Source organism: Diceros bicornis, chromosome 4, assembly GCF_020826845.1.
Source record: "Diceros bicornis minor isolate mBicDic1 chromosome 4, mDicBic1.mat.cur, whole genome shotgun sequence".
Lineage (NCBI taxonomy): Eukaryota > Metazoa > Chordata > Mammalia > Perissodactyla > Rhinocerotidae > Diceros > Diceros bicornis.
In genome coordinates, this window is record NC_080743.1 from 88,857,616 (window position 1) to 88,929,417 (window position 71,802).

At 44.6% G+C, this 71,802-nt stretch overlaps 1 protein-coding gene across 1 annotated transcript; it reads left to right on the plus strand.

Annotated features, from left to right (window-relative positions):
* The first annotated feature begins 7,529 nt into the window (after positions 1-7,529).
* On the plus strand, positions 7,530-42,409 carry SEC16B (SEC16 homolog B, endoplasmic reticulum export factor). The gene is made up of 25 exons (XM_058539998.1): positions 7,530-7,861; positions 9,134-9,246; positions 10,050-10,170; positions 10,921-11,029; positions 12,228-12,372; positions 13,006-13,157; positions 13,560-13,621; positions 14,991-15,126; positions 15,608-15,842; positions 20,297-20,390; positions 22,360-22,441; positions 26,174-26,291; positions 27,508-27,619; positions 29,293-29,398; positions 31,082-31,222; positions 32,392-32,502; positions 33,260-33,326; positions 34,564-34,863; positions 35,728-35,795; positions 38,428-38,580; positions 38,749-38,847; positions 39,246-39,354; positions 39,483-39,562; positions 40,545-40,643; positions 41,288-42,409. The coding sequence occupies exons 1-25, from the start codon at positions 7,566-7,568 to the stop codon at positions 41,354-41,356; spliced, it is 3,177 nt and encodes a 1,058-aa protein (XP_058395981.1). The 5' UTR covers positions 7,530-7,565; the 3' UTR covers positions 41,357-42,409.
* Positions 42,410-71,802: the final 29,393 nt, after the last annotated feature.

The following is a 71,802-nucleotide window of genomic DNA, read 5'->3' on the forward strand; positions in this document are numbered from 1 at the left end:
CAGCGCCTGTGCCAGGCTAGTTGTCTCTGGCCCTCAGACCACGTTTTCCTGGCACGGTCCCTCCTGATAAATGGAACTGCTGACTGGCGCATGCTGCTCTGCATCTTACCTGCCCCACGGCTCACCAGAAGGGATCAAATCCTTGGCACCCATCACTGGCTGAGGCCACGAGCTCCATATCTGTAAGACTGGCTCCGAGTGACAGCTTTGCCAGAGTCAAGAGACTGCTTTGCACTAAACCCTCACCCCCTTGACTCATTCTGGGAGGCAGATATGAGATGCTTGCAGACTAAAAAGAGCCTCAATGTAGCAGATGTTGTTGGAAATGCAGATGTGGACATTATCCAGTCATTCCCACTTTGACTAAGGTTTTTTTTTTTTCAATTGTGACTTAATGTTTTTCTTTCACTGTCCTATTGGAGTGTGTCTCAAGTACAGGTAGAGACCTCAGTTTAATCAGGTATGCAGATAATTTGCATCTATTTCTATCTCATTTAAGTCCCACAATTCTCTGGTCAGTCCCCTTAACTCACTGCCTCAACTTTCTCTAGAAACTCCCCGTCAAAGTTTAATTCTATACTTAGGATAATGAGTAGGAAACTACTGGAAACAATCATACAGTTAGGCTGTTGCTGCTATAAATTCAAGGTCTCCATTCATTCATCAATAAAATCTTTACTGAGCTCTTGTCATACGTCAGGCCCTGTGCTGGGCACTGAGAGTAGAGCATGGAGAAAAGCACAGGTGGTCACTATCCCCACGGAGCTTCAAGTCCATCTAGGTGACCAATAACAGCTGCATTTCCAGCCCACTCGTTACTCTGAGCACATGCTCCTAGTTAAAGCCCACTTCCATTTTCCACACTGGCCAATCCAAACTTTCATAATGTTTCTCAAGGCTCTTACGAAATGCTCACCCTGATCTCTAGTCAGTAGAGCTCGGCTGTCTACTCCACAGAGAATTCTTGGTGTCCACTCCCTTTATGTACATACTTACCTCCCTCTATGCCTGTCTTCACCTCCCTTCATTATCCCTTTCTCAGAGGAAGAGGTGCCCTTCCTCTCAGCTAGGCTTAATTTTTGCTCCTATACCCTGGCTCCCATGTGACAGCCTCTTTTGAGATTTATTCCTTCAGTAATTGTGTTTCTTTTCTGTATCTCCATATGAATCAGCATATAACTCTCTTTCATCTTGTCCACCCTAAACTAGTTCTTCAAACCTGACTGCCTCATAGTCATCACAGCTAGTGCCCCCTTTTCTTCATACCCAGGCTTCTAGAAAGAGTAATTTTACTTGCAATCTCCCTTTCCTTACATTCCATTCTCTGTGTAAGTGATTTCTGTATCTAATTCCTCATTCCCTTGACCTTAGTTCCATTGAAATTGTTCATGTTATGATCGTCAAACCTCCTAATTGTTGAATCTAGTCATGCAGAGAACACTTTCACTTGTTGACTGTCTCAGGATTTCTCCTAAGTTTGACATTGTTGACCAGTCTCCCATTTTTGGAGCCATCACCTCCCTTGGCTCCCAGGACACCATCTTCTCCTGGCTGTCTGCTTACTTTTCTGGCATCTTTTATTGTCTTTCATAGGCTCTTATTTCTGTGTTCTGCTCTTAAATGTTGGTGCTCCTCAGAGTTCTTTCCTAGGACTTGTCTTCGAATTCTTAGCTTTTCTTAGGCGATACAACCCAAGCCTGTGGCTTCAATCACATCTCTCTCCTCAGACCTCTCTCTTGAGCTCTAGACTTGTGTAGCGAACTGCTTATTGACCATCCTTACCTCAGTCCAAAGGCCCTCACAATTAGGATGTCCAAAATTGAAGTCATCATCTTCTCCACCAAACTGACTCCTCCTTCAAGATTATTATCCAAAAAAAGGCAGTGTGTTCGCCTCTCTACAGCCTGAAATGGGTTGTCCTTCACTTCTCCTTCTTCTTCATTTTCTACATTCAGTAGAGTATCAATTCATGTTGATTCTATTTTGTAAACATACATATATATATTTAATCTCTCCTCTCTCCTTCAATCTCTCTGTAGCTGCTCTAGTTGAGGCATTCATCTGTCTTGCTTGTTTTGTGGAATGACCTTGACTAGCACACCTCCCAGTTTCTAGACTTGTGCCTTCTCTTGTGCTTCCTTTCATTAGAAAAATCAATGATATATCCATTAGAATAATGATTGCATTGCATTATGATTGCATATTTGAATCTACTGCTCCAATACACTGAAAGATTGTTTAGGGCAGGGATTTTATGTTATCTTTTTATCCTTAATGCATGTGACAATGGTGGGCATATAGTGGCTGTTCAATAAACATTTGTTTAGCGTATGAATGATTTCCAGAATCTTCTTTCTAGAAGAGCAGAGTGAACACAGTTAGCCAATGTTGAACTCTTTGGGGAATCACTGCCCAATTTTAGCAACTTGGGTGCATAATTATTTACTGACATTAGAACAGCACATTTGGATATAGTATTGATTAAAAATAATGTTAGTTGAGGGGCCGGCCCAGTGGTGTAGTGGTTAAGTTTGCATGCTCTGTTTCAGTGGCCTGGGGTTCACAGGTTCAGATCCTGGGTATGGACCTACACACTGCTCATCAAGCCATGCTGTGGCAGCATCCCATGTACAAAGTAGAGGAAGATTGGCACAGACGTTGCCTCATGGCCAATCTCCCTCACCAAAAAAAAATTAAAATAAAAAAAATAATGTTAGTTGATTTTGTCTTTTAAAATAATATATGTTTATTGTAGAAAAGTTAGAAAATATGGACAAGCAAGAAGAGAGAAATAAAGTCATCCACAATGCTATTACCCAGACTGAAATAATTACTGTTAACCTGTTGACAGAGAGCCTCTCAGTTTGTTTTCTAAATTTTTACTTTCAGTAAAGGAATGAGATCAAGTCTGAGGGATGTCTCAGCTGCTGAGCTGTCCCTTGCAAGAGAAATTAGTCATTAAATCATAGTGCTCATGATTCACGGCAAATCTGACCTGGATCTAGGTGGGTGTTTGCATCCGTCAGCATTGATCTGGTGGGTAGGGAGTAGGAGCATCATTAGCAGTGATGATACTTTTGTTAGATGTCAAACTAGGGTAGATACTCCTGTTTGAGGCAAGATCCTCTCGGTGGTCTGGCATTTGGAAAGGAGAGCAGGGGCTGGGAGAGGAAATTCACGTAAATTAGCAAGGGGCCGGGGCTCCAATTCCAGTGACTAGTTGGAATGCAGAACAGGAATCAGGCATGAAGACAGGACACTTAGGGAAGGGATCATGCAAAGACTGTAGCTATTCTGGCATGACGGAGGGCGCTGCAACCAGGGCTTGGGGTGGCAAGACTGATTTTAGCCTACCTCCTGGTGGAGATGAGCTGCTAATATATTGTCAAGCTGGGTAAATTTGGTTAGAAACCAGGAGGAATTGAGCTGCCAGGTTGAAAGACTTAGTAACTGTAGATATGTGGGGCTGGGGCAGGCAGGAACAGATAAATTAATTGCAAACCTTTTGGAGTGGTGAGATCCCAAACGATCTATTTTGTTCCATGACCCATATAACTGTTGAATGTCATATGTCTATATAAAATAATTAAAGCTAATTAAAATTAATTTTGGTTAGTGAGTGTTTGAAGAGTTTCATAATAACTCTTGAGATAATTAGAGATGCTTTGGGATGTCACAAAAGGAGCATTTGGAATAACTGGGCTAGATGTTTAAACCAGAGATGTGCAATGAAGGCTAGTAACAGAATGACAATTCTGTGGTTGAAAGAACACTGAATTAGGTTCTAGGAGTTTGGGGTTGTAATCAGGATGCTGGCAAACTGGTTCTCTGAAAACAACAACAACCTTGCTTTGTAATATTTGCAAGTTTCTGTGTGAATACTCCCACCATGGTCGACCTTAAATTACCAATGGTTTAACTACTGGCTCACACAATTCCTGAATATTTAATAATCAGCTCTTGTAAACCTGGTGCAAGATAACTTCAGCACACGAATATAATCCTGACTGAGCTTCTAGTTAGCTTTGTGATCTTGGGTGAATCACTTTGCTTCCCTGGATCTTAGTTTTATCATCAATAAAGTGAAGTTGCTGAAATAACCTTTAAGATACTTTCTAAAGTTAACATTGCAGTAATGTAGCTGGTGTTACAAGGCAGGACTAACCTCAGGTTATAAGTCAGAAGGGTTATAGCAGACTTTCACGAATGTTAATATGACATATCGGAACACATAATTTGATATCTGAGTCTGTGTCATCATCAACCAAGTTCTGATTCCTGTTGACAAGGTGTGTCTCCTTCTCCAGTATCTCTTCCTGGGAGGATTAAAAGTGGCAGTGTAGCCATTAGTGAGACAAACTTCATGGCCCACCAGTGGGATAAAAACCCATTAGCCACAGTCAGAGAATTCTGCACTCCTGGGAGTCAGTTGAGGGGTTGAGACAAAGTCTTATAGTTTAGCTGCATTACTCTATCTGACCATGAGACCAACCGGGATGCTCTTCCCTGGACTAGTAACAGCATGAGAGGTGAATTTGCTCCAAGCTTTTTGAGGGCAAGGACTGTGTCTTACATATTTATGTGTGTCAAATCCTGGCACATAAGAGAGACTCAGTGTTTGTTGAAAAAAAGAATATATGGGCCTTTTTAGAGCAAATTCAGAATTTCATTTATTTTTTTCCCCAGCTTTATTGAGATATAATTGACGTATAACATTGTGTCATTTTAAGGTGTATTAACATGATGTTTTGCTGAATTTTAAATATTAATTCAAAAGTAGACATGAGCTCCTCCGTGTTTACCTTAACAATGATGAAGACATGAATTTTTCAAACATGAAAATTATTTTCTTGTTGTGAGAGAAAATTTTTCAGTGCTTTCAGTTAAACATTGGGCATTTGAATTTGCCTTCCATCTAGATAACACACTTGATACACAACCAGAACCCAATGGAGAGAAACATGAATGAGAAAAACCCAAACCAGACAAACCAGGTATTTACTAACCACCAGTGAGTACCCCTGCCTCAACTGGTGGAATTAGCTCATCTCTTTTGAAAGGAAAAGATAATATTTATAGATCATACATATTTATATATCAGGTGCCGCTTTACCAATATTTAATCCTCATAATGACCCTGATAAGCTAAGAATTGTTATTCCCCTTTTAGAGAAGAAGAAACAGACTCAGAGAGGCTAAGTAATAGAGCCAGCCAGTGGTAGGGCCGTGAGTTGACACCCCAAAGGTGGTGCTCTTCTCACCAGGCCAGGCTGCCTCAGGGCTCTCTGGATTTCCTCTCCCTCGTGTCTCTGTTCCTTCTTTGCTGTGGAGGTTTGGATCCTTTCTTATGAGAGTGAACCTGGCTCAGCCCACAGCCAGGCAAACAGAAACACCAGCCTCTGACATGTTCTGAGCAAATGTGTCAAGTCACGTCTGTTCCAGACTGAGGTAGCTGGGCTGTACTTTGCCCTAGTGAATCAGCTCCATGGAGGCTGGGCAGTTGCAAAGGTAACTGACAGGCTGTAGATTTGAGGGCCAGGTAAGTCTTGGTAGAAGTGGCACCCGGACTTTGACAGTGTCCAAGAGGAGAGGAGACACTCTTGGGCCAGGTTCTGGAGCTGTGCTGAAGGAAGGTGGAAAGCCGTCAGAGCAGGTGTGTGAGAGTGCCAGCTCCCTTGTTTCCTTTCTTTTAGTTGTGCTTGCTGTGCTGTCAGATTAGGAAAGGCAGTATTACCCTTACTGGGACCAGGGAAAGTCATTTACGTGAATGCACAAGTGTGACTTGTCACTGTAGATGCAATTCCTTCATTTGGAGAACCTTTGGTGTTTTTCTCTTGGTGTCTTTAATTATAACCTGAGGTCTAACCTACTGGAGTTGCTATATCTTGGCAACAAAATGATGTGATTTCGGTGGAGAGACTGGATATTGTGCCTTTGCAGTTGGGGAAGGCTGTCTGGTGAAAATATCCAGGAACAAGGTGAAAGAGGCTTTCTTCTTGTTAAACTTCCTTGTGTCCAAATTATATTGAGTTCCATGGGCCTTCGGGGAAGATCTACGTACCCTTTCACTGTGTCTGGGGCATATGGCCTTTGCTGGGATTTCCTGGAAAGACTTTCATTGCAACTGGCTTTTTCAAGGAAGTGGCTGACATGGAAGGAAGCTGTAAGCTCCCTGAGCCGTGATTGATCTTCAGGTGGAAGTCCCTTCTGCGCCTTGCTCTTCTGGTATGTTCTGCTTACAGCTCTTGGCTCATAGCTGTGGACCTTGGCTCCGTGGCATTCCAGCAGTGTGACGTTTTGATTTCAACACACACCCTTTGACCTTTTGTTCTGACAAGAATTTTTACTTTAGTCTGGGAGTTTCAGGAGCCAGAGCAAGTTAACTGGATTCCCTCAGAATCTGGCAACCTAAAACAGTTCCCAGGGGAGAAAAAATGGGCGGTCTGACGGAGCTAACGTATGTTCCTGACACAAGCGAATCCCTGAACAGGAGTAAGGTCTGGTGTGCTTTCCCTTTGGAGGCAGCTGGAGGCAGGTGCTTCTCTGTGATACGGGCAGAGGAGCTTGGAAGGCAATCCATCCTCTGGAGTTATTTCCCATTTTGGAGAATAAGTGGGGAAAATTAGTTTGATATGGGGAGACTTCCAGGTTTTAAAATCTCCAGCCAGGAAGATTACTGAGACACGGTTCTCTAGTTTCTCACGTAAGCAATCCCAAACCTGCGTCTCATTGGCTCCCCTGGAGGAGGGGCAGGCGTGGCCATATTATAGAGCCTAGTTCTTCTAAGAGGTTTATTTAAGGATTCAGAAAAGATGCCTCTGAGGTCAGTTTAAGTTTGTTTTTATTTAAAATGTCTTCAGCCACTCACACTACCCTAATCTTTATCTCTGATAACACTACTGTTTATTGAATGATTACTGTATACCAGGCAGTATGTTTGGCACTTTTTATATGTTATCTCTAGCTCTGACAGTAACCCTGCAAGGTAATCATTATGGTCCCCATTTTATGGGTAAGGAGATTGAGGCTTGAAAAAATTAATTTGCTAGTAAGTGGCGGAGTTAGGATCTGAACTCTGGTTTTTGAAGGATTTGAACCTCCCCAAGGCCCTCTCTATTTCTCTGATAGCGTAGAGCCTCCATAGTAAGTGTTGAATGAATATTTGCTGGTGGAATAAATTTATTTAATTGGAATGCTTTGATAGTGTTTTGGAGCTTCATCTATTGCTGTTCTCTGTCTCCCATGCATCCCACACCCATTATTGCTCCAAATATACTTTAAAATTTTTTAAGCAACATCAACATAATTGTCTAGCTTGTTATTTCTTTCATGTATCTGCTTGAGATTTTTTCCAGATATCTCTGTATCAGTGCCAGTGTGGTTTGTTTTAGATAGAAGATTTTGAGGATCATAGGTGCTTTTTCCACAAAACCTAATCAACCATCATGTTTGGATATAGGCCTAAAATGATGATAATTTTCTTTTTGTCTTTTTGTTTTGTCTATAGGAAGATAAAATAACTACACAACTGATTCAAAACACAAGAGAAACTCAGACAGTCAGGGATGCAACCTTGGGTTCCCCAGCGACCGCCTCAGCCAGGGGGGAGACCCACAGGATCGTCAAAGGATCCAGACCGAGGGCTTTGGAGAGACGGATATCATCGGCCTGTTCCTCACTCTTGGCGCAATGGAGAGAGGTTCTACCAATGGCAAGACATCCGAGGGAGCCCCCAGCCACACCAGAACCCCAGGGCAGACCACCAGCGGCCTCATTACGTGTCCAGGCCTGGGGAATGGCATCAGCCTGTGTCTGGGGTTGACTGTTATGAAGGTTATTATCCCGTTCAGCTGTATTCAAGGTATGGTTTTAGAGCTTGGAATTGACCCAGCTCTCCTAAATGCTTATGAACTGATTGTTCTTTTCCTTCTTCCTTTTCCTTTTATTTCTCGAGCTCTCTTTGTTTTTTTTCCTTCTCCACACTGCTACCTTGACTTAGCTAAACCCTTTCCCCTCCCAAATTGGATTTTGGTGACTGAAGATAGTACTTCCCTCTTCTTTTTCCCCTAGTGGAGCTTCTTAAAGAAGCCATCATAATGTGATTGGGTGTTGGGGGCTGGCGAGAGGGTAGAAAGAATGGGGAAATTCAAAATGGCAAGTGAAACCCTCTCACTCCGGGAGTGCAAAAGGCAATGTTTGTGGACTATGGAAAAGCCTTTCCTAGGGATCCCTATACAGAGTTCTTGCTGTCTTTGGACGACTCTGACCCAGGGGTAGCATGACACCACTGGCACCAAGAAGAGTCCTGGTGCCTAGAACAGTACCTAGAGTGATAGGCAAACAGAAAAGCATGCGTGGAATGGATAATGAATGAGTGGAAATTAAAAAAAAAGTCAACCTCAGAGAAAACAGATATCAGCTTGCAGGCTCCAAGTTCAGAATGAAGAGGTCTCAGTGAGAATATTCTGGGAGAATCTGGAATTCCTGCTCCTGCTTCTAATTGATAGCACTGGACTTAATATTTTATGGACTGTTGCAAGCCATCTATGTTCTACTTAAGCTTTTCCAGGTGGGGTGATACTTACCTGCCTACAGATTTGGGGTTGAAATTATGACAATTACTGTAAAGAATTTTGCTCCTATGAAATACCAAAGAATTATTAGTTGACAAAAATACTAACAACATGTTGTTCCTTTCACTAATCTCTCTGTATTGTTAAGTTCTCGAAGGAAGGTATGTTAAGGACAGAGGCAATGAAAGCAATCAGATTTAAGGTAGTCCAACTTAACTTTTTCAACTCATTTCCATCTGCAGTAGGCATGGGAGTTACAATGGCATATTGGGTATTTACACAGTCATCTCAGGAAAGGGTTTTCTAAGATAACATCTTGTTAGATGTGTGTATTTGAGGAGTAAGGGAGATCATGGGGAAGGAGAATGACATACTTTATGGTTTTGCTATAAAAATCCCAGCCTTGTTTTGAAACAAAGGTTCTACTTCTGCTCTGATTCTGGATTTTCTGTTTATAGGATCTAGAATTAACTGTGGCTTTAAAGCAGATTCTTGACGGGGGTCATAATTCTGTCCTCTGAAGTTGTTGGCTTTGACTGGCCTTCTTTGTGATATTTTAGGCCAGGCCTCGAGGATCCATATCAGAGCTATCATTCTCCAACCCTAAGGGAAGAATATGCTTATGGAGGTTATTATCACCATGGATACCCACAGCAGCTACAGGAAGAAAGAGGTATGGAATAATCTCCAAGAAGCCTTGGGGATGGTGCAGCTGGTCTGATAGACAGGGCAGAGGCCAGAGGAGCCACACTCAGAGCCTCCCCTTGGGCATCCTGCTCGGTTGTTGTAGAGCCCCGGCCCCCACCTGCTTCTGTCTTGGCCAGATGAGGCCACAGCAAAGACATTGCTGCTAGATGTCTTGAGGAGAAGAGAGAGGAAGGAGTCACTTTTCTTTGTACATGTAGATGATAGTACTGAAACTATCATTATGTTACTAGTATTATGGATAGTTTGTACTTCATCCACATTTTTTCTTCTACGCCTTATTATAGCCAAGATTATAGTCTCTGACCGAGTAACAGTGAAGTCAGTTCTTAACCATGAAGTCATCAAGTGTGGCTAGGCTGTAATGAGTCTGACCATCATTTACCCTGAGGGTGGCAGATATCCACCAATAGGAATTTATACCCTATGCTAATGGTAAGGCTTTAGGTATGTGCTAATGGCAGCTTCTGACCTGCTGGCAAAGAGAAATCTGTTTCAACAGTGAAAACACAATTATACACACACACATACACCCCACATACCCACATGATCCCCATCATTGTACAATTGTACAAAGCCATGCTAATTGGTTCAGAGAGGACTGTGGGGCATCTTATGGACTTTCATTGGTAGCTCTCACTTGTCAATTTTATTCAATTTGGCAAACGTGTTTTTACACCAATAACTTAGCCTCACAGCTTGCTAGTGTCTTTCTGCACTTTTAGGAAGAGGAAGTGACCTGTCTTTATTTTGTTTTCTCTGAGGGTGCAGTGCCAAGGCAAAGGAGTCCTTATATCTGGCATGAAGATTATCGAGATCAAAAATACCTCAGTGAACACGATCGTGAAAACCAGAATAGTCCGTTTGGAACAAATGGTGAGAGCCAGTTCCAGTAAGTGTGAAAGGAGAGGCCAGTTCAACATGACTCAGCCAAACTCAGACTATGTTAGGCAAATCTTATGGCATCTGGTGCTTGTCCCTCATCTCTGGATGCCTGGCTGCTTTTGTCCTGGCCACGGAGATGTGGGATAGCCCAGGATGGCCCTGGCCAGCTATTAACATGGACCCTGGGAGGAGAGATTCTTAACTCTGAGAGGCAGTTCCCACACCTGAGCTAGTCTGAGTCCTGGGAGGTTACCTGAGCTCCATCCTAAAGGACAGCCTGAATTTTATGTTGGCCTCAGAACAGATATGGACTTGCAAACGTTCTCATGATTGGGTCCTGCCTGGGGCTGGGGTGTTCTCCTCTGCCCACTCCTGTGCCCCGAGAATGGGATAGCTCCTGGGATAAGGCGAGCAGGGAAATGCCTTTTGTGCAAGTACCTGTCCTAGGGCCCCCGGACCCGGTGCCTTTACCCTGCCTGGAACTCACCTACCCAACTCCTCTGATTTAAGCCATTCCAGGATGTCAGGCTGCAGAGACCAACCCTTGTCCACAGGGTTTGGGGCCACTTCTAGTAACTGCACTATGGAACCCGGAGCTCCTATTTTTTTGGTGTTAATAGATTGAGGAGGTGAATAGGAGGACAATGCTTTTCCTGTGGCACATGGGCTGACCTGACACCTGCCCGCACAGCAACACAGCCTCTAGCAGAGAGCAGCTCAGGACCCCCTCTCATCTGCTCCTGTCACTTTGCTGCAGATTTCAGAGTCGGAACCCTTATGAAGACAGCCCTGCTTCTAACTCTGGACAGGAGAGGCCTGGGGACCTATTTCCAGAGAGTCCACAAACTGGGGCACAGAAGAATAAGGTAACCTGAAGTGACCTGGGGGCTGGTGGCCTGTGAGGGGGCATCACATCTGACATCATTGGCAGTGGCAGGGCAGGGCCCTTGGGGGTGGGAGGGTCTCCTGTGCCAGCAGTCTGAAGGGGTCCCATTCCTCCTCTCTTGGCAGAGCCTCCACACCCACCTCCTCCTTTCCTTGCCTTCTTGTTTCCAACCTGTGGGTCTGGGGCCCTGATCTGGCTCTTTTGCATTTATGTCAAACTGGCTGGATCAGGAAATGTCACCCAAGTCACTCTGTGGTACTGGGAAAGAGAAGAGGCTGCCACCGGCACCTCAGTGGACTAGCAATTTGGTTTACCCAGGAAGTTGCTAGAATCTTTTAATTCGGGTCTGAACAGCGAGCTTGAAACCTTTCTTGACTTTTCCATCTCTTCTAAAATCTTACCATGTATACCAGCTGGGCCTTAATTTGTAGCTCCTAACTTTTTAAAATAAACTTTTATTTTGGAATAATTTTAGATTTACAGAAAAGTTGCAAAGATACTATAGAAACGAGCTCTTAATTGTTGACAGTCTTGTATTAATTTTGTTTCCCTGATTGGATTTGAGAACAGTCTCTTCTGTATACCTAATGCTGAACAGGGCAGGGCACATATCATGATGACTAAGAGTGACAACAACACAATAACAGCAGCCACACACAGCTACAGCACTTTACAGTGCACAAGGAGCTTTTGCACCCATTGTTTTATTTGTATCTTCCCAGGATGTAAGTTCCATGAATTTCTTGTATGTCTGTATCCCCAGGGGACGCATAGCGCCTGCAGCATAGTGGGTGCTTGTTAAATAGTTGGTGAATGAATGCATGAGTACATACTTGAACTATAGAGGGCAGATGTGATTATCCATATTGCAGATAAGAGTACTGAGCTCAGAGACCCTAGGATACTTGTCCAAAGTCAGAGTGGCAGGGTGTTGACAAAGCTAGGATTTGAATTCAGGCCCTCTGACCCCAGGGACTGCACTCTTTCCACTAGGACATAATGCATCCTTTAGCAAATACATGTCAATTGAATTATCCCTTCTCCTTTCAACACATCCACATTCACTGCATTTATTTGAAAGTTTGAATTTTGTTGCTTTGAAGGAACCCTTGGGAGGACCATTTCTCTGAAACTGCTTCTGATTCTTCGCCTCTGTTTTCACTGTTTTTAACTTTCAGCCATCACTGACCAACAAGTCCAACCTTCTCCGGCAGCACGAGTCTGGTCTCAGCTCCAGCAGCTACGAGCTCAGTCAATACATGACAGATGCCTCTGAGCCGTATGACCGCTTGGCTTCAGCCGCTTGGAGTCCCATTCAGGCTGGTGGGTCCTGAAGTGATTAAAGGAGTTGGTTGAGTCTGATGAGAAGAGGGATGGGTGGCAAGTCTCTTGGAAAGTTACCCTTACCCTGTATTTCCTAGAGTGGATCATTGTCTGCCTCGTTTGCTTATGTAGGTCTCATGGGCTCTTGAATTGGATATTGCATCATAGCTGATTCTTGAAAGGGAACACTGCCCCTAGTCATCTTCAGGCTGGGAGAGGAGGCCCTCAGAGGTACTTTTAACTAACAAGTAAAGAAAGTGACGACCTGAGCCAATTTGGTAAAGCAAAGGCAGACCACAAAGCATAACTGCTTTGTCTGGATGTAGGAGACTTGTCATGAGTATTGGGGCTACAGGAGCCAGAGAGTCCCCAGCCTCTCACTATCACTGAGAGTCTGGGCCTGGTGTATTATCTCTTGGACCAAACCATCAAATCCTTGCATTATATTCTGACGTATTCTCAGAGGCCTAAATATGACTTGGAGCATGGGCTTCTTATGATTATGTAGCCCTCCCACAATCTTATCTTAGTCCCAGATGGAGTTTGGACAGAAATGTGTCTGTGGCATATTTCTAAAGTAAAGCAAAGCAGTGACAGTAATGCTCACAGTGTCCACCTGTGTCTGTTGGTCAGAGGATGTCTCGGCAGCTGGTCCCAAGGCACCCATGAAGTTCTATGTCCCTCATGTGCCTGTGAGTTTTGGGCCAGGAGGTCAGCTGGTGTGTGTGGGTCCCAGCTTTCCCAGTGATGGACAAACGGCCCTTGTTGAACTGCACAGCATGGAGGTAACAACATTCTGTGTCCCTGGCATGCCAGCACGCTGCTCCCTGCTTCCTTTTACCTGAGCCTGGGCATCTCCAGGAATGGGGTGCTCCAGGAATGGGCATCTCCAGGAATGGGGGAACTGGGCCATGCATCCTGTGGATTGTGTGTGTGTGTGTGTGTGTGTGTGTGTGTGAAGGAATGGGTGGGACTCTTCTCTGAAAGAAGGGATGCTAGACTTATGTTTTTCCTGAGATGCTATTGGCTCATTTTCAGCAACTGGAGAACTCATTTTTGTCCTCTGCTTTCTCCATGGGGCACTGAGTCACATCCTATGACCACGGCCTGGGTTCTGATACTGGACTTGACTGAAAGGGGCATTGGGTGGCCATAGTCTTGAAGACCAAATTTTATTTTTGTTCCAGGTTATTCTAAATGATTCTGAGGAACAAGAGGAGATGAGGACTTTCTCAGGACCCCTGATCAGGTAAATTACCATACCAGCTGCTGAGTAAGGGCTTTTGAAACCTACAAAATCTTCCTGCCCAGAACAGTGTTTTGGGGATTTGCTTTTGGCTTTCTGGAAAGAAAATGTCTATCCCCATTGGAGTAGAATTCTCTGTGCTACAAGATAGAGCCAAATGTGGCCTGAGCCATTTTGACAAGGAATTCGATAGTTCAAGGGCAGAAAGAAAAATTAACTTAAAGGCTTAAAAATCTGAAATCAGTTCCGTTTTGCAGAGACTACATGACAGGAGATTTTAGTGTTCCGTGTACTTAATAGATATTAGTGGAAAAGTGGAGCATAGCCTGGGAAATCATAGTCAAGTGAATCATAGGGGAAAAAAATGCTTGCCTTTTTCTGGAGAGAGAACATGGTCAGCGTTTGAGTAACTGGACAGTGTGCAAGTCTGACCTCTGCAGGACTGAGTTAGAACTGCCTTTAAATTCCTAGTTGCTGATAAATATTTAGGGCGGCCTTTTTTGTGCAGAGTCCTGGCTGGTGTCAGAGGACCTGGGGCCTAGGCCTAGGCATCCTACTAACTAGAAGTACCGTGGCGGACAGGTCAGTTAGCCTTCTCCGAGCCTTAGTTTTCCATTTAAGAAATGATGTAACACCAGCTCTGCCTATTCCAAGCAGTGGCTGTGCACGTGGAAGCCCTTTAAGTATCATCACTATTATATAAATGTATTCTTATCCTGAATCTCCTCCTCCAAGAAAATCCCCACGTAGTATTTTGACAGTTCCTTCTAGTAAAAATGAGTGTTGCCTCTATTTCCTCCACACAGGTATGCAGATGTGGGGTAGAGACCGAGTTGGGTATTTTGACACTAGAGTACTGGTCCCAACTTGGTGTTGATTTTATTGAATGATCTGGAGTAAATAATAATGCCCATTGATTGAGTGCTTAACATAAGCTACACAATTTGCTAAGTCCTTTTTGTACGGAGATAGATTTTTTAAAATTATCCCTATCTTAGGGGAAAAAACCAAGGCTCAGAGGAGATAAGAAAGTTATGGAAGCTGAGAAGCACAGGCTAGAGTTAAGCCCAGGGTTGTCTCACTCCAAAGTCTGGGCTCTGACCTGCTGCCCTAGGTAGTTGTTTCAGGCCTCCGGGCATCAGCCTCCTCATCTGTAAAATGGAGAGGGTGTACGAGAGACTGTCCGGAGTCCCCTCCTGTTCTACGAGGAAACAACTCTCCTGTAGCTGCAGACTCGTTCCCCAGTCCTGGGCTGTCAGACATCCATCTCAGTCCCAGCCCAGCCGGCACCCTCGCATTGCAGGAGGAGCCTGCGGTCCCGTACTGGGAAGAGTCTGCCCCTCACTCTCTGCTCCCTGAAATGTCTCCACAGGGAAGATGTGCACAAGGTGGATGTCATGACATTTTGCCAGCAGAAAGCAGCTCAGAGCCGCAAAACTGACACACCGGGGAGCAGAGACTTGGCTCTACTGTGGCAGCTGTTGGTTCTCCTTTGTCGGCAGAATGGGGTGAGTATTACTCCTCTGATGTGTGGGCAGACGCAGGCTGGGTTGAAGTTTAAGTCTTCCTGGGATAGATAAGATTTAGCTTATGGCATGACTATAAAAGGTAATATTCAAGAAGTAACAAATGGCCCCACAGGAAAAATTGCTCAGACGTCAAGGCCAGTCTGCTAATGCTAACCTTTCCGCTGCCCTTCTGGCCTGGCCTGGGGTTACTGTACAGTTCTTGGGTTACTGCAGCAACCAAGTAACACACCTATGGGAGTGTGACTATTTCACAGAAGCTTTGTGGCTCCTGACAGGCAGGAAATAACTGAGAGTGAAGGTGAAGTTTGAAATACAACCATCCAAGAAAGCACCGCCTTGTGGTGCATGTTGGCCTCCTCCTGAAGAAGGCAGGTGCTCTGGTGCCTCCCTTCTCCAGCCTGGCCTGCCAGCATGAGGACGCATGGCATTGTCCCTCAGGACGACCCTCTTTGCCTTGCAGTCCACGGCGGGGTCTGACGTTGCGGAGCTGCTGATGCAAGACTGTAAGAAGCTGGAGAAGTTCAGGAGGCAGCCCCCTGTGGCCAACCTCATCAATCTGACCGATGAGGACTGGCCAGTGCTGAGCTTAGGGACCCGCAACCTGCTCACTGGGGAGACTCCCCCCAGCATGGAGATGCCTGTGCAGATCGTGGAGAAATTCACTAAACTGCTCTACTACGGAAGGAAGAAGGCAAGTATGGGACCCCTCAAGCTTGTTTTTAAAAAGTCCCTGCCATCCACACCACTCACCTCTCCCCTAATTATATGAGAATATATGCTCATTTTATAGTACTTAAGAAGTTCAGAAAGGTACAAAGAAAAAAAATAAAAACATCCACAGTCTACCATTAAAAGATCATGCCTGTTAACATTTTGATATACTTACTCCTGGCATTTTTCTATGCATATATATTTAAAATCAAATTAAGTTACACAATTATTTCTGTTTTTCACTTAAGATTATTTGGTGAAATACTCCCATGGCATTAAAATGTACCACTTTAAAATGGTTGGACAATATTCCACTGTATGAGTGTATGATATTTCATTTAACCAATCCACTATCGAATATATAGGCTAGCTTCACAATTTTGTCGCCCGTTATAAATTATACAATTTGAACATCTTGTTACATAAGTCTTTGGCAGATCTTTTTATTATTTTTTTAGGATAGATTCCTAGAAGTGAAATTACTGGGTTAAAGGGTATGCACTTTTGAAAGGTTCTTCATATTTACACTAAATTAGTTTCCAGAAAGTTTGTTTACAAATGGTACCCCCACCAGCTATCTCTAAGGTATGCCTACCAATATTGAATACTTTAATTCAACAAATGAAGAATGATGACTTGTTTAATTTTTCGATGTGTAAATTGGACTATTTTTATTTAAAAAAATTTTTTGAGGTATATTTGACTTAAGTAGAATTGTAAGATATTTGAAGTATACGCTGTGATGATTTGATATATGTGTGTGTGTGTATATATATATATATACATTGTGAAAGGATTCCCCCATCGAGTTAACACATCCATCACCTCACATATTTACCTATTTTTTTATGCCTTTTTAAAATTTGAAGTTGAACTCACATTTCAGAAAAGTCTTAAGGCAAACTTAAATATTTGAATATATGATTAAAATCAAAAGATAAAAGAGATATAATGGGGGAAGGGATGCCTTCACCCTCCAGCCACTCAATTTCTCTCTCTGATATATCCAGAGATGTTTTATGTATATACAATTATTTCCTCTCTTTTTTCTTATAGCATACTATATTACCATTTCTTTACCTTCCTTTTCTCATTTAACAAAATATCTTAGAAAATATACTGGGTTGGCAAATTTTTTTCTGTGAAAGGACAGTCAGTAAATATTTTCAGGTTAACAGGCCCTAGTGTCTCTGTGGTAATTACTCAACTCTGCTGTTGCAGTGTGAAAGCAGCCACAGACACTATGTAAGTAAATGAGTGTGCCTGTGTTCCAATAGAACTTTATTTATGAACATAGAAATTTGAATTATATGTAAATTTCATGCACAATGAAATATTATTCTTCTTTTGATTTTTTCCAATCATTTAAAAATGTAAAAACTATTCTTGTCTTGTGGGCTTTACCAAAATAGGCAGTGGGCTGAATTTGGCCTCCAGGCCACATTCCGTTGACCCCTGCTCCTTACAATATGTAAATACCTTCCTCATTATTTCTTATAGCCACATAGGTTTCTATAGATAAATTATAATTAATTTAACCAAACCCCTATAGATTGATGTTTAGATTATTTCCAGTCTCTTGCTATTACAAATAATGCTGCAATGAATAACCATTGTCATTTTGCCCTGTGTGAGAGAATATATCTATGATAAATTTCTAGAAGTGGAAGTATTGAGTCAAAGGGTATGTGGTCTGTAATTTTGATAGATACTGACAAATTGCCTTCCTAGAGGTGGTGCCCTTACCCTACCAGCAACATATAAGAGTGCCTGTTTCCCCGCATTCTCACCAACGCAGTATGTTTCCAATGTTTTTGGCGTGTGCCAGTCTGAGAGGTGAAAAAATATTTAATTTAGTGTAGTTATTTGCATTTCTCTTATTATAAATGAAGTTGAATATCTTTTAATCTGTGGACTTTTTTGTCATGGATTTTCCACATTTCTTCTGTTGGGTTTTTGATTCTCACTTATTGATTTGTAGAAGCTCTTTATTTTTTTTAGGATTTTCTGTCCAAAATCACAAATTTTGGGGGGCCATATTTATAAAGCCTTTTCCTACTTCAAAATTAATTTATGAAAATGAAGTTGAAGTACTTTTGTGACTTCACTTTTACATTTAAATCTTTAATCTCTGGGTTTTTTTGTATATGATGTCATTTTTTAAATGAGCGTTAAACATGATACTCAGTGAAAATTAGTGGGATCAAATTATAGCCATCCCCTATATATATATTCACTATATAATAAGGACTTGCAATTTCACCAGTGATTTATTTATTCAATAAATATTCATTAAGCAACTACTACATCTAAAGTATTGAATCCAGTGAGGGATACAGAGATACATCCATGATGACCCCTTTAGAAAGATAAGTAATGACCAACACCACAATAACAAAAGCAAATATTTAAAAAGTTCTTTCTGTGTTCCAGGCACTCACTTAAATCTTACATGCATTATTTCATTTATCTTAATAGAAACGCTGTTAAGTTAGGTTCTATTCTTATTTTATGTATTTACAGATGAGGAAAGTTAGTAAGTGATAGAGCCAGGGTTTAGATCAGGCAGTCTGATGCCTGAGCTTGGGCTTCTCACCACCCACCACCCCACCTGTCCTACCTGGACCTAAAGGTGAGCACAGGAGGGACAGAGTACTATGGAAGGTCAGAGAGATTCATGAGGAACTAGATGCGAAAATATCTTTTTTAAAACCTTTATTGACATTTGACTGGGGTCTTATTTCTGGCACTGTGTGAGACTGATATCCTTGATATAAATTCTCAATTTCTTCACATATATTTTGGAGGAGCAGATTTTTGAGTAAACTGGTGATTCCCAAGCAATCATTACTAACTCCTTTTTGTTTTTATTTTTTAGTATTTTATTATTTATTTATTTTTATTTATTTATTTACTTATTTTTTGTGAGGCGATCAGCCCTGAGCTAACATCTGCCAATCCTCCTCTTTTTTGCTGAGGAAGAGTGGCCCTGGGCTAACATCTGTGCCCATCTTCCTCCACTTTATATGGGACGCCACCACAGCATGCCTTGCCAAGCGGTGCATCGGTGCGCGCCCGCGATGAACCACGGGCGGCCGCAGCGGAGGGCGCACACTTAACTGCCTGCGCCACCAGGCCAGCCCTTACTAACTCCTTTTTAAAAAAATACTATTATGAAATAGTTTAAACATACAAAAAGAGTAACTCTTAATGTCATTTTTTTACTTATACTGAATGTGAGGCTGAATTCCCTGTGGCTGTTTAAATTTGTTCTCTCTTTCTCTCTTCAAATAAGATAACATGGGGAGATGTTGGGATGATCAAAGACATTTTCATTTTGAGGTGGAATTACCTCATGAGTGACTTTCTGTCCTCAAATCACATTATTTTGGGGCACTAAGGAAATTATTAATACGAGGTCAAAACCTCACATATAGATTAAGCCCTTACTAAATAATTCTGAAAATTGAATGAAAAGGTGAATGTGGGTATGTTTTAAAATTTGCACCTCTAATCCATCTCACCACGTTAATGGTGTCATGAATTTGGCATATGAAGGCACTTTATAGTTAACAAACAGTTGTGGTATTGGGTGGGGTAGGTTAACTGTGTGTGTACTGACTCAAACAGAATAGCAGCTGCTTTCTCTTCATATGAGAGCACAGGGCATGTGAACAGGTCAGTGGGGCAGCCCTCCTCCATGTCGTCATTCAGGGACTCAGGATGTAGGAGGCTCAACCATCTCAACACATAGTCTTTAAGGTTTCCCAGAAGTGTCTTCATTCCAGCCAGTGGATGAGGAAAAGGCCATGGAGGATTGGCCATTGGAGGTTCTATGGGCCAGACCTGGAAGCGGCGGACGTCACTTCCGTTCCCATCCCACGGCCTAGAACTCAGCCACACCTAGGCTCAGGGCGGGTGAGAACATGTAGTCCAGCTCTTTGTCCAGGAAGGAAAACATGGGTTTTGGTGAGGAACTAGCAGTTTCTGCCACAGTTGTTAAAAAAGAAACTGTTCCTGTAACATGCCCCCACGAATACCATCTTGTTACTTGTCTTTTGAGACTCAGTCCTTGGGGTGAGGTATTTCTCTCCCTTTAGGTGCTTAGGTTCATGAAAGTATTGTGTGACTTTTGCTCAAGAGATAAAGCTAACTGGAAACTATGTTTGAGGGGGAGACACAACATGCTAATGAAATAGCATAATGGATTTTGATAAAGTGAAGGCTGGAGAAGGGGACAACTTAGAGAGAACTACATGCCAGTTAAAGCCTCTTTCCCACTATTCCTGTTTCACGTTCACATGTGAGGCTCTCAGAGTCTTCCTGGAAGCCCAGCCTCGATTACTCTGGGGCAGCAGGACCTCAACACAGTCATTTGTTGTTGTTAGAGGAAAGTGAGCGAGGCAATATTGAACGTGATGCTTTTGTTGGCAGGAAGCCTTGGAGTGGGCCATGAAGAACCATTTGTGGGGACATGCTCTGTTCCTGGCCAGCAAGATGGACGCAAGGACCTACAGCTGGGTTATGAGTGGGTGAGTCGAGGACTTTCAAAGGGCACAAATGGAGCAGAGATCCCCCACCAAAGGTAGGAGTAAGGGTGGGGAGAAATGCAAGATGCACTGAGAAGCCCCACACTCCAAGCATTTGTCCAATTTCTCTTTTCTGAGCTGGATGGAGCATTTCTGTTCTCCAGATTCTTATAACCTAGACACAGACACATTCTTTCTCCCTGCTAAGTTGAATAAAACGTGTTAGTAATATTTCCCAGGGTCAGAGTTTCCAAAAATTAAGTAAGTTTCTACATTGCAGTAGCCTTCTCTCTTTGGGAGGCTGTTCTAGACAGTTCCATCAGTGAGGGAATACTCAGTGAGGTGATCACTTCAGGTTAACTGACAGAGCCTTAGGACTGAGGGTTAGTAATTGTCTACGCTTAGTCTTGCAGTGGGGATGTGGGTGCTGAGAAGAAGGTAGAGATATGGAGTAGCAGGACCATGAACTCTGGAAAAGGGGTTTATAGGACTGGGAATTAGAAACGGAAGTCTTCCTCTAGGGCAGTGGGAGACGATGAGACTGAAGGGGTGCATTTAGTTAGAAATCACGCTGGTACACTGAGATCTGGGTGCCAGGGTCGACCAGGAAATGCCCAAACCAGAACGATATAGGAATGGGGGTGTGAGTCCATAGCCAGGAGTTTGGAATAAGGGGGTGAAATAGCAAAGAGAATCAGAATCAAATGGAGGTGGAGGGTGTAGGGGGAGCTTCAGTAACTCCTTTAGGCTGCACTAGCACTCATGGGTGGCAGGGATAGATATGTAGCAGTGGTGGGGTGGGTGGAGTAGGGGGACCCTCCTATAAGGAGCAGGCTTGGGTCAGATGGTGAGAAGGATGTTACTTCAAAATGTTTATCACAGGTTAAAGCTGTGAAGATACCCTCTCAGCTTAATTTATATTTGAATTGGCCACAAATCCTGTTGGGCGGAGAGCTGGCTGAGAATAGGGACACCTCCACTCTAAGTTCTGTGGGGCTAACGGCTGTCACACTCCCAGGAGCCCGTTCTTCATGATGGCCCCCATCGAGTCTCTTCATTCCTCTAACTCTCAGTCTTTCCAGGGACTAGGAACACCGCTGTGCACTTCGTTATGCTCAGAGACTGCAAGAGTGTAGGGCACTGAATTTTATGTGATAAGTGCTCTGAGCTCCCGACGCAAGGGTGCTATGAAGTAAAAGATGGTGTTCTGAGGGCTGATTTTCCTTTAGGTTTCGGAAACGAACATCCCACAACGCCACATTGTAGCATACATCTCTGCTACAGATTTTCGCCTTGGGCCATTGAGTTTTGATGGAGCCCAGTGAATTGTGAAAAATCTCTTACTGAGTATGCTTAAATCTCAAATCAGCTATAGAGCTTATTATATTCTTGTTAGACATAGCCCATGGTTCGTCACCAGCAGGATCATTTCTGGTCCCCATTCTACGCCTCTTTGGTTACTGAAAATGACTATTTAGTGCTTATAAGTAAAAGCACTACAGACCCAGGCAAGTGATGAGCCAGAAAAACAGCACCGAGCGCTGTGGGCTTGGCGTGGAGGAGGGCTACTGCGGGGGAGCGGAGGGTGGGAGGGCAGGAGGAGCCCACAGAGAAGAGGTCGGGTTAACTGCGGGGGCTCTCCAGGGGTCTCTGAGATGTCGGTGGGTCATCTCCGTGAAGGAAGAAGGCCTACGGATATGGTCACTCAACAGTTAGGGTGTCAGTGCCAAAGTGCAGAAAATATCCCCCAACAGTGAGCTCTATCTAGGGTGTGTGGTAGAATACAGATCCTGCCAGTCCCCCACTCCCCAGGAAAGGGGGTGTGACAGAGGTACAACCGAAAAGCAGAGAGAAGCTCCCTTTCCAAAAGAAGCTGCTGAAATCAAAGAGAAATATACGAGGCCTGTGCCTCGCTGGCAATGGTGAAAGCCTCTCGGGCTTGCTCCCCACTGATGGTCCCCTCTCTCTGCAGCTTCACCAGCACGCTGGCGCTCAACGACCCACTGCAGACCCTCTTCCAGCTCATGTCGGGGAGGATCCCACAAGCAGCCACGGTACCCTTTGTGACAGGACTCCTCCAACCCCCCAGCATCCTAAGGGTTTAGGGGGTGGGCACTGCTCAGGAATGAGATGATGGCTTTAAAGATGAAAAGTAAATAATAATTCTTTGTTAATCACCTACCATGTGCCTGGCCCTGTGCTAAGAGCTTTGATGCATATTATTTCGTTGAATGCACGGAGGTAGGAATTATCAGCCCTGTTTTGCAGACGTGGAAACTGAGGTGCAAAGGTGTGCAATGACCCAAGATCACAGAGCTAGGGAGTAGTGGAGGCAGGATCGGCCCAGGTGTGTCTGATTCCAAAGACCTCGCCCTTTCCCTGATACCACGGCTGCCTGCCTTGTCGTGAGGAGCAAGAAAACCTGAGACTGCTCTCCAGGCTTTCGACAGCAAGGCTGCCCTTCTTTTCCACCACTGCACGTTGCTGCTTCAGAGCTAGACGTAGATTTTACCTGTCCTCTAGAGTTGGAGACGGCTCAGGAGTCTGAGGCCAGCTAGGTAGTTTTTCCATAGTTAGAGACTTGATATTTTTGCCCCAAGGTATTCCTTCCTTATCTTTGAAACCCAATAACTTTACTAGGACATATCTAGGTGTTGACTGTCTGGGTCAGTTTTTTCTTGGGACACAGCATACTCTTTTAAGCAGTTCATTCATATCTTACAGTTTAGGAAAATTTTCTTGAATTATATCCTTCAATATTTGTTTTGTTTCATTATTTTCTTTTCAGGAACTCCATTATATACTTTTTATGTATATATATGGCATACTTATGAACTATATATATATATACACACGTGAATTATATATAATTTTCTCTTTAAAAAAACTTTTTGTTTCATTTCTTCTTGCTTGCTTTTTTTCTTTTGCTTTTCTCATTTCCATCCTGTGTCCCTCACTGTGTTTTCGTCAGTGTCTCTTCACTTTTGTGCTCTTTCCCTTTCTGTTTTTATTTCTTTGATATTCCTCCCAGTTTTCTCCTGAGCTCTGCAGGTGACATTTATCTCCTCCTGTTGTCTGTCTCTTTCCTGAGCTCTTATAACTTGGCTTTAGGCCCTTGCTTCCTAGGAGAAATGGTTTCATTACTTAAATTCGTGATGAAATGTTTGGTGACCATTTTTCGTTTGTTTTGTGGTAGTGTTTTTCTGGTGAATGTTCTCTCCACCTTCCATTTATTTTCCCCATTACTTCCCTCCTTTTGTCTCTATAATATGTTTGTATGGAGTCTGTGCTTGTCTCTTTACAAGAGTCAAGTCTTCCCTGGACCAGTTATTTATGGGAGGTTTGTGCTGGGCAGGGGCCAGGGCCAGATTCCAGGCTATCCGGCATTTTCCGCACCACGTGGAGTTTTCTGGGAGTGTCTGTGTAGCCTTTGCTTCTCCCTAGCAGCAGAGATAGCTGTGGGGTCTTCTCCCTCTGGTGTTCTCTCTCTTTCCTCCTGAACCACCTCTGTTCCATCTCCGTTACCTTTGGATGCCTTTTCTTGTATTTTGAGGCTTGGGTTTTTGCTGACAGCTAGTTTTAATGAAAATGGACTTCACACTTTTGCTTTTTATTCTTCTTATTGTCTGTGGACACTTCCAAGAAAAGAAAAGAGAAATGATGACTATGCCCCATTGTCAAACCAACTGGCTATATTGGAACACAGAGTGCACCTCACAGTTCAGCTGAATGGCCTGTGCTCTGCAATGAGGTGGCATCACGTCGTGAAGCACTAAATGCAGGAAATGATGTAATCAGCGTATGGTCCCCTGGGTCTCACTGCAATGGTCGAGTTAGCTAAATGTTCCTTACTTTTTGATGAGAAAACTGAGAAGCCGGAGGTGATGTGCCAATGCAGCATTTGATCTTAGTGTCTGAGTTTCCTAGCATCGCAGCATCCAGTAAAAGGCTAGACTTGAGTCACTTGTAATGAGTGGTGAAGTGGAAAAAGCATGGCAACTGGAAACAGATGTGGGCTTCTGTCTCAGGTTTTGCCTACACTCTGCTCCTTACTGCTGTGTGAACTTGGCCTTTTTCCTTAACCCCAGAGTCTCCGTTTTTCATCTTTATAGGCATTTTGGGGCCTAACCAATAGTTATTGTAGAAGTTAAAGCAGACAGAATATCTGAACATATCAACCACCATGCATGGCCTGTGTTCTCTCTCTCTCTCTTTCTCCATAGTTCTGCTTTACAGTGACTTTTTTTCAAATCACCTGGGGAGGAGACAGAAGAACGACTTCCAAGTTTTTGTTCTTTTTAGCAAAAGAGCTCTTCTTTTGCTGGTTCCTTTAGTTCCAGCAAGAAAGGGCCTGGCTTACATGTTCAAATGGAGATAATAATAGTACCCAATGCCTGTGATTGTTCATAGGAGAATGCTTAGCACAGGGAGGGTATGGTTCATGGTCACAGGCAATAAATAACTGCTATTATTATTGTGATTTATTATTATCATCATCCTCATTCACACTGCATTGCCCAGATAAACAAAGAGTAACTATAAAGTGGAGTTGAATAAAGCATCTTTTGTTCCTTGGGATAATTGCAAAGACCAAATTGTGAATTGTTTTACCTCGAAATCTTAGCTATTACTGTCAATCTCCTGCTCTACTCATTCTATGTAACAAATTGGAAGATAGACTGGACTGCAAATCACCTCTTTCCTTTGCTGGGCTTCCCTTCGTGTGTGTGTGTGTGTGTGTGTGTGTGTGTGTGTGTGGTGTGTGCATTTACACCTACATGTAATTTCTAAAGAGCAAACCAAGTGTAAAGCATTGTGCTATGTGCTTTACCTAACTATCTTATTTTATTATCAGCAATAACCCTGTTAGGTAGAAATATGATCTCCATTTAAGAGAGGAGGAAACAAAGGTTCAAAGATATTAGGAAACTTGCTCAAGGTCACACAGCTAGTAAGAGGCAGGACTCCAGTTGAACCCAGGGCCTGGCTTATTTTTGTGACATTGTGTTGTTTCTTTATTGATATTTCCCGCCCTGAAATTCCCCTTCATTCAGGAGAAGGTGGTCCTGGCCCCACCATTTGTGTGAGGCTTCCTCCCAGTTCTCTACTTACACTCTACTGCCCCTCTGTGGAGTTCTGCTGCCACTGCATTGTCACCAGAAGGAGGGGCCATGGCCCTTGGCTGGGAGGAAGACAATGGGGATTGAGTGCTGGCTGGGCCACTTGGCTTGGTTTTCTCTTTCCTCACGTGGCCATAGGAATTAGACATCATGGGGTTGTTTTGAAGATTAAATAAGATGATGTGTGTGAAAGGGCTTTGTAAAACCAGGAAACATTAGCCACTGGGTAAGGTATTAAGGAGCCCAGTGTTCCCCTGACTTCTAACAGGCTAACGCAAACTCTTCTCATGAGCCAAGGATGCTTGATTTTCCTTCTCCCACTGAAACATCAGGGTTTTTTTTCGGATTTTGTCCGTAGCTATTGGGGTTAGGGACACCAGGAAGAAATTTGAAAATTAGTAAGTGAGCAGTAGTGTCATTTTACTTGTCTCCCAGTATCCATATATATGTAGGTATGTATATGTATTTTTCTGCCTATCCATCCTTCCAGAAGTTTTGCTTTCTTAAAAAGAGAACTCGAAATCTCTGAATGGCAGCATTGCAGGTCGTATCATGGGCCTTCCCCGAACTCCCCTAAACCGGGAAATAGACACAACCTTCTTGATCTACATTCTGGCCATTGTGACATTTTTCAGTAAATCTTCAATTTTTTCTGCTGCTTTTCAGTGTTGTGGGGACAAGCAATGGGGAGACTGGAGGCCTCACTTGGCTGTCATTCTGTCGAATCAAGGTGGGGACCCAGAGCTGCATCAGCGTGCGATTGTCACCATGGGGGACACCCTGGGTAAGCAGAAGCCAGCACTGTCTCCCTCCTCTCCTTTAGGGTATCTCCAGGCCAGCTTTCAACATCCTGTCTTTGGGTTCTGAGGTTCTGGGTGGGACCTGAGTCTATGCCTCAGGCTTTTCTTTGACCCAGGAGCCTCAGTGTTTTGGGAACAGAAACTCCAGGGAAAGAAGTGTCCTTTTTGCCTCTCTGTTTCCCGGAATTTCCGCTGCAAGCCAGGGCAGGCGAGGCCATGAGACCCTGGTGCTGTGCTGCTGGGGAGGCTGCTCTCAGCAGCTGGTCTTCTGCCCCCATCAGATTCCTCTGAAGACGGGGTTAACACACGGGCACCCTGCCTTCCGGTTACTGTTAGTCTCACGGTGACCCAACTCAGTCAGACAGGAAATGCTGTTTTTGCCCGAACCACCTGGGTCATTGTGTGGTCTTTATTTGTATTGTCTCTCTGTGAATGTGGCTTATAAAAGCAGTTAGGGGCTATTCAATGTTCCAGATCAGCGGTTCTCAAATTTGGTCAAGGGGCATCGAGAAATCATGGTACTCTTTGTGGAACTTTGGAAATATTGCTCTGTTTAAACCTAAAACAGCTGCGTGAGGTTGTGCCAAGTCAGAGGGCAGATCATCAGCACCTGGGTGGAAAGGGGACTAACTTTTGTTGAGAACTTCTCAGATGCCAGGCTCTGCTAGGTACTTGATCTACTCGAATTAATCCAATTTTGAGGTAATAGAAAATGTATGGGAGAACATTTTAAAATTGGGAACAATTTGATAATTAATGTGATTTTCATGAGCAGGGGGAAAAGTCTTCTCTTGTTTGCTTTTAGCAGGGGAGGCATTAGCGCCCCCAGAAGCCTAGTTGAAGAAGCCCGGCTCCCCGTGTCCTGCTTCTTTGCTCAGGTGTAGGCACCTCTATTCCCTTCTCACCCTCAGGAGGACTGAAATGCTTAGCACATTCCCAATCAAAGGCCCATTAGGGGGAACGTGACACAGTGCCTTATTCTGGCTGAAGAGAAGTGAAATGTAATGTCTGAGGCTGCAGATTTGGGTGGGAGAGGGAGTGGGGTTTGGGGTGTGTGACTCATGCTATGAGTTCATTCCTTTACTCCCTGAGGCTTCTCCCCCTGACCTCGGAGCCCACACTTCCCTCTCTCCCATCCCACCCAGAGGATGGGTTCTGTGTGGGCGTGTTCCGTGACTGGGGCTTGTTCTCCTCCTGCAGCTGGGAAGGGGCTGGTGGAGGCAGCTCACTTCTGCTACCTCGTGGCTCACGTGCCCTTCGGCTGCTACACCGGGAAGACAGACCATCTGGTCTTGCTGGGCAGTAGTCACAGGTATGCGATCCTCTGGGGGAAAGGCAATGGGAAGGACGTTTTCCAGAGGATTGTTTTAGCCCTTGCTGGGTTTCGTGGCTCCATTTTCGGTTTTCTTGTGTGAATTTCAGCAATCGCTTGTCCCCTCCTCTGGGGGTCTGGGCACAGGTCTGGGCAAGGAGATGCCCAGTGGGTGCCGCATCAGACCACCAGGGGGCCTCAGGCCCCAGGTCCTGCTCCAGGAAGAGGCCAGCTGGTGCCATTGGGTTGTATTGTGCTACTGTGGCCACTTGGTGGCACCCTAGTTCCACGACCAGAGACTGTCTCTTACAAAATGTTAGTGTGCGCGCGGTGGCTTGCAGCTCTGTGTTGGGCAGCCCTGGGCCAGTTCTGAGAGCCTACTCTGGGCAAAACTGGAAAGTGGAAGAAGTTTCTGTTTAGCCGCTACACCCGTACACTGACTTGGTGCACAAGTCCCTCAACGTCTCACCTGTCACCCATTCTGCCATAACATCTGGCTTTTCACACAGAAGGACCTTAATGACAATGGGTAACGGACAAAAAGACCAGTTTGCTCCCTAGTGGTCCTCCACGTTCTGGATCTCTTTCCCTCTCCCTGTAATAGTTAAGATTTCCGAAGGTCTTACCTTGTGCCGGTCATTTTATTAGCACTGTTTCCTTGAACCATTTCAAATTTGCCCTATGAAGAAGGTGTATTTTTAATCTTCACTTTATGCAGGAGGGAAACTGAGGCACAGAGAGGTTAAATAACTTGTCTAAGGTAGTACAGCTGGTATAGGGTCAAGTTGGACTTGGGATCCAGACTGTTGGGCTGCAAAACTCTTACTTTTAACTGTTGCTCCAAACTGCCCACCATTGTAGAAACGTCCGTCTCATGGCCTGTTCTCTCAAGGCCCTGGCCTCTGATAGTGCATAGTCAGGTTGTCAAGGAGCCCATCAGTGCCAAACGTGACAGTAAGTGTGCGTGGGTTTGTATCTCCCCCTCCTGTGTTCATGTTGCACGAGGGTATTACTGGAGATACAGTCCTAACCCAGGGATAGCCCTGGTGACTGTGATGTCAACCACTGCGTTGTCGAGGGGAGATTGGGGCACGTGGGGACTCCGATGACCCCTCAGACCACATTCACTCAGTCTGCTTTCTCATTGGCTGAATGAGCACCCAACACAGGGACGTCATTTGATTTTGGCCTGGCAGTCCCCGGTTCTCTGCCATGCCTTCTTTTTTCACATCGCTCCCCCTTTCCTGCTCTTTCTCTCAGGGTAGGAGGGGTCTTTCACAGGTGCACGTCCTAGGCTTTCAGGGCGCTAAGGTTGGCTCTCAGAGTGTTTAAGAGGGGGACCTGGTTCCTGCCGAGCTGGGATGGAGAGCAGCTTGCTTTAAATGACCTTCCAGCAAAGAAGGTGAAGGACTTTCATGGTCTCTGCCCCCAGCGCCTCTGGTGCAGGCTCTGTTCTGGTCCTTCCCCAGCCTCCAGGAGGTGGAGCGAGAGGAGGCAGAACCTTCCCTCTGGAGGTCCAGAGTCTCTTCTGTCTTTGGAGCTGCCCTAGGCTTCGGCCCAGGACAGAAACTCCACCGTGAACAGGTGCAGCTGGTGTCTGGCTAGCCGTGAGGATTTAAATTCCTCCCCCGCCCCCTGCCTCAATCTCTTTTATTGTTATTCCCTGGTTTTAGTCAAGAGTTTTTGAAATTTGCAACAACTGAGGCTATCCAGAGGACGGAAATCTTCGAGTACTGTCAGATGCTGGGCCGCCCCAAATGCTTCATCCCTTCTTTCCAGGTAACTGAACCCACCCGAGGCCCCCGCCTTGGCTGTGTCAGACGGCTGCGGGCGCTGGATGTCCAGCTCTGCTGTTTGGCACTTGGGAGCTGGGCCGAACTTTCCCTCATTAGCCTGAGAGTTGGAAGAGTTAGGATTTCTTTCCAGGTCCCCCAAAGATCTGCATTTGAAGACATGAAAGCAGAACACTGCAGCGGCCTCTCTGTTGGAGGCTCCTGCCTCCCTCCGCACAAGAGGGACTCACGTGCAGGCCTAGGGCCCCGTGCTCACACCTGCAGCTCCTCCCGCTCTGCTCTCTCCAAACAGCTCTACTGCTCCTTGGGCCTCGCGACGGGGAGCGTAAAGGCCCAAGCCGGTGGGCTGCTCACCCTTCTCCCTCTCCTTCTGCCCTGCTTCTCCACCTCTTTTGGACGTGTCTGTCTTCTAACTCTGGAAATTCCTCCCTGAGCTGCCCTGGGCCCTCGTCCTTCTCTCTTCCCCTCAGGGCTTCAGCTGTGCAGGTGGCGTCCACATGGCAGGTTCTAACCTCTCTTCTCCACTTCTCTACTTGATGCCCGTTGTCCCCTTAGTTCGTAAAGACTCCTTCAGTGCCCGTATTGAGAGTGCACACAGCAGCGGCAATGTGCACACACAAACACACACACACCACCACATGAAACTCAACACAGAAAACCTTGAAGAGGAATGAATGACCATAACTGTGTATATGAGGGGAAATGACCCAATTAGTATCTTCTTCAAGAGCTTTACCAAAGACTCGCCTTCTGCAGCAAAGCCTTGCCTGACCAGCTCCCTCAGATACAGGCCTTCGGTCTCTTTCCCTTCTTTAGTCGTCCCCCCTCTCAGTTACCTTTGGCTGATGGTAATGAGATTAGCTAGTGGTAGTGAATGTGTTCTACGTGCCTGCATTGTGCTATCGTGCTTTTAGTGTATCATTTCCACTCCTGTGAGGCCGGGTCGATTCCCCCCACCTGTCACAAAAGAGGAAGATGAGGTTCAGAGGCGTTAACGTGCTGTCGGCTCGCATCTCTTGCACACCACTTGTTCCAAGCACTTTACGTGGATTATCTCATTTAATCTTTACAACACCCAAGGGGCAGGTAGTGTTATCACCATATTATAGTGAGGAAACTGAGGCACAGAGAGGCGGGGTAACCGGCCCAATGTTCTACACCTGGCACGGAGCTGGGATTTGAACTTGGGTCTGATTCCCAGGCCCTCATGCTCCATCTCGCCCTGTCACTCATGCTTCTGTGGACGCTCACCTGTATTGGTCTGTACTCTCCCTTGGCCTTTACGCCCCTTACACCAGAGTCACATTTTCTTCTTTTCTCTGTCCGCCTGGGGCCTGGTCCTGCCCCACATCCACCAGGCTTTCCAGAGATGTGGGCTGCCTGATAAGGAGTAGGTGCTCTGGTGCATTTCCCTGGCGACCAGGGCCTAGGGAGGCTGAGCTGATGGGACCTCCATCCCTTTCTCTCTGAGGCAGGAACTGCAGGCTGGATTTGGAATTAAGCCTACACACAGGTAGAATGCCCCAATGGTACAAAGCCCTTGTTGATATTTGGATGCCAAAGTTAGAGGAAGCTGGCAGTCAGCTGACTTCCAAGAAGTCTTATCTACATTTCACTCTTTCTATCCCTGCCTGGTTGGACGAGTCACTGGCCCTGTTCCTCTTCACAGGTGTATAAGCTCCTTTATGCTTCCCGTCTGGCAGATTATGGCCTTGCGTCCCAGGCCTTGCATTACTGCGAAGCCATTGGCACGGCCCTCCTTAGCCAGGGAGAGAGCAGTCACCCTGTGCTATTAGTGGAACTCATCAAGGTGAGCTTCTCAAAGGGTTCCCTGCAGGTGTTTTATCTTCAGTGTTCAGAGAAGGCCAAGCAAAGCAGCTTAGACTGCACATTTCATCTTCTTTGAACATGCTGTAAAATTGGAGCCCATGGCTGTCTTTGACCACGTATGCATGCCCAGATGTGATAAGCAGAGGCCTGACACTGCACAAAGAAGGATGCTATGGGTGGGGGGCGGTGGGATTGGTGGCTGGAAACCAGGCGTGTGCTACGCAAGAAATTCATTCTTACATCTGCTTTCCTGGTACAGTAAAACCACATGTTCCGGTGAACCATTCTAATTATAAGAGCTGGGCTCAGAAAATATATTTTAGTGATTAAAACAGGAAATGATCCTTATTAAAATGCTTTTAAATGCATGGAATATTTTATCACATGTGGGACACATTTAAAAAGGAAAACAAAAACATATCAACTTTTAATTCCTGGGGAAGAAAACAATCAGGCAAACAGTTATTCCAATTAATTGAAGAAAAATCCATTAGCTGGAGAGTGAAAAGGCAGCCTACCGTCAATTTTTGCTTTGCTTGAGACGAGGCCCAAGTGTTGCATTCTGTAACCAATGAAATCTGTGGTGCTGAACCCCCTTACCCAGAAATCTTGGCCAACAGGATGATGGTCTTAGGGAGCTCAGCGACCCAGAGTGGAGCAGGAAAGTTTTGGGACTTAATGATGGAACAGAGTCTTATAACACAGAGTAGTTCCTCGACCAGCAGCATGGGCATCACTGGGGCGCTTGTTAGAAATGCAGAATCCCAGGCCCCACCCAGACGTCTGGAATCAGCATTGGCACTTCAACACGGTCCCAGGCAGTTCCTGGGTGCACTGAAGTTTGAGAAGCGCTGCTACAGGGCAGACGGCTTTGCAGAAACATAAAGATGAGTAACAGTTTCTCCTTGTATTTTATTTAGCATCTAACACCAAGATGGGTTAATTGTTTATGCTGCAATTTTGGGAAGATATCTGCTGAATTTGCTCCCTCTCAATTATTCTTTATAATCTAATTCACAAGTGAGTTGAGGCTCTCTTTCTTCTTTTCCCTTCTTGCCCCTTTCCCCATGGTCTTTGCATTTCTGTCACTTCTCTCTCCTCCCTCATCTCCTACTGTCTGCCCCTGACCCCTCTGGAAACCTGGCACAGCTAGCAGAGAAACTGAAGCTGTCAGATCCTCTGGTTCTAGAGGGACGCCGTGGGGAGAGGGACCTGGAGCCACACTGGCTAGTGCACCTTCGGAGGCGGCTGGAGGAGCTGGTGAGTGGGGTGGGCCCCTTGTTTCCCTCTTCGCTCCCCTAGACACAGAGGAGGCAGGCATGGACCCCATGGGGGGCTGTGGGGAACTCCATCACCCATGAGGCTCGTCTGGCCCGGGAGGGGGTGGGACTCAGGTTCCCGGCTGCTGCAGCTCTCCTGGGCGGAAACATTGTCCCGTGTTCGCTTGTGAGATAGCAGGGCCCTCTTCCGATTCACCCCGCCACCCTCTCTGCGGTCCCAGAACGTACTTTTTATGACCATCAAAGCTTCCATCTCTCTGTTAGGAACAATGGATCACAGTGGACCCGTGTCACTTTCATGTAATGTAGGGCAATTGCCTAAAAGACTTCCGGGCCTTTCCTTTTTGTTCTGACAATTGCAAAAGCTGTTGGTAGTAATTGTAATGGTAATTGGAACAGGGCCTCCTACATTCTCTTTCTCGCACTGTCTCTGAAGAGAGGACAGTGGATTTTTTTAAGGCACATGTACAAAGCCCTTACTCCCCCATGCGCTGCACGCTCTGGGGCCCACAGTTTAGTTCCTTCCACTTGCCCCTTCGTCTGGGAGACAGGAGGGGCTGAGACCGCACCCCCACCTCCCGTGACCCTCCCCCATAGCCCCCAGCATTCAACTGAGGTTCCTTTACCTCATCACTCCACTGAAGTTTCTTTTTGACTTAATTTTTAAACCACTGTTCCTGTTCTTGTTTTTCTTCTTGTTGCTTAAAAAGATTTTACTTTATTTTAAATAGCAAAAGGTAGCAGGCCACATGGGCGATCCTCCTTCTGCTCACTCAGATATTTTGGGAGCCAGAGGAACAACAGGTACCTAAACTGACGAACTGAGCGTGTAAATGGCTGACTCTCAGGATCTGATTATATGAGATCACGTAACTTAAAAAACACGCCCTTCCCTTCCCGGAGGCCTTCCTTGCCCGTGTCAGTGTGAGCCCTGGTGCGGGCACCTTCTCCACACTGCCCTGGTGCCCACAGGCATCCTGACACTTGTAACTTCCCACGTTATTAGTTTCTGCTTCACATTCAGGTTGTAATACTTGTTGCCTAATTGTTTCACCTGTGTTAGTACCGTCTCCACAGCTGAACACGTTTCTTGAGGCCGGAGATGGTGGATTATCAGTATTTCATGTTACTGTTGGGGGCATAGAAACTCTTCAGATGTTTGAGCTATCAATTGCCACATAAATGTGAAATATGTTTCAAAGTGTTTTCAACACATCCCTGCTTTCCCCTCAGGATGCCTCTGAGTGTTGAGTCGGGCAGACATTATCACCCCAATTAATTCCACGCCCTTTTCCCAAATTACACCCCATGGTGGGGTCAGGACAGGGTCTCATCTCTTTTCTTCCGGTCCTTTCCCAGCTTTTACCCCTTCCTTCGGGGGTAAGTGAGGGGGAGGGCAGGACTTGGTTTCTGTTTCCCGGCTTTGCTCTGTGTCACGGAATCTGTGCAGGTGAAGGGCCGGAGGAGAGTCAGGCTGGGTGTCTCTGGCCGCTTCTGCTAGGAAGCAGCTGTGTCGCCTGTCACCCAATCCAGCAGGTGGGTCGGCTGCCCACACCAGTCCCATGACCTTGGGCCAATCGTGGAACGCATCCACACCTTAGTCCATCTCATCAGCAAAATGGCAGAGCCAGAACGAATACCACCAAGGTCCCTTCCAGGGCTCACGCTCTGATCCTTTAAAAGCAAAGCCATCATTTCTGCAGTCTGGTTTGGGTTTTAAATGGAAACTTTCTAAGTTTCAAATACCTAAGTCCATTAGGATATCCTTAAAGGAGAAAATTTATCCAAAAATAAAGAAGTGTGGAGTTAAATGAGATGGTAATTTCTGCCCTCCCAAACCCCTGGTGGGCTCGGAGATCATAGACGGTAGTGAGAGGAATAATTTTGTGAATTAATCACCGCTGTGTTCACAGTAATGGCAGCCACACAAGCGGCCTGTCCTGTGACTGCTTTCCAAAGAGGACACAGGCAGGAACGCTCCCGTGCGATGCGTCCACGCCAAGGCCACATTTCAGTCTCACTTCTTCCTCTTTGTCCTTAGAAAACACTTTCTACCAGGATCTCTCAGGACATCAAGGCGACTCAGAAGCCTTTGGGGACCGCTCAGCCCTGTGGCCAACACCGGAGCAGATGGGCCTAGCCTGGCCCAGCCCACAGGCGCCCTTTCCTCTCCAGCCGGGCTCTTACCCAGCGGGAGGAGGTTCCGGGCAGATAGGGGTCCCAGTGCCTCTTTACTCGGTTCCCGAGACCTGTCTGCCAGGGCCTGGTGGCAATGAGGCAGTGACAGGGGCTCCTGGAGGAAGAGCCTGGGAGGAAACCCAGCAGATACACCTGCCCCCTGGTAAGACCTGCCAGCGAGGCTGGAAGCCTTGAGAGAGGGGTTTTGGAGGAAGCAGATGAGGAAGGTGCAGGGACCAGTGGGAGGAGGTGGGGTCGGAGCTGGGTGTGCACAGGACTGAGGGCCCACTGTGTGCCAGCCACAGTGCTGGTACTCTGCATACCTCGGAGGGAGATTGCTGTCTCCATTCCCGTCTGCCTCTCTCCTGGGACAAGCAGAGTGAGGCCAAGGGCAGCCACTCCTGCCCTCCCCCTGGATCACATAGTTTCTAGGAAAGAGGCTGCAGAGCAGAGAAGCCAAGAAAACGCCCCCTGCGCCTCCAGCTGTAGTGTAGACCACGTCCTCCTTCTGAAGTCGTCCTGTGTCCAAGAGCTCACTGTCAGGGACTGCCAGCAGAGGCCTGTGCTTCTGTGCTGGTCCCGAGTTTTTTCAGGCCCATCAGGCCTTGGACAGCAGGGGCTGAGTGTGGGTGAGCAGTGCTGAGCAACGCCAGGGAAGTGCTGGGAACTAAGGAGGGGGATCAGATCTTAGATCCTCTAAGAGAAGGTCTGTCCAGGACGGGAGACTCACACGGAGGGGATGGTGGGGGAGGGTCCCTGTGACGTAGCTGGAGGTGGCTCTGACGTCCAGGATTCCTAAGGAACGACCTTGGTGTTCAGGGTAGCGGTTGGGTGACCAGCGTGTCCTGGGGCGGCTGGAATTGAGAGGGCCGTGCAAGTGGACTCATGTTCACTGTGCTCTGCTTGGGGTTATGGGCTCGGAGCTCTGGCTGCTTTGCAGTTGGAAAAGCCGACGATTTCCTTCTTCAGGATGGATGGAAAAAGCACAACTTGGAATCACTACTTTTGCTTGTGTTTTGTGCCACAGAAGAGAACACAGCGTCTCAAGAGACCTTCCAGCAGCCTGATGGTCAAAAGGTCATTTCCAAACCACAGGTGAGAGGACAAAGTATAAAAGATGCCGATGCCCACCGTAAGCATCAGGACTTTTCCAGCCGCCGTGTTTTCTTAGCCACGTGCAAACTCCTTCCTGTGCCTCGCACCGGCTGTTTCTTCCTCATTGTGCTGTGTCGCTCCTTGTTTCTTTCTACACCAAATCCCGAGAGGCGGGCAGGCGGCTGTGTTCTTGTGTATGTTCAACCCCACCAACCTGTGTCTATGGGGATGGCAGGGCTGGGTTAGTTTGGGCCTCACAGGTCTGCTCCCTCTGACACCTTCTTACTGTTGCACCAAACACTCGCCATGCCCTGCACCCTCTTGATATTTGTTTCTTTTAATTTTCGCCTTGCTTTATTTCAAAGATCTACGGTGGCTGTTCTCTTCTCCTCAGTTAGGCTGTAAGGTCTCCGAGGCAACTGTGTCTAATTAATCATTCTACCCAGCCGTTGAATGAATGAGCCCCTTGCCCCAACATTGGGCAGTGCTGGTCCCAAATTGAAGATGTTCGTCAGCTTTGTCTGGTTGGAGGGTGGTGTCATGTAATTTTCTCAAGTAGTAACTGGGCTACAGGCCTTAAAAAACTTATGTTTTACATTTTTTTTTGTGATTGAAAAAGTAGTACATTGTTGTTATAGAAAAGGTGAAAAATAAAGAAAAAGCATCCTATAAAGACTCAAACATCATTCAGAATCCCACAGTCAAATATTTTGGTTATTTCCTTCCAGTATTTTTCCTATGTGTATGTGTAAATGTATATACATATGCACATATCATTAAGAACATGTGTATGTGAAGCTTTACTTCCTATTTGTTATTTAATAGTATATACTGAGATTTCCATGTCATTCATAAATATGATTTTTAACGTCGGTATGATAAAATCCGTTGTGTGAGAGCACCACCATTCACTCATCATCCACACATGCTGGGTTCCTCGGTGTGCCTGGCGTTGTTACAGGGGCTGGGGACACACGGAACCAGACAGAGCTCGCCCTCATGGTGCTCCCTGTAGTGGCGGTGACAGCTGACGCCTGGGACTTTACCTTAGATGAGGTGGCCAGGGGAGGAGGCCTCGAGCGAGGTCAGAATAGGGCGTGGACATGAGCCAGCTGAGTGTGTAGGAACAAGTGTTCAGGCAGCGGGAACGGCAAGCACAAGGCCCTGAAACAGGACTGATTTGGTGCAATCAAGGAAGAGCAAGGGACTCACAGTACTAAGAAATGGGGAGCCACAGAGGGGAGCGCCAAGAAGCCAGGCCAGAGGTGGGGAGAGGCAAGATCACCGAGGGCCTTGTGGGCCCTGGGAAGGAGCCCGCATTTTGGTTCTCATTCCACATAAGGAGCTCAGATGTTAGTTCATCATTCCCACATTGTTAAATCTTTCAAGCGTGTTGCTTTTCTTTTCTTTTTCTTTCTTCCCTCTTCTTTCTGTCTATCTACCTTTTCCTCCCTTCCTTCCTCTCTTATAAAACACAGTGATGGACATCCTAGTATATAAGCCCTGTCTATTTCTTGAATTATTCCATTAGGAGAAGTTCCTGGAAGGAGAGCCAGACTGCTTAGGTTTGAATCCTCGCTCTGCCATTTACTAGCTGTGTGACCTTGAACAGGTTGCTTAACCTTTCTGTGCCTTAGTTTTCTCCTATGTAAAATGAGATGATAATAATAGTACTTACCTCACAGGACAGTTGTAAGGGTAAACGAATCACTGTACATAAAGCACTTAGAGCAGTGCTTGTACATAGTAAATTCTATACTCCTTAGAATAAAAATGAAAGCCTTTTCTATATTTGCCAAAGTGTTTTCCAAAGGTTGTACCAATTATGCTTGAGAGTGGAAAATGTAAACATAACACAAAAGGACAAATGTGGTATGAGTCCACTTATATGAAGTACCTAGGATAGGCAAATTTATAGAGTCAGAAAGAGTAGAGGTGACTAGGGGCTGGGGGAGGGGAAAACGGGGAGTTAGTGTTTAATGGGAACAGAGTTTCTGTTGAGGCTGATGAAAAGTTCTGGAAATGGAGAGTGGTAACAGTTCTACATTGTGAATATACCAATGCCACTGAATTGTACACTTCAAAATGGTTAAATTGGTAAGATTTATGCTATGTATATTTTACCACAATGACAAAGTTAATATAAAGGGACATGGGCACATTGTACTCCCCTCTGATGCATTTGTTCACAGTTGATCTTGAGTGAGTCTGTTAGGAAATGAGCTCTGGGATGAGTTGGGTTCAGTGGTTGTTACCTTCTCTTTTTGGGTTCGTGGGTCCCTGCGAGGTGTTACCTGGCTCTCTTCACCTCCAGCAGTAGCGTTGCATACCCCCTGCTCCAGGCCTTGGTGTAGTTCTGGAAACCTTATGTTTCTGGGGAGGTGGCACAGTGGCCAAAACCCCGTAAGAATAGAGATAATATGAGGACTGGGTCTGGGCTCTGGCCTTGTCCTGAGACCTGTGGCAAATCATTTCTCATGGCTAAGCCCCACTTCCTCATCAGTAAAATATGACCCCTTAAGACTATCCCGCTGATTTATTGAGTGGGTCAGGTCAGGGAGTACATGGACATGTGCCTTTGTAACCTGTCAAGTGGAACAAAAACGCTAGTTCTTGTTTTCTTTAATTCCAGGTGCCACTGATTCCCAGAGCACGAAATATTTCCGAGAGTTCCACCATTTCAGTCAAGGAGGATGAGGAGGAGCCCTCCTACGAGGCAGATAAGAAATCTCCCCAAAATACTGCACAGAGAGAAAAGCCAGGGGATGTGAAAGAGAGCACAAAGGTGGAGGGACTTGTTCTTCTCTTCCCTTCGTTCCCAAGTGGCGAGCAGACTTGGGAATCTGGGCTTTGGTTGTGTCCCTGCCCCCATCATCACATCAGGGTGGGTTAATCTCCTATTTGGTGGGAGAAGCAAATCTACAGGACATGCAACTTCCCCTCCCCGTTCCAGAGCTCAGGGTTTGGCTGGTTCAGCTGGTTTCGCTTGAAGCCCACCAACAACGTGTCCCCCTCTGGAGATGAAGACTCATCTGACAGTCCTGACTCTGAGGTAACCTCGGTGGGGGGACAGGGAAGCTTCCTCTCCTGTGGGCTCTTCAGAGGAAGTTTCCTCAGCACTCGGAGGGCCCGGAGCTGGCATCGGACTCTACCCCAGTCCGGATGAAGCAGAGGTTTTCTGATGGGAGATGGTGGGAAATAAGTTGGAATTGTGAGGGGAAAGGCAGATGATGAAAGGCCTTAAAATCTAGGGCAAAAAATATTGACTTTGGAGGGGCAGCAATAATTTGGATTATTGAGCAGAGGAGTGCCATGAAGAAAACGGAGTTTTGGGGAGAGAACCCCAGCAGCAGATTGTGAGTGGAGGCTGTTGTGGGCACTGTAGGAATACAAGCAGACTGACATGACTTTGTTAACCACCGATGCTGCCTTTCTTTCTCCACTAAGCAGGAGACCCCCAGAGCATCTGCCCCTCCCCAAGCTAGCCCAGGCCTCTCACCGACACCTCTCCCCGGGACCCAGGCTCTGCTGGGCGCCAGCGCCTTTTCCAGGGGCACAGGTACCACAACCTCACATCCTCTAGGCTGTCTGTGGTCCTCTCTGTGCTCCCTGGGGGTTGGGGGTACCTTCTGGAGTAGGGACTTCTCAGTCCTGAGCAGTGGACACAACCGACTCATTGCTTTCTAGGTGGGGGTGAGGTCCAAGGATCAGCGTCCAGTGGCAGAACAGCCGAGGGCACTGGGAGTGGAGGCTTGTCTGGGCTTGAGGTGAGCAGCCCACGGGCTGAGCCTAGGGCCCCTCCAGATGCCTGTGTGTGTGAGCACTGAACTTGCAGCCTGGCTGGAGGTGCCATCCTGTGAGGGCCTGACTCATGGGGAACACGGAGAAAACTTTTGTGTTAGTTTGCTAAGGCTGCCGTAAAAGGCATCACAGACATGCGGCTTAAACAACAGAAGTTTATTCCTCACAGCGCTGGAGGCTGGAAGTCTGAGATCAAGGTGTTAGCAGGGTTGGTTTCTCCTGAGGCCTCTCCTTGGCTTGCAGAAGGCTGTCTTCCCCATGAGTCTTCACGTGGTCTTCCCTCTGTGTGTGTCTGTGTCCAAATTTCCTCTTCTTATAGGGACATCAGTTATATTGGATCAAGGCTCACCCTAATAACCTCATTTTACCTTAATCGCCTCTTTAAAGGCTCTGCCTCCAAATACATTCTGAGGTAATGGGGTTAGGATTTTAACATATGAAGTTTAGGGAACACGATTTAGCCTATAACTGCTTCCTTAGGTGAAGTCTGGAGAACGGCCTCTCTCCCTGTCCCGGGAGGAGCCAGAGTTCATCCGTCTCCTTGGCAAGGGCCGTAATAAACCCTTGAGGAATTGTCCACACTGGTATGGATTTCATGCCGATTGCTGGGAAAACATTTTTATTTCTTGTGGCCTGGTTAGAGCACTCTTGTAGTATTTTAGGCCTTTCAAGAATATGATATTACCGTTTATGACGCTTTCAATGTAATTTATTGTGGCTTTTTCTTCTCGTGTGCTCCAGGGGCGGCAGCACCGGAGCCTCTGCAATGCCACCCCAGCCCCAGGGGTCGGCTGTGCCCACTTGTGCCATGTTTGTTTGTTCAAGATTCCCTGAGTTCTATCAAGAAACCCTTCCCATCTGCATCTCTTGACCAAAGTTGGTGCTCAGGGAAGCCCTTGACATTCTGGAATTGTGACTGACAGGACTTGCTATTGTTTTTCATCACAGGGTGTTTCCTCTGAGCTCAACTTTAACCCTGGTGTTCTGCTTCCCTCACCCACCTTGAAAGGGCCTGTTCCTCTCTACAACCCATCTCAGGTCCCCCAGGTAAGGGAGCTCCGAGGGAGAGGAGTTAGGAGCACAGGTTTTGGATTAATGAGACCTGGGTTTATAATCCTAGTTTACCACTTACGGCGTGTGAGTTCTTGAGCAGTGAGTTAACTTCTCTAAGTCTCAGTTTCTGTATCTGTAAAATGGGGTTAGTGGTTGTTGCCTCACAGAGTAGTTGTGAGGATAAATGGGAGCATGTATGTGAAGGGCCTGGCACACAGAAGATGCTCAATGAAGGTTGCTATGATTAATATTGCTTTTGACCTTTCATAAGTCTCGAGACTCGAGAGACACAATTGGTGTTGGTATCACTGATGTGGTTGCACCCTCACTCTGTCCTGGGGGTGAGGGGATCATTGCAAAGTTTGAGAGAAGCTGAACTCCCCACTCCTCATGAGCTGGGGCAGACTAATCTCTCTAATGCATCATTTGGCCTCCCTCCTTTATGAAATCAAATCTCTTTCTCCATATTTAAAAAGCGAAGGTGTTGGGTGAAAGTGAATAATTAGAACACCACCGTGGGAAGCCAAAGACAGCTGGTGTTGTAGACTCTCAGGATGCCCTAGCTCAATCCAGCCAGTCAGCCCTGGATGGAGTCATGCTTGGGGCAATAATCTGGTGCCATGTTTGTTCTTTTCCAGCTTCCCACAGCTACTAGCCTGAACCGGCCAAATCGTCTAGCTCAGCGCCGCTACCCAACCCAGCCATGATAAGAATGACTACCTGTCCCAGGCTGGTCTCCCTGAAGCACAACTTTAATGTTGCTTTCCTTTCTTAATCTCCCAGCCCCTCTGCCATATTGGGGCCCCCAAGAGAGTTGTGCTGGCCTATTGCCTCCATTGGGCATGGAGAAGGCAAGGGGACAGGGTCTCCCAGGACACAGCTCAGTCCAGTCTCTTAAGATTAGTTTCAGAACTATGGGAATTACTTCATCAGGTGGGAAAGCTGGGTGTAATGGCAGCCTGGAAGTGAGCGGACTGCCATGGCCGCAGCACTTGGAATGGTGACTTTAGATCCTCAGGAAAGTCAGGGCCTAACAATACCACTGCTGGGATCAGTGATGACACCACTGGGCTCTGCAGAAGGAAATTATTGAGGAGGGAGGCGCTCAGAGGAATATTCTAAACTAACTGACTGCTTCCTCAGTCTTAGTTCTAGACCGATTCATGGCTCTAGTTAGCAAAATTTTTATACTGAAACTTGATTTTTGCTTCCTGTCATAATTCCCTCTTCAGTGACATTTCAGCAGTTTCCCTCTTGGTCCTGGTTTTGTGCACATTTTTTATGTGGTTCAGATTAATTATATTTCTCTCACTTTCTTAGCTGGTCCTATTTTTTCACATTCTGGCAACTGGCTATCAAGTTAGATTGCTGTAGGCAGCATATCGTCATGGTAACTACTGAACCTAATGATGCAGATGGATGGAACATCAGTATAATAAATGACGGAAAATGTTTCCTAAAAATTCACCCCTTCCATAAGAGAGGAGGAATGAGTGCCTGATATTGTTAATACCTCCCTTCCTACCTCAGGCCTTTGCAAATTGATGTTCGGAGGGTCACTGGAGCCAGAGTGAGGAGGAAGACAATGTGGAAATTTCCATTTCTCCTTTCAAACCCAAAATAGGAATGACTCTTGCTGTTTGTCAGATTTGCTGAAAATTGCTCCTCACAAAGAACATTTTTTTGTATGTGTAATTGTACATATGGGTTTTGTACTCTAATGTACTATGGTTCTGATGTTGATGGCGATTAAACCAGATAATTTTATAGCAAATGCTTGTCTCTGGCTGATTTTTGCAGAGGGAGAGAACACAGTGAGTGATCTCTTCCCTGAAGTCTTTCTAGTAACGGCTTCATTGTGTGATAAGGTGCAAATGGCTGGAAAGAGCCCTTTGTTAACAAAGAATCTAGGGACTGATCTCTTAACTTCCAAGTCTTTTTTTTTTTTCTGTTGAGGAAGATTGGCCTTGAGCTAACATCTGTGCCAGTCTTCCTCTATTTTGTATGTGGGACGCTGCCACAGCATGGCTTGATGAGCGGTGTGTAGGTCCGCGCCCGGGATCTGAACCCATGAACCCCGGGCCACCAAAGTGGAGCACGTGAAGTTAATGACTATGCATTGGGCTGGCACCCAAAGTCTATTCTAATGTTACTTTTTAAATTTAAAAAAATATGGACAAAATCTCTGCTGATGCAAATTAGTCACTCCATTAACTAATAGTTCATATTCTCTAAAATGTTTATTCATCTCTCAGATTAAATTAGGAAATGTATGCATCAGTATTTTGTACTTTGAAGGCCCTCAGTAAATGCTTCCTTAACAGACTGCTGCCCCTTGGGTTTGTTATGCTGACACCCCATGGTGGTACTGTGGCAGTAGCATGCGAGTTTCATAGGAACCAAGCTGTTTAGACTTGAATCCTGGCTCATTCACAGTTCACCTAGTAGCCTTGCGCAAGGTTATCTAACTGTCCTGTGCTTCAGTTCTCTTATCTATAAAACGAGGATGGTAATTACAATAGTACCTACCACGTAGGGACATTGCAAGAATTAAGAGAGTCAAGTCTTAAAAACGTTCCTGGTACTTGCTAAGTACTCTAAACGTTTATTATTAGTATACAATCTAACAAGTAAACTTTTGACTGTCTTGTTGCCTACCAGATTAAACTGGATTTTTCATTCTTGATATAGGTATATAATGGGAATAATAATTTAAAACTACTTTTCAATGTGTCCTTATTACTAAGCCAGTTTTTCTTCCTGTATCCCATCTGCCACCAATGCTACGCCATGTGGCTTAGTGCCTGTGGGAATAATGACATAGGGGAAGACCTACCCCATACAAAGGAGCACTTTACAGGAGGAGTGTGGGGACTGAAGAGAAAGGCAAAGACCTCAGATGCCTGTGCCCTCACTTCCTCCTTCTGTTGGAATTATTCATGGAAAACCAGTGACCACAGTGTCAACAGAGCAAGCATTGAGCTCAGTTACTTCCCAGGCAAAGTATGCAGCAGTGAAGAAGTTTCTGAGGGAGAAGTCAGCGGGTTTTACGCACAAGAAAGGGAGGAGGTCATCGTATTTATGCTAATTCACGATTGAAAACTCGTACTCTGGCAAAATCAGAATGCACCCATGAATCAGTACATGATTGGTTAAAACAAGTCCTATTGTTCATTGGTCAGGAAAGAGCCCTCACTTGGGTCCAGTGAGGGTCTGATGAACCGGGGTCACTCAGAGTTCTTAGTTGCTTATCAGTGTTTTTTAGTGGTGTTGAGGTTGCTAAAGGTCATTTACAGCTTCAGCTGGTTAAAACTAGTTGTAAATCAAAGCAAGTGCAGCTGTAAGAAGAAAATTTTTCTTTTTCTTTACAAGGTGGAGGCTTTGGGAGCAGAGCAGGTTGTGATAGAAACATGCTGCTAGGAGTGGGGGGCCTGGGAGCACTGGGGTCATGGCCCCTTTCCTCATCCATAGCTGGGCAAAGGCTGCAACCCCTGAGGAGAAGCTGGCTTTGGGTTGGCAACTTGTCCAGTGTGGCTTGGAAGCCATAGCAGCTTGGTCTTGGGGATGACTGTGGTCTGAGACAGAGCCTCTAGCTCCCTGCAGCCTTGTGTATGTGGACTCCGGCAGGGAATGAAAGGCCACAGGGACCAGTCATGTCCCAGCAGACACCAGATCAGGGCCAGCCCAGACCAGCCACCTGCAAAGAATGGGGCCCACCAAATCGCCCATAGACCCTCTTTGCCCATCGCCATGAGCCATTTTGGGGAGAGAGAACAAACAGAATTCTCTCTCTCTTTAAAAAAAAGGAGTTACCAGAGGCCAGCCCCTTGGGGTAGCAGTTAAGCGCGTGCATTCCGCTTCGGCGGCCCAGGGTTCGCAGTTCGGATCCCGGGCGGCACCGATGCACCGCTTGTGAAGCCATGCTGTGGCGGCGTCCCATATAAAGTAGAGGAAGATGGGCACGGATGTTAGCCCAGGGCCAGTCTTCCTCAGCAAAAAGAGGAAGATTGGCAAGGGATGTTAGCTCAGGGCTAAACTTCCTCACCACAAAAAAAAAAAAAAGGAATTACCAAAGACACTGTTTAAGAGGGAAGAGACTGAGTATAGAATCTCTACTCCTCAATGGGATTCGAGCTTAGAGGAAGAACAGTTATAGGAAATAAAGCAGCTACATTTTCCTTAAAAAACTGAGTGGTAATGTGCAAATTTGTGATCCTGCTATATACATATAATTTAATATTTATATGAAAACATTTAAACTTAATGTTTAATAATTTGGAAGAGAACAAACCATTAAACTCCATTTAAAGTGTCTTTATCACATGTCACATTCCAGCCTTCTGTCTAATCCCCTTATATGGCTGTAAAACTGCAAACAGGCCTTGATTCCTTAGTCACCTATACAGACTCCCCTTTCAGCCTTAACTCAAGCTGCAAGATGCTCAGGATCAAAGCCTCTGCTAGCTTTTTTCTCCCCCTAGAAATCTTCTTTCTCTTTGGTCTCTTCCTCTAAGCAACCAAGAAGAAGCGCAACAGACTGCATCCACCTCTTCACTAAAATCAGAATATTTTCTTCCCAAGAGGAAATATGCAAACTCCTCTTCTGCTTGAAAAGAATAATAGGTGTGTAATTTGGGTCTCTCCACTCGCAGGAGTTTCTCTGACACTTCCCCCCCCCCAGAGAGTGGAATGGAAGCGACTTTCCCCTCCTGTTTGCCATGTTAGGCTGGAAATTGCATATAGTATGATCTGCACGCAATAGGATGTTAGGTACTTACCTGAGGTTCCTCTGAACACGACCCCCAACGCTGCCTGCTCTCATGGAGCACTCACACCAGGCACCATTCATTCAGGTCCTTCAGAAATGGTTTCTTAATGAGATTTAAAGTTATTTTGAATGAGGATTAGCAGCATATTAAAATGTTTTTGTTACAATCTCACTAAGTAGAGGAATCGGCTTCCCATACTTTCTTCCTTTTTGAATATACCTCCAGGTAACAGTACTTTGCTGGAACTAGGTCAACAGCAGAGTAGCTCGAACTTGACTGACCCAAGCAAACTACTTGTTACTTGAATGTGAGATGTTCTCCTGGTCTTTACCCATCTTAGAGCCAGTTAAGAATCCAATTTTGTGTGTGTGTGTGTGTGTGTGTGTGTGTGTGTGTGAGAAAGATTAGCCCTGAGCTAACATCTGTTGCCAATCCTCCTCTTTTTGCTGAGGAAGATTGGCCCTGGGCTAACATCCGCGCCCATCTTCCTCTACTTTACATGGGACGCCGCCACAGCACAGCTTGACAAGCGGTGCGTCGGTGTGCGCTTGGGGTCCGGGCCTGCGAACCCCGGGCCAGCGCAGTGGAGCGCTCTCTTAACTGCTACGCCACCAGGCCAGCCCCTAAGCATCCAATTTTTAAAGACTCTCAAGAAAGGGGGCTTCCACGGCTTCCCTTGAAGCTTCAGCCTAGAGTTCCACACCCTCAAACATTAGGAAGCTATTCCTAATACTTGATACCCAAATCACTCATGCAGCTCTTTAAGACTCTCAGCTGGTCCTCAGCGGAGATGGAAAACAGCTGCTCACCACCACCTGTACCTGGAACTCTTTCACATTCTGGAAGGCCATTAAATTGTGTCTCAGCTTATGAAATGAAGCCTTACAAAATGGGTTCTTCTTGACTAAAGTTGGGGATTAAACTAGCTAAATGCTTGGAGTCTTTTGGTAGCTACAGTGGCCAGACGTTCTGAATTTCAATCATAATAGTGATAATATTTATTGAGTATTTACGTTGTGTCAAGCACTGTGGTATGCATTCTATGAAGTATATAGTATTATTGCAACATATTATAGACGGGGAATCTGAAAACTCAAGAGAGAGATTAAGCAATTTGTCGAAGGTCACACAGCTAGTAAGGATGGAGCTGGGATTAGAATCAGGTAGACCTCAGAATGCGGGCTTTTAACCACATTGTCCCTGGACATACACACATTTATTGGTTCACTTATTCATCAAATATTAACTAAATGATGTGTTAGGCATTGCACTGCTTTCCTGACAAGATGGTCTTGCTTTCTGGAATGGGTGAATTTGTGCGTGGGCCATTTAAGAGCAGGGTTTTCTTTCTATTATGTTTGATAGCTTCTCTGGGGGTATACCCCATTGTTATTTTTTTCTTTCTTTTTTTTTCAGTTATTTTATTGAGACCATAATTGTTTATAACATTGTGTAATTTCGAGTGTACATTATTATTTATAAATTTCTGTATAGACTCCATCGTGCTCACCACCAGTAGTCTAATTTTTATCTGTCACTGTACATATGTGCCCCTTTACCTCTTTTGCCCACCCCCAGCCCCCTTCTGCTCTGATAACCACGAATCTGTTCTCTTTTTCCATGTATTTGTTTATCTTCCACATACAAGTGAAACCATGCAGTATTTATCTTTCTCTGTCTGGCTTATTTCACTTAACATAATACCCTCAAGGTCCATCCATGTTGTTGCCTATGAGATGCTTTTGTCCTTTTTTTATGGCTGAATAGTATTCCATTGTATATATATACCACATCTTCTTTATCCATTCATCCACAGAAGGGTACTTGGGTTGCTTCCACTTCTTGGCTATTGTGAATAATGCTGTGATGAACATAGGGGTGCATAGATCTGTTTGAATTGTTGATTTCAAGTTCTTTGGATAAATACCCAGAAGTGGGATGGCTGGATCTTATAGTATTTCTATTTTTAATTTTTTGAGGAATCGCCATACTGTTTTCCATAGTGGCCGCACCACTTTGCATTCCCACCAGCAGGGTATGAGGGTTCCCTTTTCTCCACAACCTCTCCAACATTTGTTATTTTTTGTCTTGGTGATTATAGTCCCCATTGTTTTTAACAGCCAGCAAGGCCAGATATTATGACACTTGTCTCGATTGTGCTGAGTTCAAAAGCTGCTTATTGTGGCATAGTTCTCCCTCCCAGACCCCCCGCTCCTCCAGGGAAAGCTTCGTACCTTGCGATTGCTCCCGGCCATGAAGCGTCACGGCTAGAATGTGGCTTTTTCCTCTCCAGAAAGGTATTTCTGTCTCTTCCACTTCAGTCAGCGTGGTAAATTGTGGGGGTTCTTTTATCTGGTTTCTGGTTCACGCTCAGGGGTGATTGTTCCAAGCATAGTTGTAAATTTGTTGTGTCCTTGGGAGGAGGTGAGTTCAGAATCCACCTATGCTGCCATCTTCCCAGCAATCCCCAACAAGGTGGTCTTGACACTTAAAATACTCATAGTCTAGTGAGGCAGCCAGACATATAAACACAGAAATTACTGCATAATGTGAGAACAGTTATAGATATATTCAAAGAACTTTGTACCTTGATATCCCCTAATAATATAGGGGTTTTATCTATTTATATATCTACTTGGGGGCTAATATGTTCAAATTGTACCGCCTCTTGTAAATTAAGATCAAGGTTAAGTTCACTGCTAGCGTGTTGAGTAGTGAATCTGTTGGCCGGAGTTTTTTTTTTTTTTTTTTTTACATTTTTATTGATATTTTAATGGTTTCTAACATTGTGAGATTTTGGGTTGTACATTTTTGTTTGTCCTTCACCCCATATATGACTCCCTTCACCCCTTGTGCCCACCCCCCACCCCCCACCCCCACTTCCCGGGTAACCACAGTCCAGTTTTCTCTGTCCATGTGTTGGTTTATATTCCACATATGAGTGAGATCATACAGTGTTTGTCTTTCTCTTTCTGGCTTATTTCACTTAACATAATACGCTCCAGGCCCATCCATGTTGTTGCAAATGGGACGATTTTGTCTTTTTTTATGGCTGAGTAGTATTCCATTGTATATATATACCACATTTTCTTAATCCAATCGTCAGTCAAGGGACACTTAGGTTGCTTCCACTTCTTGGCTATGGTGAATAATGCTGCAATGAACATAGGGGTGCATAAGCCTCTTTGGATTGTTGATTTCAGGTGCGTTGGATAGATTCCCAGTAGTGGGATGGCTGGATCATAGGGCATCTCTATTTTTAATTCTTTGAGGAATCTCCATACCGTTTTCCATAGAGGCTGCACCAATTTGCATTCCCACCAGCTGTGTATGAGGGTTCCTGTTTCTCCACATCCTCTCCAACATTTGTTGTTTTTTGTCTTGGTGATTATAGCCATTCTAACGGGTGTGAGGTGGTATCTTAGTGTTGTTTTGATTTGCATTTCCCTGATGATTAGTGATGTTGAGCATCTTTTCATGTGCCTATTGGCCATCTGTATATCTTCCTTGGAGAAGTGTCTGTTCATTTCCTCTGCCCATTTTTTGATCGGGTTGTTTGTTTTTTTGTTGTTCAATTGTGTGAGTTCTTTATATATTATGGAGATCAACCCCTTGTCAGATGTATGTTTTGCAAATATTCTCTCCCAGCTGGTTGGTTGTTTGTTCATCTTGATTCTGATTTCATTTGTCTTATAAAAGCTCTTTAGTCTGATAAAGTCCCACTTGTTTATTTTTTCTTTAGTTTCCCTAGTCTGGGTAGGCATGTCATCCGAAAAGATTCCTTTAAACCCAATGTCAAATAGTGTGTTGCCTATATTTTCTTCTATGAGTTTTATAGTTTCAGGTCTCACCTTCAGGTCTTTGATCCATTTTGAGTTAATTTTTGTGTATGGCGATAGCACATGGTCCACTTTCATTCTTTTGCATGTGGATGTCCAGTTTTCCCAACACCATTTATTGAAGAGACTTTCCTTTCTCCATTGTATGTCCTTAGCACCTTTGTCGAAAATTAGCTGTCCGTATATGTGTGGTTTTATTCCTGGGCTTTCAATTCTGTTCCATTGATCTGTGTGTCTGTTTTTGTACCAGTACCATGCTGTTTTGATTACTATTGCTTTGTAGTATGTTTTGAAGTCAGGAATTGTGATGCCTCCTGCTTTGTTCTTTTTCTTTAGGATTTCTTTAGCTATTCGGGGTCTTTTGTTGCCCCATATAAATTTTAGTATTCTTTTTTCTATTTCTGTGAAGAATGTCATTGGGATTCTGATTGGGATTGCATTGAATCTGTAGATTGCTTTAGGTAATATAGACATTTTAACTATGTTTATTCTTCCAATCCACGTGCATGGGATATCTTTCCATTTCTTTATGTCATCGTAGATTTCCCTCAATAATGTCTTGTAGTTCTCATTGTATAGGTCCTTCACCTCCTTGGTAAGATTTATTCCTAGGTATTTTATTCTTTTTGGTGCAATTGTAAATGGTATTATCTTTTTGAGCTCTCTTTCTGTTAGTTCATTATTAGCATATAGAAATGCAACTGATTTTTGTAGATTGATTTTGTACCCTGCAACTTTGCTGTAGTTGTTGATTGTTTCTAACAGTTTTCCAACAGATTCTTTAGGGTTTTTTATATATACAATCATGTCATCTGCAAATAGTGAGAGTTTCACTTCTTCGTTACCTATTTGGATTCCTTTTATTCCTTTTTCTTGCCTAATTGCTCTGGCCAAAACCTCCAGTACTATGTTGAACAGGAGTGGTGAGAGTGGGCAGCCCTGCCTCGTTCCTGTTCTCAGAGGAATGGCTTTCAGTCTTTCCCCGTTGAGTATGATGTTAGCTGTGGGTTTGTCATATATGGCCTTTATTATGTTGAGGTACTTTCCTTCTATTCCCAATTTATTGAGAGTTTTTATCATAAATGGATGTTGTATCTTGTCAAATGCCTTCTCTGCGTCTATTGAGATGATCATGTGGTTTTTATTCTTTGTTTTGTTGATGTGATGTATCACGTTGATTGATTTGCGGATGTTGAACCATCCCTGCGTCTCTGGTATAAATCCCACTTGATCATGGTGTATGATCTTTTTAATATATTGTTGTATTCGGTTTGCCAATATTTTGTTGAGGATTTTTGCATCAATGTTCATCAGCGATATTGGCCTGTAATTTTCTTTCTTTGTATTGTCTTTGTCTGGTTTCGGTATCAGGGTGATGTTGGCCTCGTAGAATGATTCAGGAAGTGTTCCATCTTCCTCTATTTTTTGGAATAGTTTGAGGAGGATGGGTATTAAATCTTCTTTGAATGTTTGGTAAAATTCACTGGAGAAGCCATCTGGTCCTGGACTTTTATTTTTTGGGAGGTTTTTGATTACTATTTCAATCTCTTTACTTGTGATTGGTCTATTCAGATTCTCCATTTCTTCTTGGTTCAATTTTGGGAGGTTGTATAAGTCTAAGAATTTATCCATTTCTTCTAGATTGTCCAATTTGTTGGCATATAATTTCTCATAGTATTCTCTTATAATCCTCTGTATTTCCATGGTATCCATTGTAATTTCTCCTCTTTCATTTCTAATTTTATTTACTTGAGCCTTTTCTCTTTTTTTCTTAGTTAGCCTGGCTAAGGGTTTGTCTATTTTGTTTATCTTCTCGAAGAACCAACTCTTTGTTTCATTAATTGTTGGCCGGAGTTTTAAGTGGTGTTAGGATGTGGTGGATGTGCATGAAGTCTGAAGGAACAAGGGTAGTAGTGCACTGTGACGGCAAATACCGTGGAGCAGCGGCACCTGAAAGGGAGATAATCCGATTTAGACTTGCTGACTTGCTATCACAGACTCCCTTCTTGCTTCTTCCTGCCCTTTACGGGATTCTGAGGCAGGAAAAGACCGTGAATATTGCAGTGGAACTCTCTGAAGTGTGATTCGTGTGCGCACATCCATGGATGCCATTCCACGAGGATCCCTTCACAATGTATTTCTTTTCACCTAAGCTCCACCCCAACCTTTTATTTCCTCTTCTTCACAATTACTGTTCACTCTCAAGTGACGATTTTATGGAAGACAACCTCTCCATTAAGCATCCTCCAAGTAGCTGATACTATGTAGATATCCATGGAGTCCCACTTACCAGAATAGGATGTGACAGATCCTATGTCAATAAATCCAAACTTTTGGCTAGCAAATTTTAGTCAATTTTTTATATTCCCCGAAACTATTCTTGGAAATCACAGGCCTTGACTTTTAAAACTTGTCTTTGAGTTCTAAGAGGCAATTTTGGAATATGAAAGATGATCACTGACTGTTTCTTTTTCACTGTTCTTATGTTCTACAACTATGATTTGGGATCACAAGGAGACCTCATTGTCCTGGAGTAGAAATAATTTGATTTGAGCTTAAAGATTTCATTTACACTTCTTTGGGTATTTGGATGAATATCCAGGAATTAAGAACAAACCAGAGCCTTACAGTCATAACTTATTTATGTAATTTTTCAGCTTCTCTTTGCAGACAACAACAACAAAGCAACCCCCAAGGCCGCAAATGGTGTTAGTCATTCTGATAATGCACATCAGTTAATACCTTGAGTCAGGATCCAGCCGCACTTGCTTCACACAACAGGTATACTACCAACAAGTTGCAGATACATTGACATTTGGTTTGCAATTTAAAGGTAATTGATGTTAAGCCCCTAAAATAAAGAATCATTTGCAAAGAAAACAATCACTCCCAATTTATCACTCTGTAGAGTCTAACTTTGTAGTCTCGGGGAAGATGCTGTGATAAGAATGAGAAGACTCTCGGTTCTAGGCTCAAGTCTCCCACGAGCTAAACTGGTGACTTTAAGGAAGTTAATGGAATTTCTCAGTGTCCCCAAAGTTCTCACTAAAAACTTGGATTTGCTCATTCAACACACATTTACTTAGAACCTCTCATGGGATAGATAGGTGAAAGAAAAGTACCAGCTCTCAAAGCTCACAGGCGAGTTGGGAGACCGTGACCAGGTATCTCCCGGGACAGGTGTTGCTCCAGATGCCATTTCAGGAGGCCCTGATTCTGCCTACTAGGTGATTGGGCAGGTTCTGGAGGAGGCGACTTTATCAATGAAAAGACCATGGCCCGGAGTGGTTAATCAATTTTCCTAAATCTCCTTAATTAACGTTCTGATTTGCAGGCTGATGCTCTTTTTCTTTGAATATGAGAACGTAAATTAAAATGTAAAACTTTTTTATTATTTCATTGAGGGTCTATTTGTAGTAATAAAAACATCAATAATAATAACTAAGATTTTGTGCTAGGCATTGTTACAAGAGTTTACATGTGTTTATTCATTAAATTCTCTTAACACACTATGAAGTAGGTATTTTGAAGAAATCAAGCACAGAGTTCAAATAACTTGCACAAGGTGACACAGCTAATGATGGAGCCGGGAAAGCATCATGCCACATGCTTCATATATGCTGTCTGTTTTAATCCTTAAAACAACTCAGAGGTGGCTTTATTAGCCTCACTTTGCAGACAAGGAAATGGAGGCACAGAGAGTGTAAGCAACTTCCCCAAGAGCACACAGTAAGTGGAGGAGCTGGGATTTGAACCCTGGTCCCAGAGCCTAGACCCTTACCTCTTGTTCACTTAGTTTAAAATCCATAGTAGTTGTGAGGAGGAAGTCAAGATGGCGGTGTAGGCAGACTCTGAACTCACCTCCTCCCGAGGACACAGCCAATTTACAACTACTCGTGGAAAAATTACGCTTGAGACAGAACTGAAAACTGGATAAGAGGAACTCCTGCAACAACGGACAATCCTAACTGAGGTAGAAGAGGCAGAGACTCCCTTCTGGAGAGGAAAAACGCCGCCTTCACAAGCCGCCAGCTTCATGGCCGCCTGGGAGCAGCTCATAGGTACACGGCCCTCCCTGGAGGAGCGGGGCCCTGAGCCGGGGAGTGCCCCCGCTGTGGGCATTACGTGGACCCAGCACAGTCGAGACGAGTGGCATAACATCTGACTTCGCCTGCTACTAAAACATTGGGGAGTACCCCCAGAAAAGTTGTTTACAAAGAAACTAAAACAGGCTCTTAAAGGGCCCATGCGCAAACTCACCCGTTTCAGAAAGCAACCTAAAATCACCAGAAAGAAAGGTGCACAGTGCTTTGGTGAAAAGAGACTCACCTAATAGGGCCTGTGTGCATCTCGGTGAGAAGTGAGACCTCTCCAGGGACTGGGACATTGGTGGTGGCCATTGTTGTGGCCTGGTGTGGGCGTGCTGACACAGAGGCCATTGGAGTTCTCCCTGAGGCCTGCTAGCCCAGGTCTGCCCCACCCACTAGAGCACCTATTTAATCCAGCTCAGCCAGGGCAGGCAGCCCACCCTAGAGACTGGCCCCACCCAACAACAAGCCCTCAGGCAACTTGTGGGCCTGCATAGATTGGCGACTAGATTCTCTGCAGCCTGGCAACTGAGCTGACTTCAGTGGGGCAGGGTGTGCAGAAGGAGTGGATGGAGTGTGTGGGGCTCCTGCCATGGAGAGACTGGGTCCACTTCGGGAGGTCAGGGTGTGCACATGGGGCAGGACTGTGTTGACTGTGTGTGTGGACCTGTGGGCAGCAGGGCTTGTCAGCTGCAGAAGACTTGTGCTTCTCAAAGACCCAGATAGGGGGTTTGCCCCACCTTCCAAAGCCTGAAACAATTGGGTGCTCCTGTGCCTGAGGCCAGCCCCACCCAGCTGCAATCCTCACAGAGCTGACAAGAGACCTAAAGCCTGGAGGTTTATAGCAATTGTAAGGCCCTGAGCCTAACAACCTGCCATGCTGGGGGCCTACTCACTTAAAAGAAATACTGCAAAACAATTGTGGTATTAGAACTTGCAGCCAGCTGTGCTGGGGCTCCCCACAGCTGATAAAGAGACTGAAGGGCCCACAACAACTACAAGCAGCTGAGCATTACAACAGCTGGCCAGGAGCGTAACTCGGCCTCCCTGGGCACCTACAGGGAGAGCAAACAGGCCACAACAGAAGGACACACGTAGTCCACATAGGGGTCACCCCTGGAACATTGAGAACTGAGGGAAGCACACTGCAGACCTCCTAAGGCATCACTTATATAAGGTCACCTATCCAAGAGCAGGAGACCTAGCTGACCTACCTAATACGTAGACACAAGCACAGGGAAAGAGGCAAAATGAGGAGGCAAAGGAATACATTCCAAGTAAGGGAACAGGACAAAACCCCAGAAAAGGAACTAAGTGAAACAGAAATGAGCAACCTACCTGACAGAGAGTTCTAACAAAGAGTGTTAAGGATGCTCACTGATGTGGGGAGAAGAATAGATGAACCTAGTGAGAATGTCAACAAAGAAATGGAAGGTATAAAAAAGAACCAATCAGAAATGAAGAATACAATACTGGAAATGAAAAATTCACTAGAGGGACTCAAAAGCAGAGTAGAGGATACAGAAGAACGGATCTGCGAGCTGGACGAAAGACTAGAAGAAATTACCCAAGCTGAACAGGTAAAAGAGAAAAGAATTAAAAAGAGTGAGGACAGTCTAAGGGACCTCTGGTACAACATCAAGCGCACTAACATCTGTGTTATAGGTGTCCCAGAAGGAGAAGAGCGAGACAAAGGGGCAGAGAATCTATTTCAAGAAATAATAGATGAAAACTTCCCTAACCTAAGGAAGGAAACAGACATCCAGGTACAGGAAGCACAGAGAGCCCCAAACAAGATAAACCCAAAGAGGCCCACACCAAGACACATCATAATCAAAATGTCCAGAATTAAAGATAAAGAGAGAATCCCAAAAGCCGCAAGAGAAAGTCAAGTTACATACAAAGGAAACCCCATAAGGCTATCAGCTGACTTCTCAGCAGAAACCTTACAGGCTAGAAGAGAATGGCATGATATATTTAAAGTGCTAAACGAAAAAACTTACAGCCAAGAATACTCTACCCAGCAAGGTTATCATTCAAAATTGAAGGAGAGATCAAAAATTTCCCAGACAAGCAAAAATTAAAGGAGTTTGTCACCAAGAAACCAGTGCTACAAGAAATGTTAAAGGGACTGATTTAAGGGGAAAAGAGAAGACCACAAATAGGAAAAATTATCTATTTCCATGATAAGAGGGTAATGGATACAAATGCACAAAAAAGAGGTTGGATATGATAACAAAAACATAAAAGGAGGGAGGAGGGGAGCTAAAGAGTAGAGCTTTCAGACAGAGGTCAAACTAAAGAGACCATCAATTCTGTATAGAAGGAGAAAGGAACAGAGAAGGACTACTAAAACACTGAGAAAAAAAATAAAAGTTAAAAAATGTCAGTAAGTACATACTTATCAATAGCTACTTTAAATGTCAATGGACTAAATGCCCCAATTAAAAGGCATAGGGTGGCTGATTGGATAAAACAACAACACCTATATATATGGTACATACAAGAGACACACTTCAGACCTAAAGACACTCACAAACTGAAAGTGAAGGGATGGAAAAAGATACTCCATGCAAATGGCAATGAAAAGAAATCTGGGGTAGCAGTACTCATATCAGACAAAATAGACTTTAAAACAAAAACTGTAAAAAGAGACAAAGAAGGGCATTACATAATGATCAAGGGAACAATCCAACAAGAGGATATAACACTTGTAAATATCTACGCACCCAATGTAGGTGCACCTAAATATATAAAGCTTTATTAACAGACATAAAAACAGAAATAGACAGTAACACAATAATAGTAGGGGACTTTAACACTCCACTTACACCAACAGATAGATCATCCAAACGGAAGATCAATAAGGAAACATTGACCTTAAATGACACGCTAGAACAGATGGACCTAGTAGATATATACAGAGCATTCCATCCAAAAACCGAAGAATACACGTTCTTTTCAAATGCACATGGAACATTCTCCAGGATTGATCACATGTTAGGCCACAAAACAAGTCTCCATAAATTTAAGATGATTGACATAATACCAAGCATCTTTTCTGACCACAATGGTATGAAACTAGAAATCAACTATAGGAAGAAAATCAGAAAAGCCACAAATACGTGGAGATTAAACAAAATGCTGCTGAACAACGACTGGGTCAACGATGAAATCAAAGATGAAATCAAAAAATACCTGGAGACAAATGAAAATGAAAATACGACATGCCAGAATTTATGATACAGCAAAAGCGGTTCTAAGAGGGAAGTTTATAGCAATACAGGCCTATCTCAACAAACAAGAAAAATCTCAAATAAACAATCTAACAATGCACCTAAAGGAACTGGAAAAAGAAGAACAAAAAAAACCCAAAATCAGTAGAAGAAGGGAAATAATAAAAATCTGAGCAGAAATAAATGAAATAGAGACCAAAAAAACAATAGAAAAAATTAATAAAACCAAGAGCTGGTTCTTTGAAAAGAGCAACAAAATTGACAAACCTTTAGCTAGACTCACCAAGAAAAAAAGAGAGAAGGCACAAATAAGTAAAATCAGAGATGAAAGAGGAGAAATTACAACAGACACCTCAGAAATACAAAAGATTATAAGAGAATACTATGAAAAGCTATATGCCAACCAATTCGACAATCTGGAAGAAATGGATAAATTCTTAGAATCATACAACCTTCCAAAAGTGGATCAAGAAGAAGTAGAGAATTTGAATAGACCAGTCACCAGTAAGGAGATCGAAACAGTAATCAAAAACCTCTCCAAAAATAAAAGTGCAGGACCAGATGGCTTCTCTGGTGAATTCTACCAAACATTCAAAGAAGACTTAATATGTATCCTTCTCAAACTCTTCCAAAAAATTGAGGAGGAGGGAAGCTCCCTAACTCATTCTACGAAGCAGACATTACCCTGATAACAAAACCAGACAAGGACAACACAAAAAGGAAAATTACAGGCCAATATCACTGATGAAGATCGATGCAAAAATCCTCAACAAAATACTAGCAAATCGCATACAACAATACGTTAAAAAGATTATACACCATGATCAAGTGGGATTTATTCCAGGTATGCAGGGATGGTTTAACATTCACAAATCAATCAACGTGATACACCACATTAATAAAATGAAGAATAAAAATCACATGATCATCTCAATAGATGCAGAGAAAGCATTTGACAAGATACAGCATCAATTTATGATAAAAACTCTGAATAAAATGGGTTTAGAAGGCAAGTACCTTAACATAATAAAGACCATACATGAGAAACCCATAGCTAATATCATCCTCAATGGTGAAAAACTGAAAGCTATCCCTCTAAGAACAGGAACCAGACAAGGATGCCCACTGTCACCACTCCTATTTAACATAGTACTGGCAGTCCTAGCCAGAGCAATCAGGCAAGAGAAAGAAATAAAAGGGATCCAAATTGGAAAGGAATAAGTGGAACTGTCACTATTTGCAGATGACATGATTTTATATATAGAAAACCCTAAAGAATCCACCAGAAAACTTTTAGAAGTAATAAACGAATATGGTAAAGTTGCAGGATACAAAATCAACATACAAAAATCAGTTGCATTTCTGTACACTAACAGCAAAGTAGCAGAAAGAGAAATTAAGAATACCATCCCATTTACAATTGCAAAAAAAGAATAAAATACATAGGAATAAACTTAACCAAAGAGGTGAAAGATCTGTACACTGAAAACTAGAAAACATTTCTGAAAGAAATTGAAGAAGACACAAAGAAATGGAAAGATATTCCATGCTCTTGGATTGGAAGAATTAACATAGTTAAGATGTCCATACTTCCTAAAGCCATCTATAGATTCAATGCAATCCCTATCAAAGTTCCAACAACGTTTTTCACAGAAATAGAACAAAGAATCCTAAAATTTATATGGATCAACAAAAAACCCCGAATAGGTAAAGGAATCCTGAGAAAAAAGAACAAAGCTGGAGGTATCACCCTCCCTGATTTCAAAATATACTACAAAGCTATAGTAACCAAAACAGCATGGTACTGGTACAAAAACAGACACACAGATCAATGGAATAGAATCGAAAGCCCAGAAATAAACCCACACATCTATGGACAGCTAATCTTTGACAAAGGAGCCAAGAACATACAATGGGGAAAAGAAAGTCTCTTCAACAAATGGTGTGGGAAAACTGGACAGCCACATGCAAAAAAATGAAAGTAGACCCTTACCTTACACCATACACAAAAATTAACTCCAAATGGATTAAAGACCTGAATGTAAGACCTGAAACTATGAAACTTCCAGAAGAAAACATAGGCAGTACGCTCTTTGACATCAGTGTTAGCAACATATTTTCAAGCATCACGTCTGACCGGGCAAGAGAAACAATAGAAAAAATAAACAAATGGGACTACATCAAACTAAAAAGCTTCTGCACAGCAAAGGAAACCATCAATGAAATGAAAAGACAACCTAACAATTGGGAGAAGATATTTGCAAACCATACATCTGATAAAGGCTTAATCTGCAAAATATATAAAGAACTGATGCATCTCAATAACAAAAAAACTACCAACCCAATTAAAAAATGGGCAAAAGACCTGAACAGACATTTCTCCAAGGAAGATATACAGACAGCCAACAGACACATGAAAAGATGTTCAAAATCATTAACTGTCAGGGAAATGCAAATCAAAACTACAATGAGATATCACCTCACGCCCATCAGAATGGCTATAATTAACAAGACAGGAAACAACATGTGTTGGAGAGGATGTGGAGAGAAGGGAACTCTCACTGGTGGGAGTGCAAACTGGTGCAGCCACTATGGAAAGCAGTATGGAGATTCCTCAAAAAATTAAGGATAGAACTACCATATGATCCAGCTATTCCACTGCTGGGTATTTATCCAAAGAACTTGAAAACAGCAATGCGTAAAGATACATGCTCCCCTGTGTTCACTGTGGCGTTATTCACAATAGCCAAGATTTGGAAGCAACCTAAGTGCCCATCAAGGGCCTAATGGATAAAGAAGATGTGGTATATACACAATGGAATACTACTCAGCCATAAGAAAGGATGAAATCCAGCCATTTGTGACAACATGGGTGGACATTGAGGGCATTATGCAAAGTGAAATAAGTCAGAGGAAGAAGGTCAAATACTGTATGATTTCCTTCATTAAGTAGTAGATAATAACAACAATAAACAAACACATAGAGACAGAGATTGGATTGGTGGTTACCAGAGGGGACGGGGGGGAGGGAGGAGGGCGAAAGGGATAATTTGGCACATGTGTGTGGTGATGGGTTGTAATTAGTATTTGGGTGGTAAACATGATGTAATCTATGCAGAAATAGAAGTATAATGATGTACACTTGAAATTTATACAATGTTATAAACCAATGTTACTGCAATAAACAAAAAATTAAAAAAAAAAATCCATAGTAGTTGTACCTGTTCTGTAAACCCAAGCAGTTTCACTGAGCCTATTCCAGTCTCATGCTACTGTCTCAGCTGGGGTGAATCTCTGGTCCTCTGTTTCCCATCTGCAACTGAGGGATTTTACTCCCCATCTTAAGTGTTTATGCATATGTCTATTTTTTCCATTAGACTTGTGACTTCTCAGGGACAGGGGCGATGTAACTTGCTCATCTTTATATTTCCAGCACCTTCCACAGTGCCTATGCCTAATAAGGGCTCAATATTCAAAAGAGACCTGAATGAATAATCTCCCACCATGAGAACCTCAAAACTGTTTGCAAGAAAATCTCTACAAATTATTATGGCCTAGAGGTTGCCATGTGGGGTCATCATCTTGTTAGAAGTTGATCCATCTGTATATCTTCAGAAGCTGAGGCAGGTCTTGGTATAGAGTAAATGCTCAAAAAAAAAAAAAAAATCCGTGAATGAATGAATGGCTTAGTAAGGGAGGCAAGGGGCACAAAGGAGAGGATCACTGCAGCTTTTGAGAAACTGTCCCTGGGAGAGATGATAGATCTTCAGAAGAGGGAGCCCAGGGCTCCTTGCAGAGAGCCCCAGGCAGGCCACCTTCGTGGCAGCGGAGGGAAGGGCGGTGCCTGGCCTGAGTGATGGTCTGCATTTATAACTCCTCATTTGACCCTCGGGGGCGCTTATTTTTGGCAGATGCATTTCTTCATTTTAAAGGTACTTCACCCCTTTACAACCTGTGTCATTGCTATTGGAACGCTTTGCCCTGGTAGTGTCTTAATTAGGTCAAATTTTATACCAAGGGCTTTAGGTTAATGCTGCATTTGCAGTTCTAAGGCCCCCTACTCTTGGCCCTGCCAGGAAACATTCACATTTTCTAGACGTGGTGGCACCCTGACCCAGAGCCCGTTTTTGCACTCTTCCAGGAGGTGGGGTGGGGACGGGGTCCAAGGGAGCTAGGCCAAAGGAGATGTGTGTGCTGGGAGAATCATCTAAATGCTGCTAGAAAGAAAATCTGTTTCTAAGTTACCCTGCTCCAAGCATTGCTTGGATATTGCTTGGGTAATTGCAGGATCCAGAGCTCTTCGTGTTTGGTTGAATTATATAGTTTTGTTCTCTGTGTGTTAAAAAAAAATCCACATTTTTTTTTTCTGCCTTTTATCAAGCAGAACACGCCCCTAGAGTTACACCCTTCTTCTCCCTGCCATGCCACCCCAATAATGAGAAGTAAGCCATCTGCCAAGAAAACAAACACAATATAAAAATTACACAGATACGTAATCCCCAGCCCAGAAGGAAAGGAGCAGCTGCTACCTGGCACCCAACAGAAAACAGTTTAATGTTTACCCAGAAGAGAGGTCGCACAACAGGCTGCAATTCCTCTGCGGGGTGGGGGAGGCTAGGGGAGGTCAGCGATGGAAATCGCCTCCGCAGGTCCGGTCTAAATAGGGACACGGTGGAAATCAATTCAGTGAGCTCAACGTTGCTGTCCCCTGTCACGGGTGCATTCAGAAGGCACCTGAGGAGGCCATCAATCTGTCACTGGAAAGGGGCGAGGTGGGGGGAGAAAGGAGGTAATTGGAATTGAGCTTCCTGGGGACTTCTCCTCCAGCTGGAAGTGTAGCTAGAGAAATACAGAGCAGAGCCGTCCCCACAGTAGGGTAAATTGGGGCTTTTGCCCCCGGCCTTGGGCGGCGGTGCCCGGGAGAAATGAAAATCTGCTCTGGCTATACCATTTCAGACAAGCCTCTTTTCTAACTCCCAGTCTGGTCCTGGATCGGGGTACAATTCTACTCCCCTCCCCTGAGAAATGCACTTTCCATTGCCCCAGTTGATCCAGGCTTGCACTGATTTGTAGATAACTTGTATCTAATTCCTTAATCAAAGGCTTTCTGAGTGAATAGAAATTCCATTATTAGAAACTGTGCAATGCATGGAAGCTAGTCAATCTTCCGTTTTATTGATAAATTGGAATGTTAAAACAACTATACTTGTCGACATGACAGTTCTTTCTAAGAAAGAGGCAGTTTACAGAGTTGTGCAAATCAGAAGTGTCCTTAAACTGTGGTTGGGGAGACATGATTTGGCAAAATGTCTACCAATAAAATGGAGTATTACAGCAAATTACCCAGTTTATACATGCAGGCAGAGCTTCGCTTCTCATGCCATATTTGAGAGCCAATAAAGCTTGCAAATGTGATGGGAGCCACTATTTCTGCCTCTGTGCAGCTGTTTATCAGCAGCTTTTTAACACATTTTCACATATTAATGAGGTGGCATAGCAGCTCCAGAATTAGAACAGTGGGATGTATCATTGTCTGCCTTATCTGAAGATAGGCCTGCTGTCAGCATTGTTACCATGGCGTGTACAATGGCAGATGGAAATTTTGGTGGATGTAGCACATGCACAAACCCCTCCTTCCCTATGCCCCACTGCCCCCATCTTCTGACCAGACCTGCGTGGGCCCTGGCGCTGCTGTTTGCAGGTCTTGCTGCATTCTGCAATGTTGTCTCCTTGTTTCAAGATTTATGTACCGGTAGGGCTTGAAAATTCTTCTTTGCTTCCCTGTTTCCTAAAATAGTTCCTGGTGTTCAGCAGCTGCTCTGTAAATGTTGAATGAATGAATGAATGAATGAATGAGAGGGTAGGTGGATGGATGAAAGCATTTATTCCCTCAGAGACTACCCTGTGCTGGCATAGTCTACCTGTCACTGTGGCTTCAAGGAGCAAAAAAGCTATGTGGCATGGCTTTCCTTGAATCTGTACTCAAGTGGTAAAATGAGATGTCTAAACTAAGAGCGTCCGAGACCTTACAGAGCATTTAACCCAGGGATTTCCAAACACAGGTCTGCCCCTGGGGCCAGAACATTGCAAAGTTTTCACCAGTCTGCAATGAAATGAGAAAAATAAGGACAATGTAGTGGGTTTTCATAGAGCTACGTGAATTCTCTGTTAGAATTCTGAGATTAGGTCCTTTCACTTTATTTGATATTAAAATGCCCTTTCTTTTATAAAATGATGGTAATAGCAGATGATAGCAATTTTTTAAATGCCTTTACTTGGCAAAACAAAAAGTTCCTGAGTCCCCCACATTTATTTTTGGGAGGGAGGGGAAGTTTAATTGGTCTGTGAAATCCCAAAGTCTGGAACCATTGATTTAATTCAATTCTGTCCTTCTGAAAAAAGCTCACTGAAATCACCTGTTGGCCTTAAGTGAGACACGGAGCCGCTTAAAAGAATTAGCTCATTTCAGCAAATGATAAGACAGTTCAAGTCCTACAAATACCCTCTGTCTTGTCTCTTCGGAGCAGGGATCCAGGCTGGGTCACATAAGTCTTATAGTAATGCCGTCACTAAGCTATAGGAGATTTCTTAAATCCAGGTCAGTCACTAGAACAGAGGAGTACAGAGGCCCGATTCCCTAATGACTAATGCGTTCTCGTCTGCTCTATTGTCTTTAGGTAGAACATACGTGTGCTCTGACCACGTAAGTACAGAGCACCTCTCTCAGCTACAAGAATGCTAGTTGGTATAAAACGTGGGAAAAAAAGACTTTGCATAGACGCACCTCCACAATCACACAAACCACAATCACACACCTTTCTCTGAATTCCTGCAGCTCTTACTATCTATGCCACACAGCATAGCCCTTGACTTTTACATTGTCTTCTGTTCTATCATTATTATTCACATCTTATCTCCCCCAAAGAATGGGAACACTCTATTTGAATCCTGTTATTAATGGATAAACTTTGTTTTTTTTTTGGTTAACAATCTTTTCTGGAGACTATTGGCTGCTGCTGGTTCTACCTATGTTGGAAAGCTCTGAGAGTCTGTCGACCTGGTTTCCAGCCCTGGCTCTGTGACTGATGGATGACAAGCGTGTGAGCGAGGGCTGCATCTTGCAGCACCTGGATCTCTGTCGCTAAGAGAGAATAACAGCACTGACCCGCCTCAGCGACAGAAGTGTCGTGTGCTTTAACTGCCTAATGACGCTAACGCTCTCTGAGAATATAAACGTGAAACATTATCACTATGGGTAATACCAGTCTTTGGTTTTTAAATTTTTTTCCTCAAGGAGGAGAGGCAGAAAGATTATTGAAAGAAATAGTGAATAGAAGGCTCCAGTTTGTTCTTAATTCATGACTGACTTCGATCAGAACGGCATAAACAGTGGGAAGGCAGTCTTGAAGTCCCTGAAGGTAATTATTTCTACTTCAGGGCACGAAGTCTTTTCTTTCTCCTTCTCCCATTGGGGGAAAAAGAAAGAAAGAAAAAGCTAGGACAGCTAATGTTCTTAAAAAATAAGATGATTTCTATATGTCAGGTCTGGAAATAGTGTTTCCTAAAGCTTCTGCTGCAAAAGAGGCCCAGCTGAGTAGACAGGAGGTGGCACGGGGCTGGCTCAGCCTCTGGCATCTTGCCATGGAAGCAGACAGAAGCAGGAGAGGCTGCAAGATTTTTTTTTAAAGCCCCTTTAGTTTCTTAGAATTCCAAAGTAAAAGGATTCTTGGAGATCCAACAATCCTTGTCCGGTGCCCTTTCTACTTGTGACAGACATTGGTGGTTCCCCAGCTGTATCTGTTTTCCACTGCTGTTGTAACAAATTACCAAAACTTAGTGGCTTGAAACAACACAAATTTATTATCTTACAGTTCTGGAGGCCAGAAGTCTGAAATGAGTCTGAGGAGGCTAAAATCAAGGTGTTAGCGAGCTGATTCCTTCTGGAGGCTGCCTGCATTCCTTGGCTTGTAGCCACATCACTCCAATCTCTGCTTTCATCATCACTTTGCTGTCTCTTCTTCTCTGTCAAATCTCTCTCTGCCTGCCTCTTATAAGAAGCCTTTTGATTACATTGGACTCGCCTGGATAATCCAGGATAATCTCCCCATTTCAAGATCCAGGTGAAGGGAACAGCAAGTGTAAAGGTCCTGAGGTAGAGCAGTGTTGGTGTGTGAGTAACAGCAAAGAGGCCAGGATGCTGTGGGTAATGCAGGGGAGCAGGCTGTAGGAGAAGAGCTCAGAGAAGGGGGCAGGGTCAGGGCATGTAGGACATAGAGGCCGAGGTAAGGCCTTGAGGCTTTATTCTGAGTGAGAGGAAAACTCTTAATGGGTTTTGAGCAGAGGAGTGACTGACATGATCTGACTTACATTTTTCAAGGATGGTTCTGGCTGCTGAGTGGATCCTAGACTCGGAGTGGGAGACAGGAGGCTCTTGCAATAATCCTGGCAATAGATCATGATTGTTGGACCAACGTGGTAGCCGTGGAGATGGTGGTGGGAAATGGTGGGATTCTGGATATATTTTCAGGGTTGAGCTATTGGAATTTGCTGATGGATTGGCTGGTGGGTGTGAGAGAAAGAAAGGAGTAAAATCGACTCCCAGGTTTTTGGCTCTAGTAGCAGGAAAATGGGGAAGATTGCCAGAAGAGCAGACATGGGGAGAAGATTGAGAGTTTGGTTTGGACATATTAAGTTTGAGATGTGTGTGAGAATTACAAGTGGAGATGTGCCAAGTCCATGCAGCTGTATTCACTAGTCTAAAGTTCAAGGGAGAGATAGGGGAAGTCTTCAGAAAATACTCAAAGCCTATAATATCTGCTTACTTGTTAAAGGAGAAAGGCCAAGCCCTTTAATATGACATTTAAGGTTTTTTATGGGCTGGTTTCAGCCTCATCTCTCATTGAGCTCCTTCACCTGATGCTTCAGTCATCGATATTCTCAAAACCCCACACCCCTTGATGCTTCGTAGTCTTTACTTCTGTGGTTCCCTTGACCTGGAACATGCTTCCCTCCCTTGCTGTCAAAATCCTATTAATCCTTCAAGACTTGTGAAGCCCCTTCTGATGCTTTAGTTGAAGTCCATCTTGCCCTCCTCTGTGTTCCCAGGTAGACAGACTGTGTGTTCTCTGTCCACCTTGTATCTGACTACTTGTGTTTATGTCTATGTCCCTGCTAGATTGTAAGTTCCTAGAAGGTAGGGAAGGACCATGGTTCATTGATCCTTATATCTCTAAGAGATCTCCAAGATGGATATATACACGGGTGGGATCCTGAAAACCAGAATCCTCAATCAGTCACAGTTCACCACTACTGGTTTTGAAGTAGAAATGCATGGAGGACATGGCCAGACAGTGGCACACTACTGATTACTACAGGCTGTTGGCCAAAACCCCCATGTGGAACCCGCAGCCTGTGTGAGCTGGCTTCACCGTGTGAGTCCCGGTTTCTTCTCTGCCTCCTGAAAAGCTCAAGGACTGGACTGAAAACTGGCTTCCTTGGTCCGTTTCTCTGAGGCCAACACCCAAATCTTGACCACTCTGAAGGTAAGAGGGCAAGGACAACTGACTCTAACAGAGAGATGGTCAAGGGAAACACAGCCTAGAGCAGAGCTGGCCTACATCATACCCCCAACAGACTTGGGAGAGGAGTCGGTAGGTAGCCGAAGGCTTAAGTTATCACACTCACCAAATATGAGGACACAATCTGGGAATAAAGTCAGGGACTACATAAGGAGGGGAGAGAGCAGGTCAGGGATGCAAGTACATTTAACTCCTTGCTTACTGCACAGAATCCCCCCTGCATTATGGTCCAGTGGAGTTCTAAGCTGTATCCCGCATCAGTGCGTCTCCTCCTTGGGAGGAAGCTACAGTGAGGAGACTCCTGACTACCGCACTAGAGGGAGCCTGCCCCTGCATCTGGTCCTGATTTTTGCCTAGCAGGTGCTGAATAAGGTTTCATTGGGTTTGCTGAATTGAATAAACCCTCAGGAGCACATATATATTCCCAATGGAAAGACCAAGAGGTTACTCCGGGTTAACGACAGTGAGTGAGATAAAAATCTAAGAAGGTTTCCCTGGGATCCTAACACAAGACATAGTGTAGTGTAGTGGGTAAGAGTGAGGGCCCCGGAGCCATGGGATCTTGGACAAGTTAATCTTCCAGGGCCTCAGTTCCCTCATCCATAAAATGGGAGTAATGATATTTCTCACCTCATAGAATTTTTTTGCGTTTATTAGATGAATTGATACTTGTAAATAGTTATAACAGTGCTGAGCACATAGAGCATTGGATAAGTTCTAGGTATTTTATAAAAGTGCGTTAGCTATGCAATGGTAGAGAGTAGCTATATCAGAGGACGTCTGTAGGTCTTTTCGTTCCAAGAGGGTTTGAAATTTCTGAGGAAGAAAGCTATAGATTTTATCACATTGTCAGGTTTTTTTTTTTTTTTTTTTTTTTTTGCTGAGGAAGATCAGCCCTGAGCTATCCATGCCAATCCTCCTCTTTTTGCTGAGGAAGACTGGCCCTGAGCTAACATCCGTGCCGATCTTCCTCCACTTTACGTGGGACGCCGCCACAGCATGGCCTGACAAGCGGTGCGTCGGTGCGCGCCCGGGATCCATACCCAGGCCGCCAGCAGTGGAGTGCGCGCACCTAACCCCTACGCCACGGGGCCGGCCCCTTGTCAGCCCCTTTTACCTGAATATTTCTTCCTGCTTTGCAACCCATATCCTGGCAGCATAAATGACTCTTCTCACCCAGCGGGAAAATCTTACTGGAGCTGGTTATGGGGCTGTTATTTAGGCAGCTGCTTTTTGGCATGGTCCCAAGTGAAATGTTTGAGCTGGCTCTTTCCTCAGGCTCTGGAGTCACCCGGCAAATGTGAACTCCAATGGTCCTGGGATGCTCAGCTGGAAGATCTGGCTTGTGTCACACCAAGCAGGTGGTTTGAGACCAAGGGCACAGTGTTGGCAACAGTGGTTGTTGGAAGGTTTCCAAGGCCCCAGAACACTCTCATCAGTTGTGTGTGTGTGTATGTGTGAGTGTGTGTGTGGTCTCTCCAGATGGGTAAAAACCGTCTTACTGGGAACCTTTGAAGCAGTATGTTCTTCCCAGTTTTCCTGGCTTTCATTGTTCAGAGTTTCATTGTTGTCTCGGTAGTTCGAGGGTCTTTTGCAGTGTAGCGCTCTGCCCTTTCTCCTTCCTGTTAATATTTGTCTGACCAGTCAGAATGTTGACCTGAAAATTCTGCACGCCTTTCTAATGGTGTCCTTTTAACTCTTTATGTACCTTCTTAAGCGGCATTTCCCTCATTTCTACGAGGATCATCCCTGAGAAGTGGAGACTCTTCACGGTAAGAGGCATCTGGCAGGAGCAGAGGGACTCTTAGGTAAATAAAGATTTCCATTTTGATACCTGATTAATTCAACCTCCCCTCTCCCCATATTCCAGCGTCAATAACTCCTGTCACTTTCTGAATTCCAAGAGGAGGATTTACTTTTGGAATCAGAAAAAAAAATCAACGCTTAAAGGCTTCTCTTTTTTGAACCCTGTTTAGTTGGATCGGTTATAATCTTTTATTTCCCATGATAGATTTTGCACAAGAATATTCATTCAATGAATATTTACTGAGTGTGTGTTGGGGGCAAGGCCCGGTTCTGGCATTGAAGGGGAATATAAAATATATAACGCATCTCGATCTCTATATCCACACATGTAATATAGATTATAATCTAATAGGCAGGACACAACATATGAAAAAGTGGGAGCCCACAGTAGAGAAAAAGTTGAGAAACACTGCTCCTGGACCTCATGACTTATGCTCTGTTTGTAATAAAGAAACCTCTCTTTCCTTTCCATAGAGGGACGAGATAATTCTGATGTCACTGAAATGTGTGAAGACTCATTCTTCCCTCCTAGTGTACCCACTCAAAGGGGGTGGCCCAGATTAAGCTCTTCCCAGGCGTTGTTGCTCGTTGCCCATGAGCCCTATGGGAGGTACTGTGTGGCTGCCTGTGGGGCCCCAGGCTGTCATGACAGGAGGCAGCTTAGCGAGGGGCAGATCCCGGTCCACGCCAGCTCCTCCGCCTGCTGTGTGCCTTTGTGTGAGAAGCTTAACTTCTTAGAACCTCAGTTTCATCATCCGCAAAATACTAGCACCTGCTTCATGATACAAAAATTAAAGTGAGATCATATATGTTCCATGCATGGTACACAGAAAACGAGCAGTTCATGCAAATTCCCTCTGTTCTAATACCAAGATTTACTTTTTCTTTTCTTTTCTTTTTTCTTCTCTTTTTAAATTTCCTCTTCTTTTCTCTTGTTGTGGGGGTGAATGCCCGAATCATTTCAATTAGTCCTTCCGGGTTCCAGGCACATCTGGGATTAATATCGGCCAGAACTTGAGCATCATTGCCAAATCGTCAGCTCCTTATGCTGACACGTGGACCACATGAAGGGCCTTTTCTCAGTGCTAGGTGATGCTAATTGCCATCTGATCTGAAGCCAGAGTTGCTTTCCTTTGTTTAATAATTTATATCTTCTCTGAGAGCACTGAGCTAAAGTTTAAAACTACAGAAAGGGATGATTTATCTAAATGCCAACAAAGCTAAACTGAAGTAAAATCACCCAAACCCCCTTTGTGGGTTGCCATTCATTCACCACCCAAATGCCAGGCAGCATTTGAGAGAGTGTACACGGGAGACAGTGAGAGCAGTAAGTTCCTGAGATGTTGGGTCTTGGTCAAGCCTCTTTCGTGCCAGCTGAGAAGCATGGCAGGTCATCGAAACGAGCACAGTGGGCATGCCCCACTGCATGGCACGGCAGTGGACTTCCCATTTATTCTTTCCTCAAGAATGTATTGAATACCTACCATGTGGCAGGTGCTCTGCTGGGCACTGTGCATAGCTGCAAAGTCGGAGATTGCTGCTCTCAAGCTGCTCACGGTCTGGTGCAGAATATATGCAATAGCCAGTTATCTCTTTCCTCCCCTTCCCGACCTGTGCTCCCCACATAGCAACAGAGCCAAAGCCTCCTCCAGTATTTTTCCTCCTTTGCAACATTTGGGAGGAATGGGAGGGTGAGGGAGTAAGACTGGAATAACAGGAGTAACCATTTAAAGCAATTACAATGTGCCAGTTATAGCACTAGGCATTTTTCATATAATATTTCATTTAATTCTCATTTGGTGCATCCAGGAGGAAAAGAGATCTATGATATATAGATAGAAACAGATCGGGAATTTTCAGGAGTGTCCTTCCCTAATCAGATCGTGAAATCCAGTTTCACTCTACAAACGCACATTAGTTAATAAAGTTGATGGTACTTTGTAGAAAACTCGGTACCATACGCTGACCTTGACCTCGACCTTGAGAGGGTGCTGAAGGCAACCCTTCCTGTTTCGGTAAGGCTGTGACAGCTGTCCTTGAGGGGTCACCAGTCAGAGCACAGTAAAAGTGAGCTGATCTTTGATCTCCCAGTGCCCTCTGACTGGAAGGCTCTTCCCTACCTCCCGTGGCCACTCCCTCGTCTCCTAGGCCCACCGCAAGGATCCCCTTCTCAGGCCCGTCTCCCTTCGGCACTCGGGGTACACTGAGCCCCCCTGCTCCTGGCATTCTCACTGTTCAATTTTTCTCCATAGCGCAGATCATTCTCTAACATAACATATTTTACTTGTTTATTTTGTTTGTCTCTTCCCTCCCCCCTGTAAAAGGTAAGCTTCACAAGGCCTGGAAGTTTTGTAATTTCTGTTCCCCTGCTGTACTTTCAGCTCCCAGAACAGGACCTGGCCCAGAGCAGGTGACCAACAATTATTTGTTGAATGAATTAACGACCTGACGTTATTAGGAAGAAATGACTGTGTAGCCAGAGGATGGAGTAAGCCTTTCCTACAACAGCAGGATTAGGGAACCTACCATTCATTCATTGATTGATTCATTCAGTAGGTATTTATTGTGCAATTAAACGGTGCCTGGCACAGGGCTATGCTTTGGGGGAACAAATATAATGGGACGCGGTCTCTGCTTTCAGAGAACTCAGTCTACTGAGGAAAATGGGCACAGAAATAATGCTGATAGCGATAATGAGGGTGGCTCACATGTAATGGAGCATGCTATGTGCCAGGAGCTGCTCTAACCACGTTTATGTGTATTAACTCTTCTAATTCTTACAACAAAATGAGGTAGGTGTTACTCTCATGGCCATTTAAAAACAGAGGCACAAAGAGGCCACACACCTTACAGTGCAGTGTGAGAAGTGTTCCGAGGTGTGAACAGGGTGTGTGAAAACAGCTTCCGTTTTTTTTTTTTTGAGAGGAAGATCGGCCCTGAGCTAACATCTGCCAATCCTCCTCTTTTTGCTGAGGAAGACTGGCCCTGGGCTAACATCCGTGCCCATCTTCCTCTACTTTATATGGGACGCGGCCTCAGCATGGCTTGACAAGCGGTGAGTCGGTGCGCACCCGGGATCTGAACTGGCGAACCCCCGGCCAGCGCAGCGGAGCGCGCGCACTTAACCGCTTGCCCCACCGGGCCAGCCCAGAAAACAGCTTCCATTTTAACTGGGATCTCCCAGGGTGCCGGGGCAGGTGGGCAGCTTTGAGAGGCCAGTTGGTGATAATCACTGTCCCGCCCCCAGTGCCACTGACCGGCTCTCTTAGTTGCTGGTTGCCTCTACTGTCCCTCACTCCAGTCCCTGCTGCTGCACCTGGTCTTCCCTGAGCTCAGCCAATGGTCTCACTTGGACTGTCATGACTCCCTGCTATTTTGATGGGAGTCTGCCGGCCCCGCCAGTACTCTAAAGCAGGCAGGATGGCTCAGCCCAGATTTCCCAATTCCCCACCCTGTGCTCTCAAAGCCGTGCCCTCAGACACCCGGTATTAAATCCTGCTGTCCTCTGTGAGAGGAGACAGACTGTGAACAGCCCCGGAATCTGTAACTGCTCCCTCTGCAAGGGCCCATGAAGGTCTCCATTCACTGGAAGGGTCTTCTGGGAGACTCCCAAAGGAGGAAGTTTAACACCTTCAACCTCTCCCCTTGTCTGCTCTCTCCTCAGTCCCCTTTGGGTCTTGGGTGACCACCCTTTGAGCTTCAAAACTCTAGGAGGTCACTTGTCTTCCTCGCCTAATGATGTGTTACAGAAAACAAGCTTCTATTACTTGCAAAAGTGTGACAGGAACATGAATATTAATAACTCCCATGGGTTTCCTGCAAACATCCATCACCTCG

Coding starts and splice junctions, on each gene's coding strand:
- SEC16B (XM_058539998.1), top strand. CDS start 7,566: ATGCAACCTTGGGTTCCCCAGCGACCGCCTCAGCCAGGGGGGAGACCC. Junction 15,127..15,607: donor TCCTTTGTCGGCAGAATGGG/GTGAGTATTACT, acceptor TTTGCCTTGCAG/TCCACGGCGGGGTCTGACGT. Junction 38,848..39,245: donor CTGACAGTCCTGACTCTGAG/GTAACCTCGGTG, acceptor TCCACTAAGCAG/GAGACCCCCAGAGCATCTGC.